Source organism: Salvelinus namaycush, chromosome 15, assembly GCF_016432855.1.
Source record: "Salvelinus namaycush isolate Seneca chromosome 15, SaNama_1.0, whole genome shotgun sequence".
NCBI lineage: Eukaryota > Metazoa > Chordata > Actinopteri > Salmoniformes > Salmonidae > Salvelinus > Salvelinus namaycush.
The window spans coordinates 1610697-1682785 of NC_052321.1; the positions used below are offsets into that span (position 1 = coordinate 1610697).

Below are 72089 nucleotides of genomic sequence, written 5' to 3' on the forward strand. Positions count from 1 at the left end.
TCTGTGACATCATGGCAGTGCTACTGTACTCTGTGACATCACTGACATCATGGCAGTGCTACTGTACTCTGTGACATCATGGCAGTGCTACTGTACTCTGTGACATCATGGCAGTGCTACTGTACTCTGTGACATCATGGCAGTGCTACTGTACTCTGTGACATCATGGCAGTGCTACTGTACTCTGTGACATCATGGCAGTGCTACTGTACTCTGTGACATCACTGACATCATGGTAGTGCTACTGTACTCTGTGACATCATGGCAGTGCTACTGTACTCGGTGACATCATGGCAGTGCTACTGTACTCGGTGACATCACTGACATCATGGTAGTGCTACTGTACTCTGTGACATCACTGACATCATGGTAGTGCTACTGTACTCTGTGACATCACTGACATCATGGTAGTGCTACTGTACTCTGTGACATCATGGCAGTGCTACTGTACTCTGTGACATCATGGCAGTGCTACTGTACTCTGTGACATCACTGACATCATGGTAGTGCTACTGTACTCTGTGACATCATGGCAGTGCTACTGTACTCTGTGACATCACTGACATCATGGTAGTGCTACTGTACTCTGTGACATCACTGACATCATGGTAGTGCTACTGTACTCTGTGACATCATGGCAGTGCTACTGTACTCTGTGACATCACTGACATCATGGCAGTGCTACTGTACTCTGTGACATCACTGACATCATGGTAGTGCTACTGTACTCTGTGACATCATGGCAGTGCTACTGTACTCTGTGACATCACTGACATCATGGTAGTGCTACTGTACTCTGTGACATCACTGACATCATGGCAGTGCTACTGTACTCCGTGACATCACTGACATCATGGTAGTGCTACTGTACTCTGTGACATCACTGACATCATGGTAGTGCTACTGTACTCTGTGACATCACTGACATCATGGTAGTGCTACTGTACTCTGTGACATCACTGACATCATGGTAGTGCTACTGTACTCTGTGACATCATGGCAGTGCTACTGTACTCTGTGACATCATGGCAGTGCTACTGTACTCTGTGACATCATGGCAGTGCTACTGTACTCTGTGACATCATGGCAGTGCTACTGTACTCTGTGACATCATGGCAGTGCTACTGTACTCTGTGACATCACTGACATCATGGTAGTGCTACTGTACTCTGTGACATCATGGCAGTGCTACTGTACTCTGTGACATCATGGCAGTGCTACTGTACTCTGTGACATCACTGACATCATGGTAGTGCTACTGTACTCTGTGACATCACTGACATCATGGTAGTGCTACTGTACTCTGTGACATCACTGACATCATGGTAGTGCTACTGTACTCTGTGACATCATGGCAGTGCTACTGTACTCTGTGACATCATGGCAGTGCTACTGTACTCTGTGACATCACTGACATCATGGTAGTGCTACTGTACTCTGTGATATCATGGCAGTGCTACTGTACTCTGTGACATCACTGACATCATGGTAGTGCTACTGTACTCTGTGACATCATGGCAGTGCTACTGTACTCTGCGACATCACTGACATCATGGCAGTGCTACTGTACTCTGTGACATCACTGACATCATGGTAGTGCTACTGTACTCTGTGACATCATGGCAGTGCTACTGTACTCTGTGACATCACTGACATCATGGTAGTGCTACTGTACTCTGTGACATCACTGACATCATGGCAGTGCTACTGTACTCTGTGACATCACTGACATCATGGTAGTGCTACTGTACTCTGAGATATCACTGACATCATGGCAGTGCTACTGTACTCTGTGACATCACTGACATCATGGCAGTGCTACTGTACTCTGAGATATCACTGACATCATGGCAGTGCTACTGTACTCTGTGACATCACTGACATCATGGTAGTGCTACTGTACTCTGTGACATCACTGACATCATGGTAGTGCTACTGTACTCTGTGACATCACTGACATCATGGTAGTGCTACTGTACTCTGTGACATCACTGACATCATGGCAGTGCTACTGTACTCCGTGACATCACTGACATCATGGCAGTGCTACTGTACTCTGTGACATCACTGACATCATGGCAGTGCTACTGTACTCTGTGACATCACTGACATCATGGCAGTGCTACTGTACTCTGTGACATCACTGACATCATGGTAGTGCTACTGTACTCTGTGACATCACTGACATCATGGTAGTGCTACTGTACTCTGAGACATCACTGACATCATGGTAGTGCTATTGTACTCTGTGACATCACTGACATCATGGCAGTGCTACTGTACTCCGTGACATCACTGACATCATGGTAGTGCTACTGTACTCTGTGACATCATGGCAGTGCTACTGTACTCTGTGACATCACTGACATCATGGTAGTGCTACTGTACTCTGTGACATCACTGACATCATGGTAGTGCTACTGTACTCTGTGACATCATGGTAGTGCTACTGTACTCTGAGATATCACTGACATCATGGCAGTGCTACTGTAGTCTGTGATATCACTGACATCATGGTAGTGCTACTGTACTCTGTGACATCACTGACATCATGGTAGTGCTACTGTACTCTGTGACATCACTGACATCATGGTAGTGCTACTGTACTCTGTGACATCACTGACATCATGGTAGTGCTACTGTACACTGTGACATCACTGACATCATGGTAGTGCTACTGTACTCTGTGACATCACTGACATCATGGCAGTGCTACTGTACTCTGTGACATCATGGTAGTGCTACTGTACTCTGTGACATCACTGACATCATGGCAGTGCTACTGTACTCTGTGACATCATGGTAGTGCTACTGTACTCTGTGACATCACTGACATCATGGCAGTGCTACTGTACTGTGACATCACTGACATCATGGTAGTGCTACTGTACTCTGTGACATCACTGACATCATGGTAGTGCTACTGTACTCTGTGACATCACTGACATCATGGTAGTGCTACTGTACTCTGTGACATCACTGAGACATCACAGACATCATGGCAGTGCATCCCAAGTGGCACCCTATTCACTGTTTAGTGCACTACTACCATAGGGCTCTGTTCAAATGAAGTGCGCTATATAGGGAATAGGGCTCTGGTCAAAAGTAGTGCGCTATATAGGGAATAGGGCTCTGGTCAAAAGTAGTGCACTATATAGGGAATAGGGTGCAAGCCCATGTCCTCAGTGCCTCGAAAGAGTTGGAGAGAACCAGAACAGCCCTTTGCATTAACTGCAGTACTCTGGACAAGCAGAAACCCCTAAATTATTCAGTACAAATGCATTTTATAGGCGGTCTGTAGATGATTGATTCTCATGAGCAGCTAACCAACAAAAAAACAGGGTGCCAAGTTACAATGGGAAAACCGACCAGCTGATTCTTCAAAGTAAGTTATATGTTCCTTTGAGTTAAAGGTAGGTGCTACATTTAACCTAGGGCTTAGGCTAACATTTGACCCATTACATTTATTTGCTGGGGTTTTTGAAGAACATGGCTCATAAAATCACAAATTTATACTTGAATTGGCTCAGTACTGCCTTACTTAATCATAATTACCTTATATTTTCCATTTCATACAGGCCTACCTACAGTATGGAATACCTAATATTATCCATATCATACAGGCCTACCTGGGTGTGTGGTGAGTATCTATATCCACCAGCATGCCAACCTTGAGCCTGTCTATCTCCCTTAGCAACAACCTACAGTAACTATGGGTAGCCCACAGCAACAGACAGCAACACAAGACAGTGCAGGCATATGGGGGAGCAGTCTGTTAGACCTAACATGGTCGATGTTGTAGCCATCTCCAGGACACAAAACAACACCTTAGCTTCGGTAAGAGCCGCTAAGCAGCCAAATCTTCAGATAACATTGAATGTTTGTGCCGCTTAGCTTTGCTCAATACAGGTATTTGGGAGGTGCTTTCCAGTATGTTCTATTTGAGTGTAAATCAAAGCTGTGCCAATCAAATACTACCCTTTTTAATGACGTTATCCTGACGTTACCTTGAGCTTGTGTTATCCGTGTTGTCTCCTGGTGTAACAGTCGTCGGTTTTTTTTATTGAAAAGAGGAGGGAAGTGAAGAGAGGGTCCGTGACAAAGTATCGGTGGGTCTGGGATTCAAACCCACGTAGTCACAAGTATAGGCCCCCTTAAAAAAATTATTTGTGGTGTTAAACGTCCCTCAACGTCCCTCCTGCAAACGTTTGCCACTAGTGGTGAATTTGTGGCAAACCTTTGGGAACAATAATATTTATCGCCACTAGTGGCAAACAGTTCACCAGAGGTTTTTGTCTGGCAAACAATTCTCTCAAGATTCTATTTGAATCTGTGGAAGACCTTTGGCAACAATACTTATTGCCACTAGTGGCAAACAGTTTACCAGAAGCCTTTCTGGTGAACACATGGATTCCAAGACCAGTAACCATTGTGACCGATCAAGAGGATTTAAAAAATCTGATGGAAAATGGAAACCAAACTATCTAGCTAGCTACCAACCAACAGCTAAGGTAGTAGAAACAATATGAGATGACTTGACATCCAAGTGCACTAAACAAAAATAAACACAACATGTAAAGCTGAAATAAAAGATCCCAGAAATGTTCCATATGCACAAAAAGCATATTTCTCTCAAATTTTGAGAGCATACTTGTTTAGATCCCTGTTAGTGAGCATTTCTCCTTTGCCAAGATAATCCATCCACCTGACAGGTGTGGCATATCAAGCTGATGATTAAACAGCATGATCATTACACAGATGCACCTTGTGCTGGGGACAATAGAAGGACACCGTAAAATGTGGAGTTTTGTCACACAACATAATGCCACAGATGTCTCAAGTTTTCAGTGAGCGTGCAATTGGCATGCTGTGACTGCAGGAATGTTCACCAGAGCGGTTGCCAGAGAATTGAATGTTAATTTCTCTCCATTAGCGGCCTCCAACGTAATTTTAGAAAATTTGGCAGTACGTCCAACCGGCCTCACAACCGCAGATCACGTGTAACCACTCCAGCCCAGGACCTCCACATCCGGCTTCTTCACCTGCTGGATCGTCTGAGACCTGCCACCCGGACATGAAACTGCGGGTTTGCACAACCTAAGGATTTCTGCACAAACTGTAAGAAACCGTTTCAGGGAAGCTCCTCTGCATGATCATCGTCCTCACCAGGGACTTGACCTGACTGCAGTTTGGCGTCGTAACCGACTTCAGTGGGCAAACGCTCACCTTCAATGGTTCAAGGATGAATCCCAGGTTTCAACAGATGGCACATTGTGTCATGTGGGCGAGCGGTTTGCTGATGTCAACATTGTGAACAAAGTGCCCCATGTAGGGTTATGGTATGGGCTGGCATAAGTTACGGACAATGAACACATTTGCATTTTATTGATGGCAATTTGAATGCACAGAGAAACTGTGACAAGATCCTAATGCCCATTTTCGTGTCATTCTTCCGCCGCCATCACCTCATATTTCAGCATGATAATGCACGGCCCCATGTTGCAAGGATCTGCACACAATTCCTGAAAGCTAAAAATGTCCCAGTTGTCCCAAAAATGTCCCATGGCCTTCATACTCACCAGACATGTGAATATGCAGGCTCTTCAGGTCTGTTGCATGTAGAATATCCACATCTCAGGAAATCGTTTGTGAGCTATTGATGTTTGATTGATTTTTCTGCACGTTAACACTAGAAGCTTATTACCTAAAATGGATCAATTGAAAGTGTGGGTTCACAGCTCCAATCCAGATGTGTTGGTCATTACTGAGACGTGGTTAAGAAAGAGTGTTTTGAACACTGATGTTAATATTTCTTGTTAATACCTTTTTCTGCAAGACAGATCTTCCAAAGGTAGTGGAGCGGCAATGTTTACCAAGGAACATCTTCAGTGCTCTGTTGTCTCTATCAAGTCTGTCCCCAAACAATTTGATTTGCTGGTTTTGAGCATTAAGCTTTCAAATAGCTCTTTGTTGACTGCTCTGGGTGTTATCGTCCACCATCAGCACCGGCCTGTACCCTACCTGCCCTAAACTCTCTCCTGGCCCCTTACACTAAGTCTGAATTTGTCCTGCTAGGTGACCTAACCTGGGACATGCTTAAACCACCTGACCAAGTCCTAAAGCAATGGGACTCCCTAAATCTTTCTCAGCTTATTACCAATCCCACAAGGCATGACTCCAAACACCCAGAAAAGGCTACTCTCCTTGATGTTATCCTCACAAATAATCCTGATAGGTCACTACAGAAAACACCAGACTACCTTAGTGATCACTGTTTTACAGCCTGTGTTCGTAATGGCAGCTCAGTTAAATGACCTGTCATGATTTGTCATAGACGCTTGCTAAAAAACTTTAATGAGCAAGCCTTCCTTCATGACCTGGCCTCTGTAAAATGGTATAGAATCAGCTTGATCCCCTCTGTCGAAGATGCTTGGACCTTCTTTTTTGATATTTTCAGTGGTATTGTTAACAAACAAATAAAGAAAATGACAAATAAAAACAGGTTCAGGCCTTGGTTCGACCATTATCTGGCAGAGTTAATCCACCTCAAGAATTCTATTTTGCGAAAGGCTCGGCACACGCAAACTCAGGCTGACTTGTTCTCGTTCAGGGAAATGAGAAATAAGTGCACTCAGGCTAAAGAGCTCCTTAAACGTGACCCCAAACTAGGTTTAGATCCTTTCTTCTCTAAGGTTGCAGCCCCTATCATCGGCGAGCCTATCTCCAACCTTTTTAACATGTCTATCCTCCCTGGGGAGGTTGCCATTGCTTGGAAGGCAGCCACGTGCGTACTTTATTTAAAGGGGGAGATCAAATTTACCTCATTTGCACACACTGTATATAGACTTTTCTATTGTGTTATTGACTGTATGTTTGTTTATTCCATGTGTAACTCTGTGTTGTTGTTTGTGTCGCACTGCTTTGCTTTATCTTGGCCAGGTCGCAGTTGTAAATGAGAACTTGTTCTCAACTGGCCTACCTGGTTAAATAAAGGTGAAATAAAAAATAAAAAAGCTGATCCTAACTGTTATAGGCCAATTTCTATTTTGCCCTGTTTAACAAAAGTGTCGGAAAAACTTGTCAATAATCAACTGACTGGCTTAATTGATGTCTATAGTCTTCTCTCTGGTATGTAATCTGGTTTCCACTCAGATTATAGATGTGTCACTGCAACTTCTTCGGGACTGGTGTCCCATCCACGGGACGGTTGAGCTAACGTAGGCGAATGCGATTAGCATGAGGTTGTAAGTAACAAGAACATTTCCCAGGACATAGACATATCTGATATTGGCAGAAAGCACTGTCCAATTTACAGTAGCTATTACAGTGAAAGAATACCATGCTATTGAGAGTGCACAATTTTGAACATGAAAAGTTATTTATAAACAAATGAGGCACATTTGGGTAGTCATGATACAAAATTTTGGACCGAAATGCAATGGTTCATTGGATCAGTCTACAACTTTGCACATACACTGCTGCCATCTATTGGCCAAAATCTAAATTGCACCTGGGCTGGAATAACACATTATGGCCTTTCTCTTGCATTTCAAAGATGGTACAAAAACAAATACAAAAAGAACGGTTGTTTTTTTCTTTGTATTATCTTTTACCAGATCTATTGTGTTACATTCTCCTACATTACTTTCACATTTCCACAAACTTCAAAGTGTTTCATTTCAAATGATACCAAGAATATGCTTATCCTTGCTTCAGGGCCTGAGCTACAAACAGCTTTAGATTTGGGGTATGTCATTTTAGATGAAAATTGAAAAAAAGGGGCAGATCTTAAGAGGTCCTAAATGATGTCACCGTTGCCCTTGATTCTAAGCAATGTTGTGCTGCTATTTTTATTGACTTGGCCAAAGCTTTTGATACGGTAGACCATTCCATTCTTGTGGGCCAGCTAAGGAGTATTGGTGACTCTGAGGGGTCTTTGGCCTGGTTTGCTAACTACCTCTCTCAAAGAGTGCAGTGTATAAAGTCAGAACATCTGCTGTCTCAGTCACTGCCTGTCACCAAGGGAGTACCCCAAGGCTCGATCCTAGGCCCCACGCTCTTAATTTACATCAACAACATAGCTCAGGCAGTAGGAAGCTCTCTCATCCATTTATATGCAGATGATAGTCTTATTCTCAGCTGGCCCCTCCCAGGATTTTGTGTTAAACGCTCTACAACAAAAGGTTTCTTACTGTCCAACAAGCTTTCTCTGCCCTTAACCTTGTTCTGAACACCTCCAAAACAAAGGTAATATGGTTCGGTAAGAAAAATTCCCCTCTCCCCACTGGCGTGATTACTACCTCTGAGGATTTAGAGCTCGAGTACTTGGGAGTATGGCTAGACGGTACACTGTCCTTCTCTCAGCACATATCCAAGCTACAGGCTAAGGTCAAATGTAGACTTGGTTTACTCTATCGTAATCGCTCCTCTTCCACCCCAGCTGCCAAACTAACCCTGATTCAGATGACCATCCTACCCATGCTAGTTTAGGGAGATGTAATGTATTGATCGGCCGGGCAAGGGTGCTCTCGAGCAACTAGATGTTCTTTATCATTTGGCCATCAGATTTGCCACCAATGCTCCTTATAGGACACATCACTGCACTCTATACTCCTCTGTAAACTGGTCATCTCTGTATACCCGCCGTAAGACCCACTGGTTGACGCTTATTTATAAAACCCTCTTAGGCCTCACTCCCCCCTAGCTAAGATACCTACATCAGGCCTCATCCTCCACATACAACATCCGTTCTGCCAGCCACATTCTGTTAAAGGTCCTGTCGTGTCTTTGGCATCATTAAAACTGAAGACTTATTTATCAAATAACTCTGTAATTATTATTACGCGATTAAACTGATTAATCATGTAACAGTAATTAACTAGGAAGTCGGGGCACCAAGGAAAATATTCAGATTACAAAGTTATAATTTTCCTAATATAACTTTCAGATATTTTAATATCTGCTCAATTAGTCTTTGAATTAATGAATTATTATTTACCTCACGTTAGTCTCATTCCAAACGTCGTAAATTGTTGGTTATCTGCACGAACCCAGTCTTCACTGAGTCATCCATACATCAATTGTCTTAAAATAATTTATTTACTAACTAAGTAATTCACAGAAATGCATAACACAAGCAAACAAAGTTACAAAGAAATGATAGCGGATGTGCCCTAGTGGGCTAAACCGGCATGGCGGCTTGTTAGACAAAAGGGGAGTGGGGGTCAGCTGAGAAGTCACTACAGAGTTGATAATTATAACAATTGAAATGCTAATTCTTTGCACATGAACGCTCACTCATTCGGGAACAATTGCCTATCAATATATATATTTACGCTCAGTGTGTCGTCGGGATCGCTGTTGAAAAGTTTGTTTCTGTTGGAGAGCTTGTCTGCTCGCTCTCTCTCTGTCATGGTTAGAATGGATAATTCAGAGTGACATTCATTCATGTCGTTATAGAATAGATGTTTCGGCGGTTGTTGGTCTTCGCGTTCAATGATACTGAATTCCTAGCTGCAGACTATTAATTCATATCAAAGACTTGTTCTTATTATGTCGGTATCGATAGTCTAAGAGTTTAACCACGTGGTATGGTTAAAAGATTCAGCCATCTACTCAAACCTTAGGTTTATGGTCTCTACTCAAACCTTGGCCCTCTCTTGGTAAGCTGGTCTGCAACCTTTAGCCATCTCGTAATTGAGGTAAGCTCGGTCTCCTCTCAAACCTTGGCCCTCTCGTTATCGAGGTAAGCTGGTCTGGTGATAGAAAACCCGGGTGGGGGTTTTATTCGGAAGAGCAGAAAAGGGCCTGTCCCAGGACGCAAGACCATAACTGTGCTCATGGCCGGTCCTCTGATTTAGTTAAACTCCAAAGGGAATTGGAGTTTCCTTCATGTAACAGTCCAAAATCACATTACACAATTTCACAAACAGTATCATCCTCACTCATTCATCTTATACAATTAGATGTAAGCATCATATCTAAGGCTATTGTATAAACAGCGTTATGGTAATGTGGCCGTATTGTCTCCCATGAGTTTCACAAAATTGTACCAAACGAACCAGTTTGTAGCTGGATTCTTCACCGACCTTTTATACCTTCTCCAGAACATAAATGTTGTTCGGACCTCAAGTTCTGTGAGGTGGAAGAAATTCCTTTGCTCTCTCTATGAAAACTCACTCTCTCTCTCTATACTGTGGCCATGAGGAGATAATCTACTCCAGGAATTTACGACCTCTCTGACCACAGCAGCCTGGTTGTAGGAGACAGAGAGAGGGGGATGGTGCTCACTGTACCCAAAGAGGGCAACGTCATGACAGTCCCCAAAGCACACACATTCCTGGGTCCCTCCTTTCTTCAGTTCGCTGCAGCTAGCAACTGGAACAAGCTGCAAAAAACACTCAAACTGTACAGTTTTATCTCCATCTCTTCATTCAAAGACTCAATCATGTACATTGTTACTGACACTTGTGGCTGCTTCGTGTGATGTATTGTTGTCTCTACCTTCTTGCCCTTTGTGCTGTTGTCTGTTCCCAATAATGTTTGTACCATGTTCTGTGCTGCTGCCATGATGTGTTGCTACCATGTTGTGTTGTCATGTGTTGCTGCCATGCTGTGTTGTTGTCTTAGGTCTCTCTTTATGTAGTGTTGTGGTGTCTCTCTTGTAGTGATGTGTGATTTGTCCTGTATTTTTATTTTTAATCCCAGCCCCCATCCCCGCAGGAGGCTTTTTGCATTTTTGGTAGGCCGTCATTGTAAATAAGAATTTGTTCTTAACTGACTTGCCTAGTTAAATAAAGGTTAAATAACAATAAAATAAAACATGTCACCCATTGAGAATGTTTGGGATGCTCTGGATCGACATGCATGACAGCGGGTTCCAGTTTCCCGCCAATATCCAGCAACTTCACACAGCCATTGAAGAGGAGTATGACAACATTCCACAGCCCAATCAACAGCCTGATCAACTATATGTGAAGGAGATGTGTCGCGCTGCATGAGACAAATGGTCGTCACACCAGACACGGACTATTTTTCTCATCCACGTCCCTACTTTGTTTTTAAGGTATCTGTGACAAACAGAAGCATATTTGTATTCCCAGTTATGTGAAATCCATGAATTCATTTATTTATTTTACTTGACTGATTTCCTTATATGAACTGTAACAAAAATCTTTGAAATTGTTGCATGTTGCGTTTATGTTTTTGTTCAGTGTAAAACCTTTACAGATGAATACCCTTTCCCTACCAGTGGTGTTGGAAGACTGTATTGGGAGGAGGAGGCATCAACACCCTGGAAAGATGTTTGTGGGGACCTCACTCCTAACACTTTTTTGGGAGTGAATTGTCTTGACAAGCTTGATAAGGTAAGTAAATGCATGTATTATTCATCCCATTCATTGTAACAATTAGATCTTTCATTGATTTAGCTAGGTCATCCTGATCATGTGTTGTTCCTCCTATCTTTCTGGAAGCAATCAGTTACAAGGCAAAAAGACAGAATGAGGCCTTCGATTGAGGTCTTCAATCAAACTGAGGACAGAGAAATATGTGTACACCAGGCCAAGGCTTCTTGCATGCATGAATCTGAGATGTAATTTAGCAATGATTTATTTTGGAAAAAGAATGGGAATTGCCATATTAGGCATTACTCCATTTAATGTAGCTTTTATTCTACCCAAGACTTATACACCTGGGTCAGGAAGAAGAGACCACTAGTAGACAACTGTCTCAATGATGAAGTCCCCAGTCTAGACTGAATATCGTAATTAGTTGACTAGTTTGAATCAATTGTGTTGAGACTTGTGGCCCTCGAGGAAAAGTTGGCCACACATTTAAAGTCCCCGTTTATGCTAGATATATTGTTTGTTTATATAGTATTTATACAAGGCCTTCAGAAAATATTCAGACCCCTTGACTTTTTCCACATTTTGTTACATTACAGCCTTATTCTAAAATGGATTAAATAAAAATATTTCCTCAGCAATCTACTCACAATACCCCATAATGACAAAGCGAAAACAGATTCTTCGAAATTTCAGCAAGTTCAAAAAACAAAACAAAAATAGAAGTATTCAGACCCTTTACTATGAGACTCAAAATTGAGCTTGAGTGCATCCTGTGTCCATTGATCGTTCTTTAGTTGTTTCTACAACTTGAATGGAGTCCACCTGTGGTAGTTCAATTGATTGGACATGATTTGGAAAGGTACACACCTGTCTATATAAGGTCCCACAGTTGACAGCGCATTTGAGAGCAAAAACCAAGCCATGAGGTTGAAGGAATTGTCCGTAGAGCTCAAAGACAGGATTGTGTCGAGGCACCGATCTGGGGAAGGGTAACAACACATTTATGCAGTATTGAAGGTCCCCAAGAACACAGTGGCCTTTAGAACCATCAATATTCTTCTTAGAGCTGGCCGCCCGGCCAAATTGAGCAATCGGGGGAGAAAGGACTTGGTCAGGGAGGTGACCAAGAATCCGATGGTCACTCTGACAGAGCTCCAGAGCTCCTCTGTAGAGATGGGAGAACCTTCCAGATGGACAACAATCTCTGCAGCACTCCACCAATCAGGCCTTTATGGTAGAGTGGCCAGACAGAAGCCGCTCCTCAGTAAAAGGCACATGACAGCCCGCTTGGAGTTTGCTGAAAGGCATCTAAAGACTCTCAGACCATGAGATACAAGATTCTCTGGTCTGATGAAACAAAGATTTAACTCTTTGGCCTGAATGCATCACGTCTGGAGGAAACCTGGCACCATCCCTACGGTGAAGTAGGGTGGTGGCAGCATCATGCTGTGGGGATGTTTTTCAGCCGCAGGGACTGGGAGACTAGTCAGGATCGAGGGAAAGATGAATGAAGCAAAGTTCAGAGAGATCCTTGATGAAAACCTGCTCCAGAGCACTCAGGACCTCAGACTGAGGTGAAGGTTCACCTTCCAACAGGAAGTTCTGAACTGGGTTTGATTTAGTTTTAATTTAGTTGTTTTAATTATTAAAATGTTGTTAATTATCTTTTAAACTTCCATTGGTTGATAGCTCATTGCTCAGTTATCACTTATCACTTGGTTCATGTAAATTCTGTAGTTGCCCCTTTAAAGGTCAACATCTCCATAGTGTTCACATTTCTCTCATGTAAATGTTGTAGGAAGATAAAAATATATAATAAACTATTTATTTGGGAAAAATGCAGTCTTTGCTCTTTTCTTCATTAGCATGCTGATGATTTTAAGGTTAATATTGTGGGACTCTGCATAATGTTTTCATTGTGAGATGGATCAGAACATTGTATTGGATTTATTTTGATCTGTTAAGACATTGAATACGTTGTTTAGTAAATGTAATACATTTAGTATGATTAGTTCTCTGTGAGAAGCAAGTTATTTAAAATTATATGTGATTTGATTTATGTATATACAACATTTCAATGTTAACCGGGTATCAAAAAACCTGATCTAATTTGCATATTCATATTGAGTTTGCAGCAAACAGTAGAATGTTTGCCACAAGTTTCCCAGAATTGTTTACCAGAAGTACAGAAGTCGCCGTAAATTTACCGCAATAGTTTGCTACAAAACTAATTTGCATGTGAAAATATTACCGGCAAATTGGCCAAAGGTTTGCCACAACTATGGCAGTAGACCACCCCAGGACCATAGACCTACATGTGCTGCTGGCGGTGGTGTTAACCAGTAGACCACCCCAGGACTATAGATGTTGTATTTTTACCTCCAGCTGCTCCTTCTGGGTGTATCCTGCCAAGGCCCATAAAGGTCATGAACTTGACCAGGGCAGATGGTGGTTCAACATGGCGGCGATCTCCTGCATGCTCTCGTGGAATGATGAAAATATCATCGCATGCATGCTCACTTCCAGGGACCCAGAACCTGGACCAATCAAAGAAGAGCAAGAGGGAGAAGGTACTTACAACTAATGAAAAAAGGCAACAAGCAGCACTCACTTCATATAGTTGCAATTAAGTCAGTTTTCACTTTTGGCAACATGTCCTACTAAAAAAGACACTGCATACGTTTCTGTTTGCGCCTTCCTTGGTACATGTGTGTACTTACAACCAATCAACTGCTTAAATTAAATGCATACACCCCTACTCAAACAAATATGGAAAAACAAGATCTGGAGCAAGCTGTGGCTTCAACTGTGCCATTCGCTGTTGCTGTTGTCCTCGGCTTTAGTTAAATATCTTAAAAGGATGATTCATGGCTAAAGGACCGAGTGCAGTTAGCTGCTACTAATAAGAAAGTGAATTACTGGTGCCAGAGCTCTCAGCCCACATTTTAAAATGTCCTAGCACCTCCTCCTCCAGCTTCTGTAGTTTGGAGTGGCTGTAGATGAAGGGCTCCCCTGGGCCTGGAAGCAAAGGGCAATCAGGTCAATACAGGCCAATCAGGGCCCAAGACACCCTTCATAATAAGCAGCATTCACAATTAGGAGAAGCGTCTGAAGATTTATGTTACCGCAGTTGAACAGGTAGTTTGAAAATGACTTGTTACAACGGTAATTACCGTCGGTATCTTTGAGATTCATTGACACAAGCATCACTATGCACTATTTAGTACGAGGTAGTTACCAATCGTGGGAAATTCTTTGAGGTACCCTCTTCGGTTTCCTGGAGCGTTTTTTGTGAGAATCCTACAGAATACGCTTTGCTTTCTCAAGACCTGAAAATAACCGTTTAAGGGTGCGATTAGCAAGACACACATTCTACATGACGTTAGCGAGCTAACTTGTTTACAACGGGCAAAGAAATTCCACTCGACTCGCGCTGCCGCAGCACAATACCTGGTACTCTTGTCCTGGATCTTCGACCCACCACTCACATAGGTCCAGGATTGGTTTCAGCCAGGGTTTGTTTGTGTTTCACACATGCTTTATAGCGCGGATAAGGGTACCAAACGCTCCTGGATCCGGATAATAAGGATATGTGAAAGCGCTCTTATTACATAATAACATGTAAATACCAGGAAGGTACCAGCCTTAACCGGTCTGTAAAATAAAGTGTTATCATGTGGCTTCAAAGACACGGGGCTGTAGTATTGGAACTGTATCCTACCTGTGGGCTTCATAAACATGGCCTCCATCGTCAGCTAGTTCCATTTGAGTTAATAGAGACTGGACAATTACCTGAGCAGCATGCTAGCTAGCACTTATAGAGTGTGTGTGTGTGTGTGTGTGTGTGTGTGTGTGTGTGTGTGTGTGTGTGTGTGTAGGAAGGTGCCTCCTGCCTTTGGTGCCCTGGAGGAAGAGGAAGTGAAGGTCCATCTGAAGCAGCAGCTTGTAGTCATGGTACAGGCTGGTACACAGGGAAATGTCCTGTGCTGAGACCCCTGTCAACACCAAGGATCACCAAGACGTGCTCCTTGACATAATTTGACAGCATGACATTATATTTCCATGCAACGTGGTAATGTGTTGATTGATCACAGAAAAAAAATGAATAGTGGTTTTCCTGAGGACATTTCTGCTCCGAAAAAGAGCATTCATTGACTAAAGTACAAAATGGTCACATAAATATGAAATATATAGTGTAACAAGGCATACTTTTCGATCTGTGTGTGCTGGCAGTGTGTGTGTGTGTGTGTGTGTACGTGCATGCATGGTGGCAGTGTGTGTCTGTGCATGTGTGTGTGTGTGTGTACGTGTGTGTGTGTGTATGTGCATGTGTGGTGCCAGTGCGTGCGTGTCTGTGTGTGTATGTGTGTGTGTGTGTATGTTTGTATATGTACTGTGACTTTGGGGCGGAGGGTTGTTACTGAACTGTTCTCGGGCCAGGATGACCTGGTACTTGATGAGGGAGCACAGGTCACGTTGAGACATGGCCCTGTTCTGGATCAGACGACACGTGAACCGCTCCAGCACCTGGAACAACAATGGCCGACAAACAATAGGCCAACCCAGACAGGATAAGTGGAGCACTCTTCTATTTTCAGTTCCTCATTTCAGAGCGAGGCGGAAGACTAAATTCGAGTGGCCACAATATTCATATACAGTGAGCTCCAAAAGTATTGGGACAGCGACACATTTTTTGTTGTTTTGGCTCTGTACTCGGGCACTTTGGATTTGAAATGATACAACGACTGAGGTTAAAGTGCAGACTATGGGGAATAATCACTGAATTATGATTTTGTTTTGAGAGGCATCTTAAGTGTCAGAATCCTGAAGAAACTCATGGGTTGTACAGAGCTGTCTACTGCTATAGACAATAGGAGAAGGTTCAATGAGAGAACAGCTAATCTCAGTGATTTTTTACTCAGCAAAAACATATTAGCTGGAATCATATAGATGTCCTCGCAATTATGTGTCAGGGTGTTATTAGTGTCAGCCAATCACATCCTACCACTCATAAGGCACTACGGCTAGGGGGGGGGAATCCCGATATCAGTGATGAAGACATGGATGTCTTATGGTATGGGTATGCAAAATGGGTCAACTTTGAGTACATCTAGACCTATCTCCTGAATGTGTTGGTATTTAGGTCGAAAAAGTCATTTTCTGACCACTTCTACCATGGGCAAACATGGATGTAAGGTTTTGTTTAAATCAAAAGGGGTGCAATCAGAAAGTCATGGAATTCATATAGAATGACCCAAAAGAGACTAGACACACTTGTTCTTCTTAAATCCCAAAAGCAAAAAACTATTCTAAAGTGGACTGGTTGGATTTAGCCAAGCTGAATTCTCTGTAATGTAACCTTAAATCAAACAATCATTTGGATGCTTATGAATTATTCATGTAAGAAATATCACAGGTGTCAGAATTCACGTTCAAAAGGCTTAATAATTTGACTAGAATTACTATTTAATGAGATATAGCAGGGGTGGTTGGGGTCCATTCGAATTGAAGGTATTCAAATTCAGGAAATGTACAACTTTGGAAATAAATATCTTCTACTTTTCAGTTGATGGAGAAGTCATTGAAAATAGATGCCCTTTTTTCAATTGCTGAATTGGAATGACAATTTACTTCCTGAATTGACCCCAACCCTGACAGGAACTAAATGGCACACTAATGTACGGATGAGGTCTTATTTCTGAGGGTGCCTAATTTAGCACTGGGCACTGTGGAGACGTGCGCCAGCTGCGACTGAAGCCTATTTGAATGCATCAAATAGCCTTTTCCACAAATCATTACATAAAAGGATTAGGGGGTCAAATCAACCCTCCTGTAACAAACTCTCCCCTCGACCTTTCCAACAGGGCCAGGGTTAGATTTAGGGGGTGGGTAAAATCGTCTACTAGGCCTAACCCCCCCATGGCTCTCATCTCTGACTCACACGCTAGCTGTTAGCACACTACACTACTCTGTTGATGTCTGACTAATCGGTGACTAATACTGAAGGCTAGCCTGTGTCATCCTGTTTGTAGTCTGTTTTATCCTGTTAGTAGCCTGTTTCATCCTGTTTGTAGTTTGATTTATCCTGTTTGTAGTCTGTTTTATCCTGTTTGTAGTCTGTTTTATCCTGTTTGTATTCTGTTTTATCCTGTTTGTAGTCTGTTTTATCCTGTTTATAGTCTGTTTGTAGTCTGTTTTATCCTGTTTGTAGTCTGTTTAATCCTGTTTGTAGGCTGTTTGTAGTCTGTTTTATCCTGTTTATAGGCTGTTTAATCCTGTTTGTAGGCTGTTTAATCCTGTTTGTTGTCTGTTTTATCCTGTTTGTAGGCTGTTTTATCCTGTTTGTAGGCTGTTTAATCCTGTTTATAGGCTGTTTAATCCTGTTTGCTGTCTGTTTTATCCTGTTTCATTCTGTTTTATCCTGTTAGTAGCCTGTTTTATCCTGTTTGTAGTCTGTTTTATCCTGTTTGTAGTCTGTTTTATCCTGTTTATAGGCTGTTTAATCCTGTTTGCTGTCTGTTTTATCCTGTTTGTAGTCTGTTTAATCCTGTTTGTAGTCTGTTTAATCCTGTTTGTAGTCTGTTTAATCCTGTTTGTAGGCTGTTTAATCCTGTTTGTAGGCTGTTTAATCCTGTTTGTAGTCTGTTTACTCCTGTTTGTAGTCTGTTTAATCCTGTTTGTTGTCTGTTTTATCCTGTTTGTAGGCTGTTTAATCCTGTTTGTAGGCTGTTTAATCCTGTTTGTAGGCTGTTTAATCCTGTTTGTAGGCTGTTTTATCCTGTTTGTAGTCTGTTTTATCCTGTTTATAGGCTGTTTTATCCTGTTTGCTGTCTGTTTTATCCTGTTTCATTCTGTTCTATCCTGTTTGTAGTCTGTTTTATCCTGTTTATAGGCTGTTTCATCCTGTTTGTAGTCTGTTTAATCTGCATGGTTGGGAAGGGCCCATAATTAAGCATTTCACTGTTAGTCTACACCTGTTGTTTACAAAGCATGTGACAAATACATTTTTGTATTTGATCCATACCATCTGCCTCACTCGCAACATGCTAACATCAACATGTTAACAATGATGAAAAACTGACCAGGGGAAGGTGAATCAAATGATGGGTTAAGAAGGTCCTTTATTGACAAAGATAGCGAGCCTAGTCACGTTAATATTATTTTATCTCTTCACAATACAAGATAGGGCCTATTGTTATGCAGGTCAAAAACATTTCATTAGTTCTTTGACATCGACTCTGGACACGGTCACATGTTCCTGCTTTGATAAGCCAATAGCTAGATGACGTGCAAGAGCCTTTTGTCTGTGCTCCTCCTTGAGATGCTACAAATAACTTGTGTCAAGACTACTCCAAGCAACCAAGTGAAAAGTAACATCCGCATGCTGTTGCTCTTCCCTCCATTTGATGGGTCCTATTTTAAATCCTGCAGTGAGCAGAAGTGGGACAGCTACAATCACAAAAGACCACTGCCAATAGTATAACAGTATGTAGCCTAATCAACAAACGGCTATGGAGTTCTATGGAAAAGATCCCAATACAGGGATGTATTCAGCCAAGACATACAGGCTGTATAGGCTAGAGGAAATGTATTGTGTATACAATATACATACAATGTTTGTAGACAATAAAGTTTATAATATTGAGTTGCACTTGCACTCAATAAGTTGCACCCCCCTCCCCCCCCATAGATTTCACCTGGTCAGTCCATATCATGGAAAGAGCAGGGATTCTTAATGTTTTGTCCACTCAGTACAATGATACACAGTGGGGAAGGTCAAGAGACACATATCTCTTTATGTGAATCTCCTGGCGAAGGTGTTTTATAGGGCTGCGGCCACGTTGTCTAGCAACGGAACAATATAGATCGTCTGAATCTAAACCTGCTTCGTATTTAATCTTAGCGTTTACTCCTCCCGCGATGATGTCAGAACCAAACAGCCTATGTTTTTGTTTACATTTGTATTTTCTTCCAAACAGTCTGTGTTTATTTACAGCCAGCTTCGTCTCACCCACTTCTCCACCAAAGTTTTGCACACAGCAGATGTCAGGACGGTTGGAGCAGAGTAACGGACACAACAAACACGACAGACAGACAATGCATGTTTACATTCCAAAGTCCATACGCTCTTACTACTGCAATCTAAGAAGCACGCTAGTAACCTGAAGAAAGCAGTATGGTCAGGTCACTGAGGCCTGCTGCTCGGTCATACTAGATTACGTGTCTGAGGCTTCTAATGGCCCGAAAGACAGGTATATAATCTAATGCGCCTTGATTAAGTAGGACATGCTTTGAAAGGAAGGAGCTCGCTGTTCGCTATGACAACGTACTTGACAACAAGACCCAGCAGAATCTAATGTTGAAATAAATTGATGAACTGATCATTTTAAGACTGAAATTCAAAAAATAAGATTCTCCAAAAACCATATGGTGTCAGTTTCTCTTTCGTAGCTAATAAAAATGACATAAGCCTGCCTATGTGTTGGGAGAAAATAGCCTAAATCGAAAACTAGTCGCAATAGCACACGACTCGACAGCATCCCCTTAATGAGGCGTAGTACTGGACAGACGGAGAGCCACCAAGCCAAATGTGCCAGTCTAATGACAAGTGAAGAAAGGGCTAAGCAACAGGGTACGGTGAAATCAGATTACTACTGGGATTACAGGGGAAATGATTGGATGGATTGGGGGCGGCTGCCTGGACGGAGCCTATATTAAAGCTGACGGGGGGCTTGTTGTGTCTGTCAGTGTCCAGTTTTTAACTAAACAGCTGTAATACAATAATTGATGAAAAATGGGTTTTCGGATCTGGGGGGATAGAAAATGGGAGGCGGGGGGAGAGGTTACAGGAAACCTTAGGTGAGTGGGTAAGGGTGGAAAATAAATAAAAACTTAAGTCACAAAAAAAAGACAGGAATAAAGAAAATAAGTTATTTCATGTGCCGTAAGACAACAATAGTGCAAGCTTTCTCATTGGTCCAGTACTGATACTGGACTTTTGGATGTGCATAGCCTAGCCTATCTATCTAACTCAGTGATTATTGACATTCTATGTACCACAAAGAACACAAGGAACATATTCCTGAGCGGTTAATGATTGGAAATCTAAAATAAGATGAATACCTTAAAACGTAAGAAGCTGAATGACTCACCCTGTCAAAGGAATATCATTGTTTTCACACTTGCAGTTTGCACTCATACAAAGACAAGCAGTGGAGATTAGTAAATCATTCATTGATCTAGGGAAGCGTTGTGATACAAAAACAGCCATATAGAAAGGAGAAGAAATTAAGTCATTTATATTTGTCTGTCAGCTAGTATCATGTGGGTCTTGGATAAAGAGACACCTCATAAAGGGGGATGCGTAGAGAAATAAATCACAACTAGATCTCCTTATTCCCTGCAACGATCACCTTCCCTTTTACTGAAACACATTGCAAATATATATAAGTTATCCTAATTATAGCCTATGTTATCCTTATAGCCTAACAAGCAGCTTTCCCATGAGTTCCATTTCAGATGACCACCGGTTAGCAGACGGAAGTCATGAGGTGCAGGAACGGGAGGACGGTGAGCACTGCAACCCACAGCACCGAGGCTTACAGAGCAGGCTCAGTGAAGGAGCTCTTTACTCATTGGCTGAACAAGCATGGAGTTAGGTGACGTGGGAGCCAATCGAGTGGCCCGTGGCTTCTTCTTCATAGCTATTAATATACAGGGGAGTCAGAGAGCCTACACACTCTGCCGGATGTCTACAATGGAGGCTGATGCACAGGATCTGTGCCATGGCCTGGGGTAAAGGAGATGATCCCCGACGGTGACATCATTGCAGATTCTGCGAAAAGCAGAAACGAGGTCAATGGGCTTCACTTGACAATAATAAATCAACTGTTTCAGGATAGCAGCCCTACTTGGGGCCAAGTTACCCCAGATGACCACTGACTAACCAGCTGTTTGACATACTGTAATTATTGTCTTTACGGAGAATCCCAAACAAAAGACAATTCAATGTCAATGTGTCTTTATATCTAGGATAAACAAACCGTTGCTTCATAAACAAAGATGGCATTTGAGGATTTTGGCCGATTTGACCGATTTCGAAACTACCACGAATCACAACAGGCAAATTGCTAGTGCTAAAAACAATGAGACGACCGTCACGTCTTGGCAACTGCAAGTCTGTTTTCAACCATAATGTTATCCCCCCTCTGTGTTGAAGCATTGGCCCAGTTCTCTCTCATGCTCTGTGCACTGGGCTGAAGGGTGGACTCCAGCAAGGTGGCCGGCATGGGCCCTATTGAGTGTTCTCTATGTGTCACACTACAGAGCAGATGATTATATAATCACGCCCTCCTCCGTACGTTCCCCTACGTGCCTAATGGGGTCTGCAGCGTGTTGGCAGGCAAAGCCGCGACGGGTGCTAACCCTGCATTTTTTTCTGTGCTCTCTCGCTCATGACAGTGGCACGAATGAGCGATAGCACACAACACCCAAACACTGTCCTCCATTACAGTGACGTTCTATCGCATGTCAGCATATTCTTCATCACTCTATAATAACCCTGTCCCTTCCCATCTTCCCTACTCAATGGATTTAATAGAATACCTTCTTGATAAGCATATTTAAGCATCAGCTGTCAGAGCAGCTTACCGATCACTGTACCTGTACACAGCCAATCTGTAAATAGCACACCCAACTACCTCATCCCCATATTGTTATTTATCTTCTTGCTCTTTTGCACCACAGTATCTCTACTTGCACATCATCATCTGCACATCTATCACTCCAGTGTTAATGCTAAAGTGTAATTATTTCACCTCTATGGTCTATTGACTGCCTACCTCCCTACTCTTCTACATTTGCACACACTGTACATAGATTTTTTCTATTGTGTTATTGACTGTACGTTAGTTTATGTGTAACTCTGTGTTGTTGTTTTTGTCGCACTGCTTTGCTTTATCTTGGCCAGGTCACAGTTGTAAATGAGAACTTGTTCTCAACTGGCCTATCTGGTTAAATAAAGGTGAAAAAAAAAACATCTGTCAGAAGATGTGCAAGATAATTTGGAGTGAAACTCTGCCTTTTATCTATGTTGAAAGTATATAATTTAATTAAGAGTTAATTTTGAAACAGAAGTTATCCTTATATTACCATGAGAACATGGAGAATTTAATGATATTATCCACTATTAACAGTAACAATCACCTGCAACAAAACAAGTAGGCCTACTCTTTTACGAGTCAGGCCCTACTCTTTTACGAGTCAGGCCCTACTGGGTTGGAAAATCTGATATACACTAGGGGCTGCACTTCTCCCAGATACAGAAAACGAACACCACCCGGCTCTGATTTATGTGCAAAACATTTGTACCTCATTTACTGTCTACCGGATTTAAAACAATAGAAATTGTTATTGACAAAGGGAACGCAGGACGTTTGAATTCAAGCAAAGATGTTCAGGTGAATTAACTTCCGCATTTATCCCATCTGCGAAATTTCCTTTCGTGGGATAGCAAGAGGCAAAGTAATTCATATTCACGAGTTACGTCCGTGATTGATCAGGCTTCTTGGTGTGTGATGTCACACAGATGCGCTTATACCTTTCCACAAACTTTCTGTTGCTTGAAATGAGCAAATTGACCAAAATGTATAAAATATATGATATTAAATCCACGATAAACTAGCTAGATTCATTTCAGTAATTTAGCTAGCCTCCATAATGTAGTTGTCAGTGAAAAAATTAAACATTTGTGTCTGAAAACGAACTAGTTGCCAGATTGTTGCCCATGGTGTTATCATGTCTAACCAGTTGGCTATTGAAGCTCATGAGCTCCCGACTCTAGCTAGCTGCGTAGTTTGGCAACCATGATCAGCTAACTGTTAGCTAGCTAGTTGGCTACTGCCTGGCCAGTGGCAGTGTGAGCCAACGTGATACATTTCAGTCAGTAGCTATCCTTCTAAATGCGTTGATCACTGGATAAACTAGCTATGAGTTGAACATATTTAGGTGAAAACGAACTAGTAGCCAATGGAATCATATCTAACCAGCTAGCTCCTGAAGCCTATGTGACATGTCTAGTATGTGCCCATGAGCTCCCGAGCAAACGTTAGTTTTATAAGAAAACGATTGAGGTGACAAAACCATGTGTAGTTGGCTAACAAGCCCCTCATCGGCGACAATGTTATTGGTGTGCGGGAATATTAGATAGTGTTAGGATTTATGTTTATGCATAATAGCCTGTTAGCATATTGGTTGAAGAGGAATATTGTTTTGTTAGACACATGCACGCACAACCCCCTCTGTATAGTGTGTGTAGGTGTAAGGAATGACCAACACAGGCCATAAAAGCTGTGGACAGTCTGGAGAGGGGAGGGGTGCAGCTCTCTAGACCAACCAAGAGTTTAGAATACTGGACAATACCATATTAGGAACTGTTTTAGTGTAGAATCGACAGACCCAAGACGGAGCTAATCTACCCAGCAACCAGAAGTGGACAAAGGGCCAGCAAAGGGGGGCAAAGTCTAAACCACGCCCAGCCTCTACTGTGATAGGCCAACTGGACACGTTGAGAATAAAATTGTCATAGTATAAAAACTACTATTTGAGTACATTCCACAGTTCCCTGTTCATCCTGCGCGGTGAAACACCGAACCCGTATATACGAAAATTGCATTTGCCATTCATTGTTTGCGGTAATTAAACATAATTAAAGAAAGTTAGCAGACCTTGCATTTTATTTATCCTGACACCGGATGTGTTACACGCAGCGTTCACAATAGCTATGTATTTAAATGTTAAGATAACTGTCATTGAAGTCAGTGGTTATACTGATTTTAAGGTTGTCACTAGTTACCACAGCCACAAGGTCAGGTTTTACATCGGCGGGCATAAAGTTATCGAGACAATTAAGGAATATCGACGTAACTTGTAACATTAGAAGCTAAATTCGGTTTTCATCAAAATAATTATTGCGATGTATGACATGATGTAATAAACTTATTTGTAACAAGAGAAAATAAAATGTGCCTTTATTAAATTTCCCAAATAATTTTCCATTAATGGATGTCGATTTAACTCGATTGACTGCTATGATTAAGCAATAAGGCACGAGGTGGTATGGTATATGGCCAATATACCACGGCTAAGGGCTGTTCTTAGTATGACGCAATGCAGAGTGCCTGGATAAAGCAGTTAGCTGTGGTATATTGGCCATATACCACAAACTCCTGGGGTGCCTTATTTGTATTAGAAACTGGGCACCAATGTAATTATAACAGTAAAAACTTTTTTTTTGTCATACCATTGGTACGCAGTTGGATATACTGCATACTGGCGGCAGGTAGCCTAGTGGTTAGAGCGTTGGACTAGTAACCCAATGGTTGCAAGATCGAATGTAAGTGTATGTGACCAAAAATATTTGATTTGTTCAGCGATTTCGAGATCCTCTGTCCAACTTTCATCACTCAAACTCTGTTGGATTTATCTATAGTCATTCACATGAGCAAATGGGAATTATTTTAAATGATAAACCAGGTTTGAGCCCTGAATGCTGAAAGCTGTGGTCTTTTATTTTTTTTAACCTTTATTTAACTAGGCACGTCAGTTAAAAACAAATCCTTATTTACAATGACTGCCTAGGAACAGTGGGTTAACTGTCTTGTTCAGGGACAGAACGAAAGATTTGTACCTTGTCAGCTTGGGGATTTGATCTAACAACCTTTCAAGTTACTAGTCCAACACTCTAACCACTAGGCTACCTGCTGTCATTTGCAATGACTCCAGTGATAGTCATTTCAACATATTTATTGTATAAAATGGTAACATTCAATGGCATAGAAATTAATAGGCTACTCGATGGCCAACAGAGGAAAATGCATAATTCTCTACATTTAATGTCAGTTTCATTGAGCACTTTTCCCCATAACAGAGGCACGCAAGTGAGTTCCACACCTTCCATTTCAAATGTCCACTCGCGCGTAATGAGAAGTGAATTATCCTACCTACAACTGGTAAAAAGTTCACAGCTTGTGCTGCTCTGCCTCCTCTCACTCATGTGAGTCAGCCAATAGTGGACTAAGCTGCATGCTGCAGCGCTCGCTCAACACACACATAACCCTCCCCACCGCTTACTCAGCAACAGCCTGCCTCACTGCCTGATAGTCAGCAGCAGGAGGTCACAATAAAATCATTTTTTTAAATAGAAATGTCATGGGGGCCGCGGTAAGACTTAGAAGTAGCCCAAAAACCTGCAACCCGTGACCAATAAATACATTTTCACCCGCGGCATAGTTTTCAAAATAGGCAAATTGTAAGAAAACACGAAAATGGCAACCCTGTCCCAGGAATAGAAATTGTACGCCATTGTTTTGTTTTGGTAAACGCTAGTAGTGATGTCACGCCCCCAATAAGGCTCAACCAATCATCCGACGGATAATAGTGACTTTCCCTCCGCTATCCTACGAAAGGAAAGTTCGCATCCCGTATTGCGGTGGGAGGAGTGGCCCGGTGTCGGTCATGTCTTATAAACATCAAGTTCATTACAGTCCATGGAACGCGTCGCGTATGGACATGCTAGGTATTTGTTTTGCAGTCTTCGACGAGTTAACAGTTATATAACAGGTTTGAAATGGTTTCTGTAAATATAATATAGGTTGCACAGTTGTATAAGGAAAAGAACATGGCTTAATGCGTCGGAATAAACGTCAAGATTAGAGCAAAAATGGCCTTAAAGTTTTCCTAATTCGAATTTTTACCCGAGTCAGAATTTACCGCAACGCTCCCTGAACTACCACCAACAGCGGTCTTTATTTAGACACAACAGTAGTCCCACTGTACACATTTACTTTGGAGTACTTTTATATCTAGATAGCTGTTCCAAGAGTGGAGAATGGAGACAGGTAATTGTCGTATGAATGGCGGTGGTGGACTCGACGGTATCGGTGGAGGCGGCGACGATTCCTCAAATGGTATGATCACGCTAGAGGACCTGGAATCTTTTTCGGAAGACCAGCTGTCAGATTCGGGCACTGGGAGTCTGGAAGAGGCGGGTGAGACGATCGAGGACGAAGAGCAACAAGACAGATTGCTGCGCTACTGGCAGGACGCCGCACGGGGACACCAAGTGGAAGTGCCTCGAGGTAATGCATTTGGTATTAAGCGCACACACTCACTGTACATTTCGAATTGAGAAAGTAATACGGGTTTTGAATGGGCAATTCGCTTGTGACTTTGTATGGACAGTATAAACAAAACGGTCCACACTGGTTGTGACAAAGTGCAATCTTGGCTACTTTGTTTTTTATTTTCCGTTTCATCGATTGTTCTATTTTTTTGCGAGGGAGATCAGATCAGCCAACCAGGTCGAACTAGAACTATTCAGGTAGTCGGGGTCTTCAGGGTGCCAGACATTGTCATTCGCTCACACAAATAAAGTATACTTGTTTCACAAGTAGGCATCCTGTGACAATATTAAATCATTGTCGACACCACTGTTTTGACAGCCGTCAACATTGACCGACAAACGGTTACAGTGCATTGTAGGTAATTGCTGTACACCAGCCAAGAAACTGGATACATCGTATCACACAGAGCGCAAATATTAGACACTTTCACACCAGGAGCGCAAATATTAGACACTTTCACATCAAGAGTGCAAACATGCAGTGACTCAGATACGGTACTATTGTAACTTGGTCACAATGTGTACTGCAATTGATTTAACAGAATGTACTTAATTTAATGGAAATCCTAGGCTGTGAATAATGGTCTTAGTGACTGACGTGAGAATGTGGGGCTCGGTGTATTCGTAGCCTCCTAAGATACAAGTGCTGCTTGTAGCAGTAACATGACCGTGATGTCACTTTTTTGGGTGACCCGACCAAATTCACGTAGAAATGTGAGTTAGATTAGTCATTTTCATTGAGACAGTCAAAGAAGCAGTAGATCTGTTCTATGGGCACTATTCTATTCGATGCTTCCCGTTAAGTTTAGTTTTTGTGTCTTTTACTTTCGGTTTTGTACACCAGCTGAAAATACAATATTTTTGGTTATTGGAAATATTTCACAGTGGTTTAGATTGTACAATGACTGCTTGTTTTGTCACTTATGAAATTAGGTGAACTATTACAATTTTAGTAACTGGGAAATGGCAGAGCGATTTCTTCATATTGCACCTTTTAAAGCCCCGTTGAAACCTCTGTTTATTTTTCTCCCTGTGGCTAGTAAAGGTAGCCTGGGTACCAGTCTATTTAGCTAACATTTTACTCTGTCAAAAATAAAATAAAAAAAGCAGTACAAAGACTGGATGCTAACACCTGGGAAATCGTGACTTGTCAAAATGATCAATGAGGAAAAATCTGCACATCGGAATCAAAGTTGTCATTCGCATCCCAGTCTGTTGACCGATGCCAGTTACGTTAGGTAGGGGCTCCCGAGTGGCGCAGCGATCTAAGACACTGCATCTCATTGCTAGAGGCGTCACTACAGACCCTGGTTCGATCCTAGGCTGTATCACAACCGTCGCATAGGGCGGCGAACAATTGGTCCAGCGTCTTCCGGGTTAGGGAGGGTTTTTCCAGGGTAGGGAGTCATTCTAAAATGAGAATTTCTTCTTAACTGACTTGCCTAGTTAAATAAAAAAATTGTCCACGAGAGATTAAACCAATTAAACTACAACGCAAGGGTACTTTTGGACCTGTTTCCCATTACATGAGGAGCCTTGGTTACTATAAATGAACAGTGGTTATTTTAGAATGTAAATCTTGGTGGGGCAAAAAATATAAAAGTGGGATGAATGCCAGAAAAGTCACTACACAACACTAAACAATACATGAATTGCTCTATAACGGTGACAAACGGTGCCCACAAACAGTTAGGGCCTACATAAAGCTGTCCCAACATCTTACCACTACTACACCTGGCTATCAGCGGAGATTTGTCTGGCAGCGAAACAGTTCAATCAACAGTTCAAACTGCCTTAAAAAAAAACACAGCTGATATGGCTGACTTGCTTAAACAAATGTGGTTTCTGACAATTGAGATGTACAAACTATGGCATAAGGCGCCGACAAGTGGATAATTGGCAATCTGTCATTTTGATTAAGACATTAATGATCGAGCCAGGACGGATGTAGTCAATATAACTATTTGTTCAGCACTTTTGAAATGAACAGCGACAGAATTCAGAACATGGGCCGTTCTTAGTGTTTTTACCTGTACACCAAGTCAGAACTGTAGGATAAATAAAGGGGGCATATAAGCAGACAATGAAAGCTCTTACAATATTCAATGATTACATTTCTCAAAAAGAGGTTAAAGGCTACATGTGCACCACAGAGTCAGAACAGTAACATGAGGTGAAAATAGACAAAACTATTAGGGTGAGGCACATGGGCTACTAACAGCTTACTACACAACATACACTTAGTATTACTTTCTTAGCTACAGTATACATATCTCCCTGGCATATTACATCATTTATGCAGCAGCATACAAGACATTTTTGGACTCACCTTGTTGTGATGTGCTCAGTTGAACAGGAAATTTTGTCATTAAAGAAAGAGGCCGGATTTATAATTCTGATTTGGATGACCGTTCAAAATGTTTTTTTCTCAGTCTGAGCTCGTTTATTCCCGACTTCCCAGTTGCAATGCTTGCAGTTAGCCACCGTCACCGATTCCTTTCCAACTGGTTGTGTAATGTTTATGTATAATGGCCGATGAGCACCGATACGTTTTATCTATAATTTCTCTTCATATGACGAGGATTAAAAAGGATTTGCCAGTAGATTGTCGAATTGATTCATGATGATGACTGCTAGCTAAGATTTTGAAAGTAAAATCTTGATGTGATCTGTCCAATCAAAGCTACTGTACATATAATGTGATTTGATGTCATTTTATCTGTGGCCAATGACCTTGAGCCTTCTTGGAAGGGCACTACTAATGTAATTCTGTGGCAGGAGCCAAAGGGCTCGATGTCTACCCTTACTACTTGGCCGTGACGTAGTGTCACCAGGAGTGACAGAACACTGAGCAACGCTCCTATTTTTTGCTGGCTTGCCCCACAAACACTGAGCTAGGCTGAAACATCTGCATTTTGGAGCTGCCTTACAAACATGGTATCTTTTGTTTTCTTGTGTATGTGGCTTTATTAACTCCATTATATATATTTTTTTTTACTTTGTTTGCAAACTGATATGTGACTTGTTTTAATGCCAAAATAACATGCAAAACAGGCAAGCCCCACCTGCCCTGAATAACTGGACGCCACTGTAAATTAATGAATGGATTATGGTACTTACAACTAGGGCCAGAATGATACTCGTTAGTATTGTTGCAAAATAACCAAACGCGCAGATTTCACTTCTTTAGGAAAACAGCCATAATGTTGGGGAAAAACAATTGTTGTCATCCAGAGTCACATGTATTTATTTTCCAAGCTGTGGCAGGAGCTCTATCACTTGACTGTACGTACAGTATGTATAGGTTATTTTTCCCCAGAGGTAGGGTAGGAAACAGTTAAGCTATTTACAGAGCCTGAAACATTGCTTTCAATATTTTTTTCTTTAAGGAGGGAGTAAGTTCAACATTTCAATTGTTTATGCTTTCAGTTAGTGTTTGAAGTAGGGCTGTGGCAATACCAGTATCGCAAAAAAAAAAAACTACCTCTGGGGAAAAATTATAACCTATACATTCCAGAATACAGGAATGGCAGAAAAATGACACATTCAAAAACCCCAGGTTAAAATAAGACACTTATGTTTACAATTTTACCATGGAGAATGAATATTTTGGCCTGAATGTAAAGCCCCTGCCCGAGGTTAACATGAGGCAACACTGAGTGACCCAATTAATCCTAAAGCTAGAATGCAGATTGCAGCGGACTAAATGTACGTACAGTCAAGTGATAGAGCTCCTGTTGCTCACAGTCAGGCTGGTTGAACTGTGACCAGATTTGCACCCAGATTGCCTCTGCCCGGTGCAGAGTGGAAACGGAGGCAAGTTGTACCTGACCTACTTCTAGGGCCTCTGGAATGCAGACTGGGTGTGCATCAGGCGGCCAGCCGCAGCAGAGGACTGAAAAAGGTACACCCAGACTGTGTTGTCTATGCAGCTGTCCCCAGAGTAAAGTCTCAACCTCTGAGCCTGACTAGTACTAATGGTGTTCAAGATAAACTGAACAAAAATATAAAACGCAACATGTAAAGTGTTGGTTCCATGTTTCATGAGCTGAAATAAAAGATCCCTACATTTTCCAAATGCACAAAAAGCTTATTTCTCTCAAATGTTGGCCAAAATAATCCATCCACCTGACAGGTGTTCCATATCAAGAAGCTGATTAAACAGCATGATCATTACACAGATGCACCTTGTGCTGGGGACAATAGGACTCTCTAAAATGTGCAGTTTTGTCACACAACACAATGCCATAGATGTCTGAAGTTTTGAGGCAGCATGCAATTGGCATGCTGACTGCAGGAATGTCCACCAGAGCTGTTGCCAGATAATTAATGTTAATTTCTCTACCATAAGCCGCCTCCGTTGTTTTAGAGAATTTGGCAGTACGTCCAACCGGCCTCACAACCGCAGACCACTTGTAACTGCACCAGCCCAGTACCTTGACATCCAGCATCTTCACCTGTGGGATCGTCTGAGGCCAGCCACCCAGACAGCTGATGAAACTGCAGGTTTGCAAAACTTAAACATTTCTGCACAAACTGTCAGAAACCATCACTGGGAAGATCATCTGCGTGTTCGTCGTCCTCACTAGGGTCTTGACCTGACTGTAGTTCGGTGTCGTAACCGACTTCAGTGGGCAAATGCTCACCTTCGATGGCCACTGGAGAAGTGTGCTCTTCACGGATTAATCCTGGTTTCAACTGTACCTGGCAGACGGCGTATATGGCATTGTGTGGGTGAAGGGTTTGCTGTTCACAACTTTGACATCAGAGTGCCCAATTGTGGTGGTGGGATTTTGGTATGGGTAGGCATAAGCTACGGACAACTAACAATTAGCATTTTATCTATGGCAATTTCAATGCACAGAGATACCGTGATGAGATCCTGAGGCCCATTGTTGTACCAATCATCCGCTTCATCACCTCATGTTTTAGCATGATAATGCACAGACCTATGTCACAAGGATCTGTACACAATTCCTGGAAGCTGAAAATGTCCCAACGAGTATCGCAATACTGGTTTCGTCCCGGCCCTAGTTCTAAGCATCATAATTTATTTATTTACAGTAACCCATGTAATGGGAAATTAATGTCACCCATTGAGCATGTTTGGAATGCTCTGGATTGAGTTCCCACCAATATTCAGTAACTTCACACAGCTATTGAAGAGGAGTGGGACAACAATTCACAGGCCACAATGAACAGTCAGATCAACTCTATGCGACGGAGATGTGTATGAGGCAAATGGTCACAACAGATACTGACAGGTTTCTGATCCACACCCCGTACCTGTTATTATTTTTTTAAGTATGTGACCAACAGATGCATGTCTGTATTCCCAGTGATGTGAAATTCATAGATTAGGTCCTAATTTATTTAAATTTACTGACTTCCTTATGAACTGTAACTCAGTGAAATATTTGAAATTGTTGCGTTTGTATTTTTGTTCAGTGTAGATACTAGGTTTTCACTGGAGTCCAGTATGTTCAGCAGGACACACTAGTAAAACATATGGTTGTTATTGGACAAATCCACAGACCCTCCCAAGTTGAGTTGAAGTAGGCTAGTGTCAGAGCCACAGGGTAGAAATGAATGCTATTTTGGTTGGTGTAGGCTGCTGAACATTGAGTGATAAATTATGTTCTAGGGTATGCTGCTTAATGAGTTCTGGGTAGACTGGGTCCGGGGCTCCTGCCTATTCCCTCTCTCTTCTCAGACTAACTAATTGGAGACTTAGCATGGAGCCATCGTTGGGACATTCTGACTCAACGGATTAGCTATAGTTTAGCCTGCTCTGTTTGAGGGAAAGCTTGGGCTAATAAATCCTGTGTGGGTTAACCTCTTTGCTCACCCCCCTCTCGTGGGCTGTGAACCACGTTCAAGGTTTAGTTAATTTAGTACCATCGCCATGTGTCCATTGTCACTACCGCCCTAGTAAAACACTGTCCGTTGTCGCTACCGCCCTAGTAAAACACTGTCCGTTGTCACTACCGCCCTAGTAAAACACTGTCCGTTGTCACTACCGCCCTAGTGAAACACTGTCCGTTGTCACTACCGCCCTAGTGAAACACTGTCCGTTGTCACTACCGCCCTAGTGAAACACTGTCCGTTGTCACTACCGCCCTAGTGAAACACTGTCCGTTGTCACTACCGCCCTAGTGAAACACTGTCCGTTGTCACTACCGCCCTAGTGAAACACTGTCCGTTGTCACTACCGCCCTAGCGAAACACTGACTGCATTTTGATTTGCTCAACTTTATACCAACAAAGTGAAATATTATGCTTATTGACCTTTCTGATTAAAGGTTAGGCTATATACTGTTATAGGCTATAGCCTAGCACTAGTATGTGATCAATCCCTCTTCATACATTTCCATGGTAACAGAGTGACTCAGGTTTTTCGCTTTAAAATATACACTACCGGCCAAAAGTTTTACAACACCTACTCATTCAAGGGTTTTTCTTTATTTTTACTATTTTCTACATTGTAGAATAATAGTGAAGACATCAAAACTATGAAATAACATATATGGAATCATGTAGTAACCAAAAAAGTGTTAACCTCTCTAGGGGTGCTACTGTCTCACCTGGCCAACATCCAGTGAAATTGCAGAGCGCCAAATTCAAAAACAGAATATAAAAATTCATAAAACATACAAGTGTTATACATCGGTTTAAAGATTAATTTCTTGTTAATCCAACCACTGTGTCAGATTTCAAAAAGGCTTTACGGTGAAAACATACCATGCGAATATCTGAGAACAGCGCCCAGTAGACAAATCATTACAAACAGTTACCAGCCAAGTAGAGGAGTTACACAAGTCAGAAATAGTGATAAAATGAATCACTTACCTTTGATCTTCATATGGTTGCACTCACAAGACTCCCATTTACTTAATGTTTGTTTTGTTTGATAAAGTCCCTCTTTATATCCAAAAACCTCTGTTTTGTTTGCGTGTTTTGTTCAGTAATCCACAGGCTCAAAGGCAGTCACAACAGACAGATGAAAAATCCGAAAAGTATCAGTAAAGTTCTTAGAAACATGTCAAACGATGTTTATAATCAATCCTCAGGTTGATTTTAGTCATAATCAATAACATTTCAACCGGACAATAGCTTCGTCAATATAAAGGGAAAACAAGAAAGGCGTGCTCTCGGTCGTGCGCATGAAAAACCTCGGACACTGCAGTGTCCACTCATTCAAAGTGGTCTTACTCCCTCATTTTTCAGAATACAAGCCTGAAACAATTTCTAAAGACTTTTGACATCTAGTGGAAGCCATAGGAAGTGCAATTTGAGTCCTAAGTTAATGGCATTCAATAGAAATCTACAAACATTAAAAAAAACACTTCCTGGATGGATTGTTCTCAGGTTTTCACCTGCCATATCAGTTCTGTTATACTCACAGTCATTATTTTAACAGTTTTGGAAACTTTTGAGTTTTCTATCCAAATCTACCAATTATATGCATATCCTAGCTTCTGGGCCTGAGTAGCAGGCAGTTTACTTTGGGCACGCTTTTCATCCGGAGGTAAAAAGTGCCCCCTACCCTAGTGAGGTTAAACAAATCAAAATATATTTGAGGTTCTTCAAATAGCCACCATTTGCCTTGTTGAAAGCTTTGCTCTCTTGGCATTTTCTCAACCAGCTTCATGAGGAATGCTTTCCCAACAGTCTTGAAGGAGTTCCCACATATGCTGAGCACAAGTTGGCAGCTTTTCCTTCACTCTGCGGTCCGACTCATCCTAAACCATCTCAATTTGGTTGAGGTTGGGGGATTGGGGAGGCCAGTTCATCTGATGCAGCACTCCATCACTCTCCTTCTTGGTCAAATAGCCCTTACACAGCTTACACAGCTTGGAGGTGTGTTGGGTCATTGTCCTGTTGAAAAACAAATGAGATGGCGTATCGCTGCAGAATGCTGTGGTAGCCATGCTGGTTAAGTGTACCTTGAATTCTAAATAAATCCCAGACGGTGTCACCAGCAAAGCACCCCCACACCATAACACCACCTCCTCTGTACTTCGCAGTGGGAAATACCCATGCAGAGATAATCCGTTCACCCAAACCGCATCTCAAAGACACGGCAATTGGAACCAAAAATCTCAAATTTGGACTCCAGACCAAAGGACACTTTTCCACCAGTGTAATGTTCATTGGTGTCCTTTTAGTAGTGGTTTCTTTGCAGCAATATGACCATGAAGGCCTCTGAACAGTTGATGTTGAGATGTGTTTAATACTTGAACTCTGAAGCATTTATTTGGCCTGAAATTTTGGAGGCTGGATGAACGTATCCTCTGGTCTTCCATTCCTGTGGCGGTCCTCATGAGAGCCAGTTTCATCAGGGCGCTTGATGGTTTTTACAACTGCACTTGAAGAATTTTTCAAAGTTCTTAATTTTCCGTATTTACTGACCTTCATGTCTTAAGGTAATGATGGATTGTCGGTTCTCTTTGCTTATTTGAGCTGTTCTTGCTATGATATGGACTTGGTCTTTTACCAAAAAGGGCTATATTCTGTATACCACCCCTAACTTGTCACAACACAACTGATTGGCTCAAATGCATTAAGTTAATTTGTGAAATTTCTTTCCTTAAGGCACACCTGTTAATTGAAATGCATTCCAGGTGACTACCTCATGAAGCTGGTTGAGAGAATACCAAGAGTCTGCAAAGCTATCATCAAGGCAAAGAGTGGCTATTGGAAGAATCTCAAATTTAACATTTTGATTTGTTTAACACTTTTTTTTTTATTGGTTAGTACATATTTCCATATCTGTTATTTCATAGTTATGTCTTCACTATTATTCTACAATGTAGAACATAGTAAAAATAAAGAAATTCTTAAAAGAGTAGGTTTCCAAACTTTTGATCAAAAACCAATGATCGCAAAGTCTAACAAACCATACAAATCTATGCACAAGGACTACTTGTAACAATTTCCACTGAAAAGTTTACAAGACAACATTTACTTGAACCGTAACGGCAAAAAACCTAATTCTCTTACCGCAACTTTGTATCGGAGTCTGTCACTCTGGAATTGTCCTAATCTGATAGTGTGAATGATCCCTCTAAGTCCCTATTGTGCTGCTTTCAATTAGGCTGGTTACAATTCTTACAGTAAATAAAAAGCATTTTAAAATAGCCCTGATAGAATATTCATGTGTCGATGGCACCGTCAGCTCCGAGAGCCAATACAAGGGTGCATGTAGCAAACCTCAACTTCAGGCTCCATAAACAGACAAACGTCAGCCATAATAAAAATGGGCCATCTAGATGTGGATTTCTCTAGAGCCATTGTTCCAGTTGCTATGTTGACATTCCGATCTGATCCCAAGAGCTTAGTACGACTCAGCAACTGGACAAACAATGCATCAACAAATACACAAAACAGCACTTGAATCATTTGTCCAGACATTTAGCAATGGCGCTAATCCCCAGATATATCTGGTATGCTATTCTTCTGTTTTGCAAGAATGTTCTGACTGCCCTAAGACATGTAAATAATAATCTCAGATTTTTAGTTCAACATTTCTTTTCAAGTATATTGCGTTAGTCTCTTACCCCCTCATGGGCTGGAGGTTTGACACCCTGTGGGCCGTATGTTCAACACCCCTGCCCTAGATTCAGGCTAGTGAGACTGTCAGATACTGATGGTAGTATAGTGCAGGAATACTCCAGTACTATTTGAGAAGGTCCGGTCACACAAATTTCCTAGGTGGCAAAGGTCCAGATGGATAATGTAATTTATCGGCCTAGTAACAAACCCCCCACCTTGCAACCCATGTTGCTGTTTTAAAGTTAATTTCCTGCAATTCTATGCATTCTTCTGTGTCTTATGTGTGTTTATATGATACCAGGGGTTGAAACTTGACAGAGTAAATAAGATTAAAAAAATAAATTCCAGGGTATTTTTAATAACTATTATTCATACATTCAAGATGGCTCTGTTTGGTATCAGTGTGGGTAATGCCTTCTGCAGCCAGAAACGGACATGGTGTGACCGACTAAATAGCAGGGCCAGAGAGAACTGATACTTGTCCAGCCACGGTTGGTATTCAATGCCAAGGAAGGATAGCCTACATTCATTAGTAGTCCTGCTGAATGGGAGAGGTGAGCAGCTAGAGAACACAGCCCCTTGACGACAGATATAACGGGGAGGAAAGTCGAAGGAATTTGTCATTATTAACGTCGAAGAGGTGAAGTTGTTGCTTGCTGTGTTTACAGAGAAATAGTGCAGTAGAGTAATTTCATGGCATACTGTTGGCTGTGTGTGTCTACCTTGGGCAGCTTGGCATCCCTCCCCTCTACCAGAGTGACATTTTATGAGCACTGACAAACTGGCACTGTGCCCTGGCTGACATGACAAAGCCTTTCTCACGCCATCACCAGGAGAAGCTGGCTAGTCATGAGTTATTGGAGAAGCTGTAACACTATGTATGGTCTTTAGACTGAACACTATCGTCTATAGACCGCAAGAGGAAACCGAGACGTCCTGTACTTCAGTCATGCCACAGGGGTCTACATTTGCCTTGACTAGTTTGACCTTTATTAGGCAGGTTGGCAGATAATACCAGTTTTTCTGAATCTATAGAGCCCAAGTCAGGAAATGTAAGAACATATTGTTTAGTTAGTAGGACTATAGCATTGTCAACAAGCATAAAGAAGTTCCAGACTGTTGACCCTACTTGAACCTCTTGATTTTAACTCAATAGAAATTAACCAAGTCTTTTTGTTTTTCTCACCAAAACAGATATGGCTGAGCCCATCCAGCAGATTACCAGCAACAACAACGGCCAACACGACCGGGAGCAGGTGCCCTTCACCCTCATCACGCGTAAGGAGAAGGCAAGTCTATGATTGACTTATTCACCAACGAACCAATGTCTACTCTGCCGTCCAAGCAACAAGACTATGTTTGGGCGGAATACCGTATACCGGGGTATTTTGAAATACCAACGTAATGATTTTTAATATCTAGGATGTGCCAAGTAAATGCTCTGCATTTGGTTTACTAACTTGCTAGCTTGCAAGATAAAGCTTCTTGGTTACAGCAGAGACAGATCAATCCTCTCCTGTATCAAGATTCCTACTGTCTAATATTTGTTTTGTGCGTGCAGCAAACTGAGTAACCTTTTGAGAAAGTTGTCAAACTTTATGAGCTGGGTTTTCTGGCCTTGCAATTTGTTTGTTCGCTTGTGCTTGTTAGCATTTAGCTAGCATCTGCTATGGGAATTCCTTAGTACTTTCTTAGCATAATTGTTCGTTTTTAGATTGGAACAAAATGGCACCCCCTTGGGTTATACCATGTAAAAAATAAAACATTTGCATAGCACCCAACCCTTACTAAGACTCATTGTAAAATGTGTGGTCCTATTTGCTTAATTCACACACCACAACACGTCACTTCCGGCTGCACTAAAATGAGGCTAGAGTGGGAAACCGAGACCAGAAACCTAGGCAACGCAGTCAAACATGTCATACTACTGCGTCCCTGGATGTAACTCCTACAAAGGAGGGAGTCAAGTCAAATGAACTTTTCACTGTTTCCCCAAAGACCCTGCACTACGACGCCAATGGGTGGTCAAAAATAAAATTGATGTCGGGACACATTTTGAAGGTAAGATTGTTCACGTTAACGTTGCTGCTTAGCTAGCTAGCCAGCTAGGCTAACACTGCCACCAGTTAGCTGAGAATGGCTAACGATGGCCAACTTAGTAGCTAGCTTTGCATCTTACCAATATAACTAGTTCTGAAGCTTGACAACTACAGTGGATGAATATTTCCCTACACAGATAACTGATAACACGAAAGTGTGTTCAAAACACTTTGTGGACTAATTTTAAAATACAATAATGTGGGAAACTGATTCCAAGGGAGCAGGTTGTGCAGACTGTGTTAACCTGGACGTCCACTCCAAAGCATGGTAGGAGGACCAGCATCAGAAAAGCTGCAGGGTAGGCCTATCTAGCGTATGTTTACCCCGAAACTAGGTAGACTCCTTAATCAACCATAATGTATTTTTCTGTGTTGCCTGTCATGGAGAGGAGGCAGATGAGCTAAGGTAGTTGTCTATTATGACATGCATCTTTTCTGTAATTTTCAATAGTTCATTGTCGATTTATGTAACCTAACCTTTATTTATATATATATATATATATACACTGCTCAAAAAAATAAAGGGAACACTTAAACAACACAATGTAACTCCAAGTCAATCACACTTCTGTGAAATCAAACTGTCCACTTAGGAAGCAACACTGATTGACAATACATTTCACATGCTGTTGTGCAAATGGAATAGACAACAGGTGGAAATTATAGGCAATTAGCAAGACACCCCCAATAATGAAGTGGTTCTGCAGGTGGTGACCACAGACCACTTCTCAGTTCCTATGCTTCCTGGCTGATGTTTTGGTCACTTTTGAATGCTGGCGGTGCTTTCACTCTAGTGGTAGCATGAGACGGAGTCTACAACCCACACAAGTGGCTCAGGTAGTGCAGCTCATCCAGGATGGCACATCAATGCGAGCTGTGGCAAGAAGGTTTGCTGTGTCTGTCAGCGTAGTGTCCAGAGCATGGAGGCGCTACCAGGAGACAGGCCAGTACATCAGGAGACGTGGAGGAGGCCGTAGGAGGGCAACAACCCAGCAGCAGGACCGCTACCTCCGCCTTTGTGCAAGGAGGAGCAGGAGGAGCACTGCCAGAGCCCTGCAAAATTACCTCCAGCAGGCCACAAATGTGCATGCGTCTGCTCAAACGGTCAGAAACAGACTCCATGAGGGTGGTATGAGGGCCCGACGTCCACAGGTGGGGGTTGTGCTTACAGCCCAACACCGTGCAGGACGTTTGGCATTTGCCAGAGAACACCAAGATTGGCAAATTCGCCACTGGCGCCCTGTGCTCTTCACAGATAAAAGCAGGTTCACACTGAGCACGTGACAGACGTGACAGAGTCTGGAGACGCCGTGGAGAACGTTCTGCTGCCTGCAACATCCTCCAGCATGAACGGTTTGGCGGTGGGTCAGTCATGGTGTGGGGTGGCATTTCTTTGGGGGGCCGCACAGCCCTCCATGTGCTCGCCAGAGGTAGCCTGACTGCCATTAGGTACCGAGATGAGATCCTCAGACCCCTTGTGAGACCATATGCTGGTGCGGTTGGCCCTGGGTTCCTCCTAATGCAAGACAATGCTAGACCTCATGTGGCTGGAGTGTGTCCCTGCAAGAGGAAGGCATTGATGCTATGGACTGGCCTGCCCGTTCCCCAGACCTGAATCCAATTGAGCACATCTGGGACATCATGTCTCGCTCCATCCACCAACGCCACGTTGCACCACAGACTGTCCAGGAGTTGGCGGATGCTTTAGTCCAGGTCTGGGAGGAGATCCCTCAGGAGACCATCCGCCACCTCATCAGGAGCATGCCCAGGCGTTGTAGGGAGGTCATACAGGCACGTGGAGGCCACACACACTACTGAGCCTCATTTTGACTTGTTTTAAGGACATTACATCAAAGTTGGATCAGCCTGTAGTGTGGTTTTCCACTTTAATTTTGAGTGTGACTCCAAATCCAGACCTCCACGGGTTGATAAATTTGATTTCCATTGATAATTTGTGTGATTTTGTTGTCAGCACATTCAACTATGTAAAGAAAAAAGTATTTAATAAGAATAGTTCATTCATTCAGATCTAGGATGTGTTATTTTAGTGTTCCCTTTATTTTTTTGAGCAGTGTATATATATGCATTGACTCACTGGATGAGGGCCCAGCTTGCCAAATCCTGCTCAGGTATAGACTTGCTATCTGAACTTCATTAGTGTTTCTTGTGGGTTTGAGGTATTTGGTTTAACCTGTCAATAGTTCCCAATTATAATCTTTCACAATGAATACCGGTACTCAGTTTCTGCCACATCTACTCTAACTTGCATGGCCTGTATGTAGAGTTTCACTAACAGAAAAGGAACTCCCAAGTATTAATTTGCATGGCCTGTATTTGGAATAGAAGCTGTAGAGCTGGTAGTATTCATTTTAAAAGCATTTTCACCTTTTCACCTTGCAGTTCTGGCGATGAGTTGGAGGCAAGCGTACCCTGACCATCCGTTACGATCAGAATCCTCTGCCTGAGGCGGAGCCGCTTGAAGAGGCATGCAAACGAGGCAAACCAGTTCCTCCTGCAACTCTTCTTGTGTGACAACAAGAAAGTAATGTTTTACACTGGATTTAGGGTCTACCGTACTCTAAAAGCAGAAACAGATTAACACACACTTAAACTCGACTTTAGCGCTTAACCTTAATGGATCAGTGCTTCCTCTTTCTGTGCTGTGTTAAACTGGGCTTCCTTAAACTGGAGTTAGCTGTTTGTTTCAATGCATCACAGTCCACGGTCAGCAGGATATGTACTGAAATGCATGTGCAAAGGCCTAGCTCAGAAACACTAACTATACTGAAGAAAAATATAAACGCAACATGCAACAATTTCATTGATTTTTACTGAGTTACAGTTCATATAAGGAAATCAGTCAATTAAGATAAAATCATTAGGCCCGAATCTATGAATTTCCAATGACATCTATGCAGCTGTTGGTCACATACCAAAACAAATGGGCCTCAGGATCTCGTCACGGTGTTTTTGTGCATTCAAATTGCCATCGATAAAATGCATTTGTGTTCGTTGTCTGTAGTTTATGCCTTCCCATACCATAACCCTCGCCCACACAACGCCATACACGTGGTCTGCGGTTGTGAAGCCGGTTGGACATGCTGGCAAATTCTCTAAAACGATGTTGGAGGTGGCTTATGGTAGAGAAATGTAACATTAAATTCTCTGGCAACAGCTCTGGTGGACATTCCTGCAGTCAGCATGCCAATTGCACACTCCCTCAACTTGACATCTGTGGCATTGTGTTGTGACAAAAATGCACATTTTAGAGTGGCCTTTTATTCTCTACAGCACAAGATGCACCTGTGTAAAGATCATGCTGTTTAGCTTGTTAGCAACCTGTAAACAGGTTCAAAATCAGACAAGGACATCACTAGACAGTCAGGGATTCTTCCTCTTCTGGAGGAGGGAGATGATGGCCAATAAACACTTCCTTATTAAGGACCTTCTGTCGTATTAAGGCATCTTTTGTTAATTCCACCATTTTAGCCAAGGTGATAATCTAGCCCTGGATCATGACTCCTGATCCATTACATTACACATACATCATTGGACGAAGGCGTCTTCTGTACAGGGGTGTTTTGTATATATTGTAATGGTAGGCTCATTGAGAGTACATCTTGGGCTAGGGATAATCTAGAAAATGTACATTTTATAAAATTTTTACATAAAATGTACTTTGTTTAGTTGTATAACCTATTCATTAACCCATACAAAAAAATCATAAATGTTTGTACTCTAACAATAAACTATGATAAATTCATCCTGCGTAGCTGTTCTTTTTACTTGCATATAGCTAGTATGAAATGCTGGGGGGGAAAATAAATAAATAAATAAAAATCGCCCAACTCGCGCTTCATCTTTCCCCACTTGTCTGTATTTGAAAGTTTCTCTCCAGCTGATAGTTGTTGTTGCACATCACAAAAAAGTCACACAATTTGGTTCCTGTGGTAATTGTGATTCTGTTTCAAGGAGAAAGCACCATCTGCATTTGAAGTGAGGTATGGACAACCCTTGTAGCTGTTCTGATCTGGCCATTTAAAAAAAAAAAAAAGAAGACATGAGAAGGAGTCTCAGAGTCTGATAAGTCAATACAGAGTCCAAGAACAAGAATGATGCTTTCCCCCACCGCCTATACACAAAGGTTGATGGGGATGAATGGCAACTTAATTTTGTCGTCTGAGAACTGATTACGCTCCATATGTTCCCCAAGGACTGGTTTAAAATCCTGGTCGCAGCGCCAGCGCATTTCTACTATTACTGTCAATGACAACCACATGTTTCTGTTGAGACGTGACACCAAGGCTGACTAGGTGTGTTTACAATATGATGAAAGCTGATATGTAACTGGGATTGCCATTTTATTTTGGATGGGGAAGAGGCAATCCCCTCAGCCAATTCAATAAGCCTCCTAGTCACTTGGGGGAAAAAATCTAATTTCTCTATATAGCCCTTCTTACATCAGCAGATGTCTCAAAGTGCTGTACAGAAACCCAGCCTAAAACCCCAAACAGCAAGCAATGCAGGTGTAGAAGCACGGCGGCTAGGGAAAACTCCCTAGCAAGGCCAAAACCTAGGAAGAAACCAGGCTATGAGGGGTGGCCAGTCAATACTCCAGATATAACAAACTGACCCTAGCCCCCCGACACATAAACTACTGCAGCATAAATACTGGAGGCTGAGACAGGAGGGGTCAGGAGACACTGTGGCCCCATCGGATGATACCCCCAGACAGGGCCAAACAGGCAGGATATAACTCCACCCACTTTGCCAAAGCACAGCCCCCACACCACTAGAGGGATATCTTCAACCACCAACTTACCATCCTGAGACAAGGCCAAGTATAGCCCACAAAGATCTCCACCACGGCACAACCCAAGGGGGGGTGCCAACCCAGACAGGAAGATCATGTCAGTGACAACCCACTCAAGTGACGCACCCCTCCTAGGGACGGCATGGAAGAGCGCCAGTGACTCAGCCCCTGTAATAGGGTTAGAGGCAGAGAATCCCAGTGGAGAGAGGGGAACCGGCCAGGCAGAGACGGCAAGGGCGGTTCGTTGCTCCAGAGCTTTTCCGTTCACCTTCACACTCCTGGGCCAGACTACACTCAATCATATGACCTACTGAAGAGATGAGTCTTCAATAAAGACTTAAAGGTTGAGACCGAGTCTGCGTCTCTCACATGGGTAGGCAGACCATTCCATAAAAATTGAACTCTATAGGAGAAAGCCCTGCCTCCAGCTGTTTGCCTAGAAATTCTAGGGACAATTAGGAGGCCTGCGTCTTGTGACCGGAGTGTACGTGTAGGTATGTACGGCAGGACCAAATCGGAAAGATGGGTAGGAGCAAGCCCATTTAATGCTTTGTAGGTTAGCAGTAAAACCTTTAAATCAGCCCTTGCCTTAACAGGAAGCCAGTGTAGGGAGGCTAGCACTGGAGTAATATGATCAAATTTTGGGGTTCTAGTCAGGATTCTAGCAGCTGTATTTAGCACTAACTGAAGTTTATTTAGTGATTTATCCGGGTAGCCGGAAAGTAGAGCATTGCAGTAGTCTAACCTAGAAGTAACAAAAGCATGGATTAATTTTTCTGCATTTTTGGACAGAAAGTTTCAGATTTTTGCAATGTTACATAGATGGAAAAACCTGTCCTTGAAACAGTCTTGATATGTTCGTCAAAAGAGAGATCAGGGTCCAGAGTAACGCCGAGGTCCTTCAGTTTTATTTGAGACGACTATACAACCATCAAGACTAATTGTCAGATTAAACATAAGATCTCTTTGTTTCTTGGGACATAGAACAAGCATCTCTGTTTTGTCCGAGTTTAAAAGTAGAACGTTTGCAGCCATCCACTTCCTTATGTCTGAAACAGGCTTCTAGCAAGGGCAATTTTGGGGCTTCTCCATGTTTCATTGAAATGTACAGCTGTGTGTCATCCGCACAGCAGTGAAAGTTAACATTATGTTTTCAAATGACATCCCCAAGAGGTAAAATATATAGTGAAAACGATAGTGGTCCTAAAACAGAACCTTGAGGAACACTGAAATTTACAGTTGATTTGTCAGCGGACAAACCATTCAGAGACAAACTGATATCTTTCCGACAGATAAGATCTAAACCAGGCCAGAACTTGTCCGTGTAGACCAATTTGGGTTTCCAATCTCTCCAAAAGAATGTGGTGATCGATGGTATCAAGTGTCTCTGAAGCAGCTCTTTCAGTAGTTTAGTTGGAATAGGATCCAGTATGCAGCTTGAAGGTTTAGAGGCCATGATTATTTTCATCATTGTGTCAAGAGATATAGTACTAAAACACTTAAGTGTCTCTCTTGATCCTAGGTCCTGGCAGAGTTGTGCAGACTCAGGACAGCTGAGCTTTGGAGGAATACGCAGATTTAAAGAGTCCGTAATTTGCTTTCTAATGATCATGATCTTTTCCTCAAAGTTCATGAATTTATTACTGCTGAAGTGAAAGCCATCCTCTCTTGGGGAATGCTGCTTTTCAGTTAGCTTTGCGACAGTATCAAATAGAAATTTCTGATTGTTCTTATTTTCCTCAATTAAGTTGGAAAAATAGGATGATCGAGCAGCAGTGAGGGCTCTTCGATACTGCACGGTACTGTCTTTCCAAGCTAGTCGGTAGACTTCCAGTTTGGTGTGGCGCCATTTCCGTTCCAATTTTCTGGAAGCTTGCTTCAGAGCTCTGGTATTTTCTGTATACCAGGAAGCTAGTTTCTTATGACAAATGTTTTTAGGGGTGCAACTGCATCTAGGATATTGCGCAAGGTTAAATTGAGTTCCTCAGTTAGGTGGTTAACTGATTTTTGTCCTCTGACGTCCTTGGGTAGGCAGAGGGAGGGCATCAAGGAATCTTTGGGTTGTCTGAGAATTTATAGCACGACTTTTGGTGCTCCTTGGTTGGTCTGAGCAGATTATTTGTTGCCATTGCAAACATAATAAAATGGTGGTCCAATAGTCCAGGATTATGAGGAAAAACATTAATATCCACAACATTTATTCCATGGGACAAAACTAGGTCCAGAGTGACTGTGACAGTGTGTAGGTCCAGAGACATGTTGGACAAAACCCACTGAGTCAATGATGGCTCCGAAAGCCTTTTGGAGTGGGTCTGTGGACTTTTCCATGTGAATATTAAAATCACCAAAAATTAGATTATTATCTGCTTTGACTACAAGGTCCGATAGGAATTCAGGGAACTCAGTGAGGAACGTTGTATACGGCCCAGGAGGCCTGTAAACAGTAGCTATAAAAAGTGATTGAGTAGGCTGCATAGATTATGACTAGAAGCTCAAAAGACGAAAAAGTTTTTTTTTTTTTTGTAAATTGAAATTTGCTATCGTAAATGTTAGCAACACCTCCGCCTTTGCGGGATGCACAGGGGATATGGTCACTAGTGTAACCAGGAGGTGAGGCCTCATTTAACACAGTAAATTCATCAGGTTTAAGCCATGTTTCAGTCAGGCCAATCACATCAAGATTATGACCAGTGATTAGTTCATTGACTATAACTGCCTTTGAAGTGAGGGATCTAACATTAAGTAGCTCTATTTTGAGATGTGAGGTAGCACGATCTCTTTCAATAATGGCAGGAATGGAGGAGGTCTTTATTCTAGTGAGATTGCTAAGGCGAACACCGCCATGTTTAGTTTTGCCCAACCTAGGTCGAGGCACAGACACGGTCTCAATGGGGATAGCTGAGCTGACTACACTGACTGTGCTAGTGGCAGACTCCACTAAGCTGGCAGGCTGGCTAACAGCATGCTGCCTGGCCTGCACCCTATTTCATTGTGGAGTTAGAGCCCTGTCTATGTTGGTAGATAAGATGAGAGCACCCCTCCAGCTAGGATGGAGTCTGTTACTCCTCAACAGGCCAGGCTTGGTCCTGTTTGTGGGTAAGTCCCAGAAAGAGGGCCAATTATCTACAAATTCTATCTTTTGGGAGGGGCAGAAAACAGTTTTCAACCAGCGATTGAGTTGTGAGACTCTGCTGTAGAGCTCATCACTCCCCCTAACTGGGAGGAGGCCAGAGACAATTACTCGATGCCGACATCTTTCTAGCTGATTTACACGCTGAAGCTATGTTGCACTTGGTGACCTCTTGACTGTTTCATCCTAACATCGTTGGTGCCGACGTGGATAACTATCTCTATACTCGCCAGTTTTAGCTTTAGCCAGCACCATCTTCAGATTAGCCTAAACGTCGGTAGCCCTGCCCCCCGGTAAACAGTGTATGATCGCTGGATGATTCCTTTTAAGTCTAATACTGAGGGTAATGGAGTCGCCAATGACTAGGGTTTTCAATTTGTCAGCGCTAATGGTGGGAAGCTTCGGCGTCTCAGACCCCTTAATGGGAGGAGTAGAGACCAGAGAAGGCTCGGCCTCTGACTCCGACTCGCTGCTTAATGGGGAGAACCGGTTGGAAGTTTCTGTCGGCTGATTGAGCGACACCGGTTGAGCATTCCTACAGCATTTCCCTCCAGAAGCCATGAGAAAGTTGTCCGGCTGCGGGGACCGTGCGAGGGGATTTATACTAACGTTACTATCTGTACTCACTGGTGGCACAGACACTGTTTCATCCTTTCCTACACTGAAATTACCCTTGCCTAACGTTTGCGTCTGAAGCTGGGCTTGCAGCACAGCTATCCTCGCCTTAAGGCGATCGTTCTCCTGTATATTATGAGTACAGCGACTGCAATTAGAAGGCATCATGTTAATGTTACTTAGCTTCGGCTGTTGGAAGTCCTGCTCCATGTCCAGATAAAGCGTCCGGAGTGAAAAAGTTGAATGAAAAAAAAGTTGAGTGAGTGAAACTAAAAATATAAACGGTAATTAAAAAGTAAAAACCGTAAAGATGTCAGGTAGCAAAGTAAGGTTGGCAACAAAACGCACAGCAACACGTAAACAAGTCTGCAAGTTAGTATAAATAAAATGGTCTGATTGGCTTTCCTCAAGTTAGTGTTTGGCTGGAGTGTAGGTTTAAATAAAGGAGACATGCGTTATCTTTTAATGCCTGTGTCAATTAACACTGTGTAGTCTTGTGTCAATCAACACATCCCATACTAAGAGGATGATCTCCATGCTGGCTCCTAACGGTACATCTGTTGGTATACAGTTACCAAATCTTGTCAGTGGCCACTTTTCTATCCACAGTACTCATGTGAGTAAAGTCACTGTAAAAAAAAATAAATCACAACAGCTGTGATGGAAACAGGAAGTTTCGGTACAATTGCATATATGCAGACATAATTTGTTCATTTGACATGGTGGGATATTTTTGTCTGTAAAATGTATTATGCGAGAAATGGCGGCGGAAACGCCTTTTATGCGCAAATACTGATAAAGTCGAAAGTCAACATGGAGTCACGCGATGATATGGTGTGTGTGGTCCTCCCACTATGACTCGGGGAAGCATGCAGTTTATTAGGCTACAGATTAAATAAATGATGAACTTCACAGTTCATCATGGTGAATGTGCAAGGTGATGAGCTTGATGCTCCTTTCCAATAAATATTGAGGGTCTTATTCTGGTGACATGATGATCGATGCTTGTCTGCTGTTTTGACAAATATAAGATCAATCAAATTTGATTTATAAAACCCTTTTTACATCAGCCGATGTCACAAAGTGCTATACAGAAACCCAGCCTACAACCCCAAACGGCAAGCAATGCAGAAGCATGGTGGCTAGGAAAAACTCCCTAGAAAGACTGGAAACTAGGGAGGAACCAGGCTCTGAGGGGTGGCCAGTCCTCTTCTGGCTGTGCCGGGTTGAGATTATAACAGTACATGGCCAAGATGTTCATAGATGACCAGCAGGGTCAAATAATAATCAGTGGTTGTAGAAGGAGAGGGAGAGAGAGACCCATCAGTAGAGTTAAATGTGATGGAAACCCATTTAACTTGTTGGTTTTTTAAACTCAGTACATGGGAATTTAACAGTAATTTTTTTTTTTTGTGTGTGTGTTTTTATGTGCACTGTCATCACACACAGCCTTTTATCTGCAAAAAAATGATGTTTGATGGAAACATCTCTATTTTATTTCACCTTTATTTAACCAGGTAAGCTAGTTGAGAACAAGTTCTCATTTACAACTGCGACCTGGCCAAGATTAAGCAAAGCAGTGCAACAGAAACAACAACACAGAGTTACACATGGAATAAACAAGCGTACAGTCAATAACGCAATAGGAAAAAAAAGAAATTCTATATACAGTGTGTGCAAATGGCATGAGGTGGTAAGGCAATAAATAGGACATTGTAGCGGAGTAATTACAATTTAGCAGATTAACACTGGAATGATAGATGAGCAGATGATGGTGTGTAAGTAGTGATACTGGTGTGCAAAAGAGCAGCAAAGTAAATAAAAACAATATGGGGGATGAGGTAGGTAGATTGGGTGGGCTATTTACAGATGGACTATGTACAGCTGCAGCGATCGGTTAGCTGCTGAGATAGCTGATGTTTAAAGTTAGTGAGGGAAATGCAAGTCTCCAGCTTCAGCAATTTTTGCAATTCGTTCCAGTCACTGGCAGCAGAGAACTGGAAGGAAAGGCGGCCATAGAAGGTGTTGGCTTTGGGGATGACCAGTGAGATATACCTGCTGGAGCGCGTGCTACGGGTGGGTGTTGTTATCGTGACCAGTGAGCTGAGATAAGGTGGAGCATTACCTAGCATAGACTTGTAGATGACCTGGAGCCAGTGAGTCTGGCGACGAATATGTAGCGAGGGCCAGCCGACTAGAGCATACAGGTCGCAGTGGTGGGTGGTATAAGGGGCTTTGGTGACAAAACGGATGGCACTGTGATAGACTACATCCAATTTGCTGAGTAGAGTACTGGAAGCTATTTTGTAGATGACATCGCCAAAGTCAAGGATCGGTAGGATAGTCAGTTTTACGAGGGTAAGTTTGGCGGCGTGAGTGAAGGAGGCTTTGTTGCGAAATAGGAAGCCAATTCTAGATTTGTTTTTGGATTGGAGATGTTTGATATGAGTCTGGAAGGAGAGTTCAGTCTAGCCAGACACCTAGGTATTTGTAGTTGTCCACGTATTCTAGGTCAGAACCATCCAGCGTAGTGATGCTAGTCGGGCGGGCGGGTGCGGGCAGCGAACGGTTGAAAAGCATGCATTTGGTTTTACTAGCGTTTAAGAGCAGTTGGAGGCCACAGAAGGTGTGTTGTATGGCATTAAAGCTAATTTGGAGGTTAGTTAACACCGTGTCCAAAGAAGGGTCAGATGTATACAGAATGGTGTCGCCTGCGTAGACGTGGATCAGGGAATCACCCGCAGCAAGAGCGACACCGTTGATATATACAGAGAAAAGAGTCGGCCTGAGAATTGAACCCTGTGGTACCCCCATAGAGACTGCCAGAGGTCCGGGCAACAGGCCCTCCGATTTGACACACTGAACTCTGAGAAGTAGTTGGTGAACCAGGCGAGGCAGTCATTTGAGAAAGCAAGGCTATTGAGTCTGCCAATAAGAATATGGTGATTGACAGAGTCGAAAGCCTTGGCCAGGTCGATGAAGACGGCTGCACAGTACTGTCTTTTATCGATGGCGGTTATGATATCGTTTAGAAAGAGAAGGTCCAGATTGTCTAGCCCAGCTGATTTTTACAGATCCAGGTTTTGCAGCTCTTTCAGAACATCTGCTATCTGGATGAAGGAGAAGCTGGGGAGGCTCGGGCAAGTAGCTGCGGGGGGTGCGGCGCTGTTGGCCGGGGTTGGGGTAGCCAGGAGGAAAGCATGGCCAGCCGTAGAGAAATGCTTATTGAAATTCTCGATTATCATGGATTTATCGGTGGTGACCGTGTTACCTAGCCTCAGTTCAGTGGGCAGCTGGAAGGAGGTGCTCTTGTTCCCCATGTACTCGAGTGTCCCAAACATTTTGGGAGTATATCGCGGGGACTATTCGATGCTATTGCAGTCCGCCACAGGATGTTTTTGTGCTGGTCAAGGGCAGTCAGGTCTGGAGTGAACCAAGGGCTATATCTGTTCTTAGTTCAATTTTTTTTGAAAGGGGCATGCTTATTTAAGATGGTTAGGAAATTACTTTTAAAGAACAACCAGGCATCCTCTACTGACGGGTTGAGGTCAATATCCTTCCAGGATTCCCAGGCCAGGTCGATTAGAAAGGCCTGCTTGCAGAAGTGTTTTAGGGAGCGTTTGACAGTGATGAGGGGTGGTCGTTTGACCGCGGACCCATAGTGGATGCAGGCAAAGAGGCAGTGATCGCTGAGATCCTGATTGAAAACAGCAGAGGTGTATTTGGAGGGCAAGTTGGTCAGGATAATATCTATGAGGGTGCCCATGTTTACGGATTTAGGGTTGTACCCTGGTGGTTTCCTTGATAATTTGTGTGAGATTGAGGGCATCTATCTTAGATTGTAGGACTGCTGGGGTGTTAAGCATATCCCAATTTAGGTCACCTAACAGAACAAACTCTGAAGATAGATTGGGGGAAATCAATTCACATATGGTGTCCAGGGCACAGCTGGGAGCTGAGGGGGGGTCTATAACAGGCGGCAACAGTGAGAGACTTATTTCTGGAGAGATTCATTTTTAAAATTAGAAGCTCGAACTGTTTGGGCATAGACCTGGATTCTGTCGCAAATTGAATGGAAACCTAGCTACTGACGACTGACTCTATTAACATGCTGAAACAAAGTGCTGCTGTTACACTGCATTAGACTTTATTAAATGCATAGGTAGTGACCCAGTGCTCTCTCTCTGTGTGTGTGTGTGTGTACACAGTGTGGAGACGTGCTCTATGAGAAGAGACACTATGAGAAGGCCCACTGGGCGTGTATCACGGTTCATGAGGACACCTACGAGCAGAGCATCTGTTACGGCTTCATGAAGCTCATGAGATACATCTGCCAGCAGAACTCCTCAGGTGAGTCCAAAACCGCCTTCATAGGAGTCATTGGGCCTATATTCTTCTAACTTTATCCTTGTTTAGCCAAGTCTAGTTCAGACTCCTGACTCTTGGTTGTCCATGTCCTGTCCTTAGGTAGCTATCTGGGTATGACCATCCCTATCCTGACTGTGATCCGTACGGACGAGAACCACTCTGTCTTGTCCAAGGACGTCACTGTGGCCTACTACCTGCCCACAGAATACCAAGTCCAGCCACCCCTGCCTTCTGACACTGAAATAAGCATTGAGGAATGGCCTGCCACCATTGTATACACAAGGTAGGAGTTTGGAATTATTTTGCTCTGCTTGGTCAATTTTATGGCAATACAATATGAAAGTAGATGAATTATAAACGTTTTAAATTGTAATCATTACTGGAACCATTGTCAGTTTGAGGCATAAACAAGTTCACAGTTTCTAGCAAAACGAGTGAATTTCAAAAAATTTCGTCCTACAGTTAGTCAACAAGTTAGCTTGCTGGTTTTCGGGAACCCAAAACCAAATCTCATGTACGTAACTAGCTAGCTCCTCGATTGGTCACAAACATTAAGTCAGTCACATGAGGCTATTTAGCTAAAGTTAATGACATTATTTCAGTCAGTTAGCCACCAATACTTTTATGCTAGCCACCATGTTGTTGCATCCTTCCAAAAATGACAGTGGCTGCAGTTTTGTTTTAATTTAGCATATTGTTTTGGACAATCTCAAAGCAGAGTCTATTCAAAAGCCTCGTGAATTTACACAGCAGAATGAGAGTAAGGAAGTTATAATGACTCCAGTGTTAGACCTGCACCTGCAAACGCACACCTCCCTTACTTGAATCAAATCTCATTCGATTCCTATGTGCCCCTTTTCTAACCTCCAGGTCCTTCACTGGCGCCACAAACGAGGTGACCATCATTAATGAGATCAGCACCATGGCGGAAATGCTCGACTCCCCCGCCACGCATGTGAATGACTCGTTCATCGTGGCTGGCTATACCAACCCTGCGGTGGCGAACCGACAGAACGAGATTTGGTTCCTGGAGCGGCCTTGAGGGTCAGCCTAACCTTGGCCCATCCTCCTAAACTTGACCCACCCAACACCCCCTTATCCCAATCCTACTGATTCACCCCTTCCTGTTCTAGTGTGAAGAGACTTAGGGACTTTGCTGCAAGGGCCCTTATTACTAGTCCTGTGCGAGGCTGCATCCTTTGGGTCCATGAACACCTTTACGATAGGGCATCTAGTCTAGATATTTTACTCTGCTGTTATCCTCACATAGTCAGGGCTTGACATCCACTTTTTTAGTCACTTGTCATTCGGACAAGTAGAACAGATGTTTTTTTTTTTTTTTTTTACTTGTCGAAAAATGGTCTGCAACACCATTTTTTTACATTATTGTATGATGCAAGGAACCACTTTACAAAATAAAATAGAGAATCAGACAAAAATGTAGGATACCATCTGCCTATTGGCTTCTTTGCCTGTCTCAAAATACAACACTGCCCCTTTAAGGCTCTCCTGGAAGATGGTTGGCCACCCTTAGCCTATAAAATATTGCAACGTTACAACTACAACCAAATACTTTGTCTTCATTAAAATAACTTCCTTATTCAATTAATCAGGGAACAAATGGCTAAGGTAGACTACTTCAAAGTAACTAACAAATACACGTTTATCTAATATATTCTGATTTCATGGGATATCTTTTGACCGCATGCGAGTTATTTGTCAATGAGGCTATTCTAATAATATTTTGAACGTTGTCAGAATGACATGGCCAATGTTTAAAAGAGGGGAATCCCAGCTCACCAACTGTCAGATGTATTTCTCAACTCCCAATGTTGAGCGCTTGATAGGAGGTTTTACAACATGGCTATGTAGCATTGCTTTAATAATGCACCCGTTCATCAATGTCGTACTGGAGTGCCCGGTGACATGAAAATGACATTAATGCATGCTAAAAGCTGAATAGTTAGCTACAGAGAACTAGCCAGGCTAAACAAGATGTTTTGAATTGGCTATATAGTTAGTCTGTTGTCTGTCATTATTACAGGTTACCTCACTGCTACAATGTCTGTCCATGGGCCTGCTCACCCACGCAGGTGATTCACACACCATGACTTTTCCAGGATTTTAATGACCGTACTCTGTTTGCTGACCAAAAATGAGCTATAACTGGGTAAAAAAATAGAAAGGAATATCAACAAATGTGCACACGCCTGTCAATGCAATACAATTCTACTCCGATGCGAACAGTGTCCAAAACATCGCATACGGAAGACACTTGTGATTTATTTTTTTACTTGTCCATTCGGATAACTTAAATCTATATTCTGCTTGCCCAACTTTTGTCTTTTTACTTGTCCCGGACAAGCGTTAATGTTGAGCCCTGATAGTCTTGACGACCTCCGAAGGGTGAGGAGTCGTGACGTTTACTTGATGTTTTGTGAAAAGTGGATGGATATTAGAGCCATGCCTTTAGAGAGTTGGGCCAAATTTAGGTTGTAAAATATCGTTCTAATTCTAGACATTCAGTGACATAGCATTGTTTAAATATTCCCCATGTCATGTTAATGGACAGCTAACATGGCTGCCATAGAATGTTGTAGTGTCATGTAAATGCATCATAACGCAGAAAACCTCAATGTCCCATCTCTCTAAATACATGGTTCTGGTGGATCCTAATTATTGCGCCAGTCACACTGTAAACCTTGAAGAACTGGAATTCTTACCAGGTAATTAACAATCCTGAACGATGACTGCTATTCCAGTCTGCTTTAGGGGGGGATAAGTGCAGTCTTCACCATGGTAACTACCACCTTTTTAGACAATTTAATGCTATAGGAGGGTGGATTTTATTAGTTGTGAAGTGTAAGTAAATCGTGTCATTCTCTTTCTGTCAATGAAACACTGAGCATGACACATAGACAAACACCGGATAAATTTTACAGCCAACAGTCTGAATGTATAAGCACGCGAGACAGAAAATACGTATTACTACAAACCAAAATCACTGAGCTTTGTTATATGACAATCGAGCATGCCATCTGCTGCATACTACACTTTTCTATGCTCTTTCTGAGAGTCAATGCATTCCTCATTCTTAAAGCCGTGATGTTCACAAACGACCTATTTCTGTCTCTCTCTCTATTTAACTAAGGTTCCAATCCAGACATTGCTTTGTGTGTGTGCACTATTTGCAAGTTACCTGACACTGCTGACGAGAAACAAGTAACATTGAAAACAGAGTAAATGCATGGAGCCTATCATATACACGGTTATATTTGTTTATGTTATCTGAGTAAGAAAAGTGATTTGTTTTTAGTCCACAGCATTAGGGTTCTATACCCCATTTTAACGAAAATCCATTAAAGCTCAAAATAACAATTCAAGAGGTATTTTCTATCTTCCAAATATTTTGTAATGAAACCAATTACTAAGAGGATGAATTTAACATAAGAAAAGTGATGTATCATAATATCTATTTTGTTGTCTCAACAATACATAGGAAAGTTCTAGATCTATCAGTTGTTTTAAAGGAGAATAGGCCATTATTGCTTAACACCGGGCTGTATATTGAAGTGTAGCTGTGACAACACTAGTCACAGTATGTCAGGTAACTGTACTTTGCCAAATCATCACTGTGTAAAGTCTTGTTCAGGAGATCATCTTTCTCATTGCGGGTTAATGACCAGTCATAACCATTATTTTACCACGTACCGCATTCAGCAGCATGTAAACAAACAGCATCTCAATCACTTCAAATCGCCAAGTCCAGTCTGAAAGTAGTTCAAAGAAACTGTCGTCCCCACGACTTCAGTGTAGTGATATTATAACGCGCGCCTTTAACCAAGTTGTTTCAGTGGTGGTTAGTCTTACCTGTTTGGCCTCTGCAGCTTTTTACACTTTAGGTTAGTTGTTTTCCTGCCCGTAATCAGAGCTGATGTAGAATGTAACGTTAAAGTTCTAAATGTGATGTAGACACCACGTAGGATGTAACGGTAAAGTCCTAAATGTGATGTAGACACCACGTAGGATGTAACGGTAAAGTTCTAAATGTGATGTAGACACCACGTAGGATGTAACGGTAAAGTCCTAAATGTGATGTAGACACCACGTAGGATGTAACGGTAAAGTCCTAAATGTGATGTAGACACCACGTAGGATGTAACGTTAAAGTTCGAAATGTGTACGGAATTGGAGCATGCAGAATGATTTGAACTGGGTGTCCGCCATGACTCCAACACGTCTAACTAACAGACTGGTCCTTTGGGAACAGTTGGCGCGAAGGCAGTTTGGTGGATTTTTGCAAACATTTTTCAGTGTTCTTCGTAAAAGTGTGCTGTACAGAAAAACATTTGAAATGCAATGACGAAAGCTACTATGGATTTCTTGATTGTTTTTGTTAAAATGTTTTATTTCCTTTAAGAAATAAAAATGATATTAAATCTGTGGGCCTTCGTGTGATTCTAGCAAAGATGGTGGGGATAGATATTTCCCTATAAAATATACAATCCTAATAATAACCTAGACTACCTTTTTAAACCCCAGAAAGTTTAATTAGTCAAGTCCAAACATACGAAAACAGATCAGCATCTGTAAAGTTCGGCTTCAAACCGATCTGGTGCCAGTGAGCACAGAAATGGCAACATACTAGAAATGAGGCTATTGAAACCTGGAAGTTTGATGAAGGCATGAGGTTACTAGGCCCCAGCTCAGTGCCGTGCCTGAGGGAGCAGGAATCACCAGAGGGAACATCTGACACGGTATTGAAAAATGACCTGATTCACACCCACACAAGTGTGTACATTTATTTTATGGAGATCAAAATGCATAGTCTACAAAAGATGGCAAGGGGCAGACCCTTTTTTTTCTTCTTGGGAACAAATTCTTCCCCCATGACAAGGGAACAATTGGGGGCTCAGCAACACAATCAGTTACACAAACCCTAACAAAAAGGAACCATGCACCATTTATCACCATACCATATCAGGCTGCCACATGGATATTATGCAATGCCCAGGGAGAGGCACACCTATGTAAGTTAGATCAGTTGCCCTCAACATTGAGTAAGACAATGAAGGAGATGCTTGCTGAGGCAAACCTGTTGTGGCCATGGCATCTTGTCTAGACCATAATCCAAGAGACTTCCTTACAGGGAAACTAAACCGGCCACGCTGAAATAGATCTTGCATCTATTTGAGAAGCTAGACGCGCTGCAAGTCCTGCCTATCCCATCTCATTGGTTTTCACGAGCATACAAACCCAGGAGAGATTCATCAAAGATAACTAGATTTCCCCTTTTATCTCTGGATTAATCGTTGGAGTAGAGAAACACAATTTTGTATGACTTCGGGTCAACATTCTGCAAAGAACCAGGTAAAATATATAAGACCATAGCAGTGGAGGCTGGTGGGAGGAGCTATATGAGGACAGGCTCATTGTAATGGCTGGAATGGAATAAATGTAACGGTATCAAACATATGGAAACAACATGTTTGACTCTGTTCCATATATTCCATTTCAGCCATTACAATGAGCCCGTCGTATAATACCTCCCACCAGCCTCCACTGGACCATAGGCGTGTCAGGTTAAATAACAACCCAATGTTCATCTCCCAAGTCAAACTTAGCTAGCTAGCTAAATGTCCATTGAATGTTTCATGTGTGTTTCGACCCTCTCCCCCACTTTTTTTATTTCACCTTTATTTAACCAGGTAGGCTAGTTGAGAACAAGTTCTCATTTGCAACTGCGACCTGGCCAAGATAAAGCAAAGCAGTGTGACACAGACAACAACACAGAGTTACACATGGAATAAACAAGCCAATAACACAATAAACAAGTCAATGACACAGTAGAAAATAAAGAAAGTCTATATACAGTGTGTGCAAAAGGCATGAGGAGGTAGGCAATACATAGGCCATAGGAGCGAATAATTACAATTTAGCAGATTTACACTGGAGTGATAAATGAGCAGATGATGATGTGCAAGTAGAAATACTGGTGTGCAAAAGAGCAGAAAAGTAAATAAAATAAAAAAACAGTATGGGGATGAGGTAGGTAGATTGGGTGGGCTATTTACAGATGGACTATGTACAGCTGCAGCGACCGGTTAGCTGCTCAGATAGATGTTTAAAGTTGGTGAGGGAAATAAAAGTCTCCAACTTCAGCGATTTTTGCAATTCGTTCCAGTCACTGGCAGCAGAGAACTGGAAGGAAAGGCGGCCAAATGAGGTGTTGGCTTTGTGGATGATCAGTGAGATATACCTGCTGGAACGTGTGCTACAGGTGGGTGTTGTTATCGTGACCAGTGAACTGAGATAAGGCGGAGCTTATCTAGCATAGACTTATAGATGACCTGGTGCCAGTGGGTCTGGCGACGAATATGTGGAGAGGGCCAGCCGACTAGAGCATACAGGTAGCAGTGGTGGGTGGTATAATGTGATTTGGTAACAAAACGGATGACACTGTGATAGACTGCATCCAGTTTGCTGAGTATTGGAAGCTATTTTGTAGATGACATCGCCGAAGTCGAGGATCGGTAGGATAGTCAGTTTTACTATGGTAAGTTTGGCGGCGTGAGTGAAGGAGGCTTTGTTGCGAAATAGAAAGCCGATTCTAGATTTGATTTTGGATTGGAGATGTTTAATATGAGTCTGGAAGGAGAGTTTACAGTCTAGCCAAACACCTAAGTATTTAATTGAATGAATATAATTGATTCATAGTTGGTTTTGGTATTTCAACCTGCGTCTCATGATCACATCTGGTGTAGATGGACAAAATCAACATGCGCATGATGGCGCATGCACTTGCGTGGCCGGTTTGGTCAGGGTGTTAAGAAATTCAGCACATCAGACTAGAGTTGGTGCACTAACTAGGGCATGTTGTTCAGCAGCACCACAAGGGTCCAGTGTCCTCCTGGCTATCTGAGAATTAATTTATCTGATTCCCCTAGCAATCAGTCACTTCAGCTCCAGTGGCTTGATGGCTGTTGACAGTGGTTGAGGAGTAGTTTATAGCCCTATAGCATTTTCTCCATTTTAGTTTAAGGTTTCACTCGAAATCCCACTTTTTTTTTTTTACTGAAAAAACAACCAAATTGGACATTAAGTCCACAATGCTTGAACCACATCGGGAGACCACTTTTGAGGTCTGTGAAAAATCAAACATTGTAATTTTTGGTTGTAGATACCCTTTAATTAAACTGTGCACCAGTCAAACACTTGTTTGGTTAGTGGTGTTTCTGAAGCAAACGTGATTGCAGAGCTAGCTAAACAAATCGCCACTGAATTTATGCAAATAATCATGATATCATTGATTGATGTATTGATTGTTGCAAATAATCATGATATCATTCTGCCAGGTAGGCTACGCTTGTAGTTAGCATTTAACCGAGAAAAACCTCCATCTACCAGAAGACGATTAGCATTATTAGCATAATCGCTAACTGCTACACAAAACGCACAAGCACCGGCAATACGAACCACTGATGCATTTTGTTAATGTCTTATGATAATCTTGGACAAATTAATACATTTGAATAAATTCAATACATTTAGTTGATTTCAATACAAATGTTTTAATATTGTTGAATTATGTTTTAATGTCTGGATTCCGTGAATCCATCCAAGTTCTCCACATCGCGGATTTTATAAGACACTTGTAGTTGCTGGATTGGGCCTTTGCTCTAGAGCCACAGCATTCCACTACTCCAGCCAGTTGAGACAGAATAGTGAGATGGGTGCTACAGTACAGAGGCCTCCACTCCTGGGATTAGTCTCTAATGAGTGAGCACTCAGCGCACCATGAACTAATTTGCACTGACAAGCAATTATTTTAATTTATTTAACTAGGCAAGTCAGTTAAGAACAAATTCTTATTTACAATGATGGCCTACCAAAAGGCCTCTTGCAGGGACGGGGGCTGGGATAAAAAATATATGACAAAACACATCACGACAAGAGGGACACCACAATACTACATAAAGAGAGACCTAAGACAACAACATAGCATGGCAGCAACACATGACATCACAGCATGCTAGCAACACCAAATGACAACATGGTAGCAACACAACATGGCAGCAGCACAAAACATGGTACAAACATTATTGGGCACAGACAACCGCACAAAGGCGAAGCAGCCACAACTTTCAGTAAGAGTGTCCAGTGCACCCTGGGATGCATATGTTATATCTTTAGAATTAATTAATTATAATGAAGTAAGTCATATGTATCACATAGAGGGAAAACGTACTTCCAAGTAGCGAAGATATTTTTTTTAAACACCCTGCAATGACAAATCTCAGCCACAAGATGGAGGCATACCAAAACAAATGTCACATGTCCCAGGGTCAAAAGGGAGGCCACTCCTTTTAATGCAGGGTTCCTTTAATACAAGCATACAAACCCATGAGAGATTCATCAAAGATAACTAAAACCTAACTAGGTTTCCCCTTTTATCTGTGGGTTAATCGTTGGAGTTAGAGAAACACACAATTTTGTATGACTTCGGGTCAACATTCTGCAAAGAAGCAGGAAAAATATATAAGACCATAGCAGTGGAGGCTGGTGGGAGGAGCTATACGGGTATGGGCTCATTGTAAAGGCAGAATTGGAATTCATGGAAACAACATGTTTGACTTCGTTCCATGAATTCCATTCCAGCCATTACAATGAGCCCGTCCTCCTATAGCTCCTCCCATCAGGCTCCACTGGTGCTAGGACAGATACCTGGCAATAGGCGTGATTCCCTAGCCTCTTCAATCTCCACACACTTGACCAGCAGCGTGGGGCAGGTGTCTTGAGACAGGTCGTTCACCAACACCTGAGGAGTGAGGAAGAAGATGTGCCTGGACCTCCATAGTGCCCACCTCTGCAGTGACGGAGCACTCCGTGGTGGACAAGGAATGGAAATGTCAGAGAAGACCCTGTTCAAACATGTCTTATATCCTTACCTCGGCCCTGTTCAAACATGTCTTATATCCTTACCTCGGCCCTGTTCAAACATGTCTTATATCCTTACCTCGGCCCTGTTCAAACATGTCTTATATCCTTACCTTGGCCCTGTTCAAACACTTAAGATACATGTGTTGCAATTTACCTGTCAACTCAGCCTAGTTTTATAGACTAGACATAACATAGTAAACGTAAATTCGGGACACTCAAATTAGTATGATATGTTACCTTTGCTGAGGAGCTGTCAAGGCTTGGGAAGTCGTTGTAATATGTTGTTCTACTTGAGGTTGTCCCTGTGAGGCTATTAGTGTTCTCAATATTTGGTATATGTTGTTGTCCATAGCTTACTTATCAGCCTCATAAACAGGAACTACCATTAAAACATAATGATCTTCATCAGCAGCAGCTTCCTCAATATGTCTCAGCTCACTGTCAGCTGTGGAGCCCTGACCAAATTCACCCCGCAGTGAGTTACGGGGCATAGGGGGTGGCAAAGTTATGTAATTCACCCTCTGACTCTTGCCTGTGAATGCTGCGCTGCGGTTTGAGGTTGTTTTTCGCCAGCCCAACAAACTTACATTATTCGTTTTTGACTAACCTTTTGCGGTACTAATGCACCCCAAGTCATTTGGTTTGTACCACTCATTTTCACTTGTGGTATTGATTTTTAGCAAGAAGCCGTGCGGTGGCATTACGAAAATTGTAAACAATTAAATATATAAATAAGTACTTCCGTGGTCGCAGGTAGGCCTGATAATGGCTTTAAATAGTTTATGAAAAACATTTAGGTTTTCATGTCTTGCTAATACAGACGCATTTCCAACTTTTAATAGTTTTTACAAATTTCACTAGGGACTTTTGTTTTTCAGTAAATGTGGGCTGGGACGTTAGAAAAGAAAGAAAAAGTTGGTTCATTTCCCGCAAATGTTGCTATGTTACCATGGCAACGAAGGGACTCAAATGGCAAACGTTGACGTTCACACGTTTTCAGGTAAAAGCAGCTAGCTAAGCTAGATGTTTAACCAGATAGCTAGATAAATCACAACGTTTCCAAAAATGTTGTTCCTCTGCTTATCGTATGTGTTGTCTTGCTGTGCTGTGCATATTGCTGTAAAGCAGCTTCAAAGCTACTGTTGTTAGTTAGCGTTGCCAGCAGGGACTGTGTGGGGAGGGGGTGGTGTCAGTGGTGTCCACCCACTGCTCAATGGGTGAAAACGCGCTTTGATGATGAAATGTAACTTCCTTGTGTTATAAAATACATTTTACCAAGACAAATATGATTATTCATCAAGTTTCAAGTTTATTTTTTATATAGCCCTTCGTACATCAGCTAATATCTCGAAGTGCTGTACAGAAACCCAGCCTAAAACCCCAAACAGCAAGCAATGCAGGTGTAGAAGCACAGTGGCTAGGAAAAACTCCCTAGAAAGGCCAAAACCTAGGAAGAAACCTAGAGAGGAACCAGGCTATCTTCTGGCTGTGCCGGGTGGAGATTATAACAGAACATGGCCAAGATGTTCAAAATGTTCATAAGTGACAAGCATGGTCAAATAATAATCAGGAATAAATGTCAGTTGGCTTTTCATAGCCGATCATTAAGAGTTGAAAACAGCAGGTCTGGGACAGGTAGGGGTTCCATAACCGCAGGCAGAACAGTTGAAACTGGAATAGCAGCAAGGCCAGGTGGACTGGGGACAGCAAGGAGTCATCATGCCCGGTAGTCCTGACGTATGGTCCTAGGGCTCAGGTCCTCCGAGAGAGAGAAAGAAAGAGAGAAGGAGAGAATTAGAGAGAGCCAAGATTTTCAAAATGTTCATAAATGACAAGCATGGTCAAATAATAAATCAGGAATAAATGTCAGTTGGCTTTTCATAGCCGATCATTAAGAGTTGAAAGCAGCAGGTCTGGGACAGGTAGGGGTTCCATAACCGCAGGCAGAACAGTTGAAACTGGAACAGCAGCAAGGCCAGGTGGACTGGGGACAGCAAGGAGTCATCATTCATGTTCTTAATCGTTCAGAGGCGTCTTTCTCTAACATAGCATATGGAATTGTTTTATGATGGTCATAAATGGATCATTTAGCTATTTGATTTAGAATTTTAGGACCCCTGTAGGTATCACATTTTAAAGTATTACATTTGGACTGTAATAGTACTATAGCTCATAGAAACAAATTGAAAAACACATTCATTAAATTCATTAAACAGACAGCCCCCCCAAAATAATAAGGAGTAGGGTTTTGAAGTCTCTGTCCTATATCTAGGAGATATAAGAAAGCTCAGGAAATATTTTTGTTTTTTGGACACATATTTAACAAAAATGTACTTCCATAATTTTTTTATACCTGGTATGACACTTGTGATTGTCGTAGAGCAAAACGGAGAACACCATCATGTCCGTGAGAATAGTGGGGTCATATTAGTTTGTAGCCCAAATGGTTCAGGCACTACAGACAGAAGTTGGCACATTGGCGGTATCAACTAAAGATGAGTCCCGTGGGGGTAGTAGAGCAAAACTGGCGTTTTTGTGAGAAGACCTATTTTCGGGATGTCTCCTCCTCTGACAAACAGCGCTGTAGCTCTGCCACTTTCCACGCAGATGCGGAAGGCCAACATAAAAATAGCGGAAGGCCGACATAGGCGGATATCTCTAGCTTAAATTGACGGATTTTGATGGGGATTTTTTTATTATGTTACTTAGTTTGACACACAGTGGATCAACATACTATTTTTAGCACTGAGCTCTGTAGGTTTCTCAACACTTTTGAGGATTTTACATTTTGTGGTCATTGTCTTCAAAGTTGTTTACACAGGTCGCAAAAAGGAAAATTAGCATCATGACATGAGCTGAATTAGGAACAAAAATATAAACGAAACTTGCAACAATTTCAAAGATTTTACTGAGTTACAGTTCATATAAGGAAATCAATACATTTATATAAACTCATTAGGCACTAATCTACGGATTTCACATGACTGGGAATACAAATATGCATCTGTTGGTCAGAGATTCATTTTAAAAAAGTAGGGGCGTGGATCAGAAAACCAGTCAGTATCTGGTGTGACCACCATTTGCATCATGCAGCGCGACACATCTCCTTCGCATAGAGTTGATTAGGCTGTTATTTGTGGCCTGTGGAATGTTGTCCCACTCCTCTTCAATGGCTGTGCGAATTTGCTGGATATTGGCGGGAACTGGAACACGCTGTCGTACACATCGATCCAGAGCATCCCAAACGTGCTCAATTGGTGACATGTCTGGTGAGTATGCAGGCCAGGGACATTTTCAGGATTAGGTACAGATCGTTGCGCAATGGGGCCGTGCATTCTCATGCTGAAACATGAGGTGATGGCGGCGTATGAATGGCATGACAATGGGTCTCGGGATCTCATCACGGTATCTCTGTGCATTGAAATTGCCATCGATAAAATGCAATTGTGTTCATTGTCCGTATCTTATGCCTAACCATATCTTAACCCCACATCCACCATGGGGCACTGTGTTCACAATGTTGACATCAGCAAACCGCTTGCCTACAAGACTCCATACACGTGGTCTGCGGTTGTGATGCTGGTTGGACGTACTGCCAAATTGTCTAAAACGATGTTGGAGGCGGCTTATGGCAACAGCTCTGCCAATTGCACGCTCCCTCAGAACTTGAGACATCTGTGGCATTGTGTAGTGTGACAAAACTGCAGATTTTAGAGTGGCCTTTTATTGTACCCAGCACAAGGTGCACCTGTGTAATGATCATGCTGTTTAATCAGCTTCTTGATATGCCACACCTGTCAGTTGGATGGATTATCTTGACAAAGGAGAAATGCTCACTAATAGGGATGTAAGCAAATTTGTGGCCAACATTTGAGAGAAATAAGCTTCCTGGGATCCTGTTTTCAGCTCATGAAACATGGGACCAACACTTTACATGTTACGTTTATATTTTTGTTCAGTTTAAAAGGCTTTGAAAATTAAAGGCTGGTATAAGCTCATTGCTCCATTGACATTATATAGAGATGTGCTTATTTTTGTGAGAAATCTTTGAAAAAATAACAATAATTATTTTATTACTATGAGAAGTGTATACTAAAATATGAAAATACTACATGTTATGTTTCATAATCTATATTGTTTTTTTTGTCCTGCGGATTCGAGAAGACAAGTTCATCGGGAAAGTGAGCCTGTCAGGTAGCCAGTATCGTTAGTTCTTGCACAGAATCCAGCCTAGTTAGATGCAATTTTCCAGATTTTTGAACACGTTCTTTCTCTGGCCTCTATTGATTTAGTCACCCTAATTCTGGCCTACAAATGTAAAAACTCCAATAACCTTTTGAATGGATTATGATAGAGACATGAGGTTTGAACCATTGACCAATTATCCATTGGTCAAAAGATGCATTTTTGATTGGACACCCTACACCTAGCTAATTGTGTTTACGCTAAAGATAATGACATTACAATGTTGTAGGCAGCACACCTGTTATGAATGAATGCTCTGCCTAAAAGGTCTGGAGCATTAATGGCACAGACGTGCACTACATGTTACTGGAACAACCGAGTTGCAGGTTCAAGACCTGTTCCCCTCTAACGTTACAGTGGTTATTTTCCCAGCATTTTTGGGGGGATGGAAGCGTTCCCATTTGTATTGGGGTTTGTGAGGGAGGTGGCCATCCTGTATGACTGTACTACAGCCTCTGAACCGTCATGGCACAGCAGGTTCCTGCAACGTTCCTGCAATGCAAGGTTTCTGATTCAAGGTTTCTGTTTCCCCCTCAATTGCCTCATTACTGACAAGTTGTATTACACCTGGTTCTCTATTTAAGTGTTTCAGTGTTTACTTCAAATTTATTTATATAGCCCTTCTTATATCAGATGATATCTCAAAGTGCTGTACAGAAACCCAGCCTAAAACCCCAAACAGCAAGCAATGCAGGTGTAGAAGCACGGTGGCTAGGAAGAACTCCCTAGAAAGGCCAAAACCTAGGAAGAAACCTAGAGAGGAACCAGGCTATGAGGGGTGGCCAGTCCTCTTCTGGCTCTGCCGGGTGGAGATTATAACAGAACATGGCCAAAATGTTCATAAATGACCAGCATGGTCAAATAATAGTAATCACAGTGAACAGGTCAGGGTTCCATAGCCGCAGGCAGAACAGTTGAAACTGGAGCAGCAGCACGGCCAGGTGGACTGGGGACAGCAAGGAGTCATCATGCCAGGTAGTCCTGAGGCATGGTCCTAGGGCTCAGGTCCTCCGAGAGAGAGAGAAAGAAAGAGAGAATTAGAGAGAGCATACTTAAATTCACAAAGGACACCGGATAAGACAGGAGAAGTACTCCAGATATAACAGACTGACCCTAGCCCCCCGACACATAAACTACTGCAGCATAAATACTGGAGGCTGAGACAGGAGGGGTCAGGAGATACTTGATCCCACAGGCACACACTCGTGAATATTTAGTGAGATAAGAGATCAACTGTTTGAAGTTTGAAGACAGTGTGAGAGATATCGACGAAGACGTGAACCATTTAGATTGGAAGGGGAATATTATTCCCATACCTCATTTCAAAGACTTTGTAAGTAGGGTTTGCCCTTCTCCCGAAGACCATGCTAGTCATTTCTGCTCAGTTGGTGTCTCTAACCAATTTTATTGTACTCTACCAGCAGGATGGCACATCTTCACCAAAAAAAACAAGTGAAAGAGGCACCAGACAGGAGAAGCCAGGAGCAGTCTGGGTTTAGATGTGAGCTATATTACAGCCATTTTCAGAAAGGTAAAGTTTGTGTGGGTGCGTGTGTGTGTGTGTGTGTGCGGGGAAACCCAAATGTTTGAGAGATGTCTCTCTCTTTCTCTCTCTCTCTCTGATCCTTGTTTTTATTGAATTTATGCTCATTGTTTTTAAGTTATGTAAGTTAATGAGTTGCTTCTCAATGTATCTGCCTTCTCCCATGTTCCCAGCAGTGGTGTAGTCTGGCCATGGAGATGCTGTGCCTTCAGCATCATTTTCATTCAGGAAGGAGAAGATAAATATTGAATACAAAGGAAACAATGACATACTTTCTCTCTCTCTCTCTTTCTCTCTTGTTTTCTCTCTCTCTCTTCTACAGTACCTGTCACTGAAAGAGAGACTGAATATTTCCTAATTGCAGAAGACCAAGGAGAGGCTTTTGCTCTAAACTGGACATTCATTTCTCATACTGACTTTTTCCCTGTTTGGATAAATCCCTTTACTTTGTTTGAAATGATGTAATTGAGTTAAGAACGTACCATAAGTTTAGTCCACAGCTAGTTTGAAATGGAGCTGATGAAGCTATCCAATTAGTAGGGGAGAGTGGGGTAAGTTGAACCAAAGCCACCCCTGTTTCTAGGAAACCATACACAGTATTAATCATGTAACCAAATATTTAGAAAGAGGTCATCATTTCATGGAGTCTGTGAAGGAAGAAACCACATGGAAAAAGTGATAAGTAATTTAGACCGATTTTCACCAGATTTTCACCAAGTCAAATTAATTGATTGAATTATAGGTTTCATGATGCTTTCATCTAAACCAAAGTAGATCATTTAAAAATAGTTTTGTACATCAGTTGGGTTCTCTATAAGCTACAATATAGGTCCTAAAACTAGCATGAAAGAGCATCCTTGTAGCTGTGTGGGCTAATAGAGTCAAAATGTTTGTCCTTGAGTAAGTTGAGACAATGGCCACCATACAAATTATGATTTCATTTTGTCAGTAAATGCATAACATGTATAGTATTTTTGCAATGTGTCATGCATATGAACTACAGATTTTTATTGTTACAGAGCAGACATCATCGTGTCCCATGTATACAAACATAAAACAAGCAGGGGCCTAGCCCCCCTTGAGGTTCTTGAGAGAGAAGCCAAGGAACTGAGAGAAGGGAAGAAGTCCATTCGAGCAGCAGCAAGGGATGTATAAATTGACAGAATGACACTGAAGAGGGACATTGACGAAAAAGAAAACAAAAATGTATCTGTGTGAAAGAGTGACTATGATAGAGTAGCAGAGGAACACAAGGTCTTATCTGATGACATGGAGTCTTGAGCTTGATAAACGTATAAAGAATCTCGCGGACCAGTTGCCTACGAATTGGCATAGCGAAACAACATCCCTGTCCCGGACAACTGGTTAAGAACTGGAAGGGTAAGTGATATTGAACAGAGAGATCTATATCTGAATGTAAGCATGCATTTAAGATATACAATACACCACACCCCCATTTCATGAATTAAACTTTGACCCACCTTCAGCATCACCCACTGTCACAGGACACCATCACCCATTTACCACAAGGCATATCAACTTACCCTGTCCCTTTGCTCAATTTACCCCGTAGATTATACCAAGAGACCACATTTTTTGCACAAGCTATGTTTTCAAAACTGTTATGTTTACATATTTCCAGGGATACACAACATCCTGAAATGTATGTAGATATCTTTGGTACATATTTCCCTTGAGGTAGTGATGCTGAATGTAAAAAAAAAACGTCTCAACATACCCCACTCTCCCCTACCTTTTGTATATCTCAAACAGTCAGTATGTTGTCCAGGAGGGCAGCCACATGTTTTTCGAAGCAGAGAATCACTGATTTGAGGCTGGTATGGGGCAGTTGGGGAGTAGAGGAAATGAATCTGTTAGCAGCACACTGACCCCCGTTACAGTGGTGCCTGTGGCCCGGATCGGCAGCTGGGCTCAGCTCAACGGCCGGGGTAGCGAGTTTAGAAGGGGTGAGTGTAATAGAGTTAATATGAACTTACCGTAAGCTCACTCCACATCTAGTTTGAAATGTTGCCGATGTAGCTATGCAATTGATACCTTTTGTTTAGCTCAAACGGTTGGTACGTTGTCAAATACACTTGTCAAATACACACTGTCAAATTAAATATCAATTTAATAATGTTTATTTTTGTAAGTATCCATTGACTAAATTTGCAGTTTTTTTTTTTTTACTACTAATACTGTTGTTACTACCGTTGCTACAGTACATGTGATGTTCCTTTACGTCACTACAATTGTTGTCTGCATAACTGCATTTAACCATGATAATCTTGTTTTCAAAGAAGTTATGGGAAAGATTCAAGGGAACTCCCTGCCATAGCCAGTTTATCTCAGGTGATTCACACAAATGTTTCACATTGAGAGCACACACTCAACACAATCATTAAAAAAAGTTCATATTATATTATACAACATACTGGTCCTGTCTATGTGGGTATCAAAATAAACACAAAAGCTGCATGTGCTTTCCTGACAGCCCATACAAGGTCAAGGGAGACTGTTTGAAATGGATGTATGGAAATGGTATTCCTAGACCTTCTTGTCCCCTCCCAGAGCATTAACTTCTATTGTAGAAGGGTTATCCCTGAGATTTTACTGTAAATACTACAGAACTAGCAGCCATTAGGCTACACATGTTGTGAATTCAACAGGTTTTCGAATAGTTTTTAAAAAATATATAAAGATGAGTTTTATGGTTTGTCTTATTTATTCAGCGTACAACACTTGCATCCTCTGTCTCTCGCTCTCCCTCTTTTGTTGTCGTTCGTTGCTGCTAATGGTTTAGCCCACAAAGCCAGTCATTGCTGGCTCTGCTGCCATGGCTACCAGGAAATACTCTCGGCCGCCAGAGAGTAGTGTATGTGTGTGAGAGAGAGGGAGAGAGAGAGAACGTGACAGTCCAGAGCTGTGAGAGACCACCACACAGAACACAACAACAGATTAATTAGAACAGGTTTGAGTGGTAGTGGTAGTACCCAGAGCAGACAGGGACCGGAGACGGCAGACAAGGACCAGAGACGGCAGACAGGGACCAGAGACGGCAGACAGAGTATCTGGAAAAATGGCTTCCTGTGGGTCAGCAACCCTCCTCCTGCCTCCGGTCAAGAGTGTGATGGTCTACAGGAACGGGGACCCCTTCTACTCCGGCAGGAGGTTTGTAGTCAACCATCGACAGGTGTCCACCATGGAGGCGTTTCTCAATGACGTGACCCACTGCATTCAGGCGCCGCTGGCCGTGAGGACCCTGTACACCCCCCGGCAGGGTCACCGGGTCAGGGAGCTGCATGACCTCCAGACCGGGGCCCAGTACGTGGCCGCAGGCTTCGAGAGGTTCAAGAAGCTTGAGTGAGTAGACTATCAGGCAGAATTGTCTAGATTAGAAAGGGCAATTAAAGGGCAATTCCACCAATTTTCGACATTTTCATTATCTCCAGCACAATGCCAGTGTCTACATAAGTGAAAACGCGATGACATCATCAACATGTAAAACATTTTTAAAACAGTGATTTTCTAACACTATGAGATTCGCGGTGATGTGAGTAGCAAGAAAATACCCTCCCTCTGGTTAGAAACGGGCAAAAAAAATCACAGTTTTTCTACTTTTAATCCTACCCTATCATATCACAGATCATTATTTTTTAGGACCTTCTCATCTTTTTAACCATATATCATAGAAACACACCATTTTCACATAGACACTGGTACAGTGATGGAGTTAATGAATATGAGGTTGAAAAGTGGCGGAATTTCCCTTTAAGGTACTTTAAGTTGTTCTCTGGCATTGCTCCCAGGCAGTTGGTCCAGATATGGTCCTATGTATACAGGTCTACCATGTACTGTACGTTTGTGTAAATGTCTAGATATGATGTTATTAAAATGTTTTCTTTAACGTTTATCGCTGTGTGCAGTAGATAAATGTAGATAGTAACCATTATATAAATACATACAGTAATACAGTCAGTAATGCATACAATAATACAGTCAGTAATGCATAAAATAATACAGTCAGTAAAACAGGCAGTAATACAGTCAGTAAAACATACAGTAATACAGGCAGTAATACAGACAGTAAAACAGGCAGTAATACAGTCAGTAAAACAGTCAGTAATGCATACAATAATACAGTCAGTAAAACATACAGTAAAACAGGCAGTACTACAGTCAGTAATACAGACAGTAATACAGACAGTAATACAGTCAGTAATACAGTCAGTAAAACATACAATAATACAGTCAGTAAAACAGGCAGTAATACAGTCAGTAAAACATACAGTAAAACAGTCAGTAATACAGGCAGTAAAACATACAGTAATACAGGCAGTAATACAGACAGTAAAACATACAGTAATACAGGCAGTAATGCATACAATAATACAGGCAGTAATGCATACAATAATACAGTCAGTAATACAGTCAGTAAAACATACAGTAATGCAGGGAGTAATACAGTCAGTAATACATACAATAATACAGTCAGTAATAGTCAGTAATACAGCCGGTTATACAGTCAGTAATACAGGCAGTAATGCATACAATAATACAGTCAGTAATAGTAAGTACAACAGACAGTAATGTATACAATAATACAGTCAGTAATACAGTCAGTAAAACATTCAGTAATACAGGGAGTAATACAGTCAGTAATGTATACAATAATACAGTCAGTAAAACATACAGTAATACAGGCAATAATACAGTCAGTACTACATACAGTAATACAGGGAGTAATACAGACAGTAAAACATACAGTAATACAGGCAGTAATGCATACAATAATACAGTCAGTAATACAGTCAGTAAAACAGACAGTAAAACATACAGTAATACAGGCAGTAATGCATACAATACAGTCAGTAATACAGTCAGTAAAACAGTCAGTAATACAGACAGTAAAACATACAGTAATACAGGCAGTAATGCATACAATAATACAGTCAGTACTACATACAGTAATACAGTCAGTAATACAGACAGTAAAACATACAGTAATACAGGCAGTAATACAGTCAGTAATACATACAATAATACAGTCAGTAATACAGCCGGTTATACAGTCAGTAAAACATACAGTAATACAGGCAGTAATGCATACAATAATACAGTCAGTAATACAGACAGTAAAACATACAGTAATACAGACAGTAAAACATACAGTAATACAGACAGTAATACATACAATAATACAGTCAGTAATACATACAATAATACAGTCAGTAATACATACAATAATACAGTCAGTAATACAGCTGGTTATACAGTCAGTAATACAGTCAGTAATACATACAATAATACAGTCAGTAATACAGCCGGTTATACAGTCAGTAATACAGCCGGTTATACAGTCAGTAATACATACAGTAATACAGTCAGTAATACATACAATAATACAGTCAGTAATACAGTCAGTAATACATACAATACTACAGTCAGTAATACAGCCGGTTATACATTCAGTAATACATACAATAATACAGTCAGTAATACAGCCGGTTATACAGTCAGTAATACATACAATACTACAGTCAGTAATACAGCCGGTTATACATTCAGTAATACATACAATAATACAGTCAGTAATACTGCCGGTTATACAGTCAGTAATACAGTCAGTAATACAGTCATGTGTTAAGCTGTGTCTCACTGAGGATGACATGTGAACCTTTATCATGTCTATTGTTTTTTTTCTGTCATGCAGTTATTTGAACACAGGGCTGAAGAAGCAGCCTGTACCCATGGGAGAAGGAGCTCGGGTAAGCTTCAATATGGTTTTCTGTCTCTGTCAGCGCTACAGTCCGTTACTCATTAATCTAACCTAACCTATCTGGGGTAGGTCATGCTGACACACACACACCCTCAAAATCAGGTAGATCTGAACTGGTACCAGTTGTAACAGAGAACAGATTTTCTTCCACTGAGCAATGGTCATAATTTATTATTTATTTGACCACACTTCATATTCATTGTGTTTAAATTTGGTTTTGGATGTGCTTTGCATGTCATAATACCGGACACTGTGGTAGACCAAAGCATGATAGACCAAAGCAATAGCATAGTATTGATTTTTGGATACATGTCATCTGTAAATAATGGTCCTCAGCACCAACACAAACTCACAGCATGTAGACCACACATCAATAACAAATCAATGTTCTGTACCGTATTCAGTCTTCCAGTGTCTCGGATCATTCTTGGCCCATTTCAATAGATCTCTTGTTCATCATCGGATACATTCAT

The 72089-nt window shown here is 42.0% G+C and overlaps 2 protein-coding genes across 2 annotated transcripts in view; both read left to right on the top strand.

The window, feature by feature from the left end:
• The first annotated feature begins 25843 nt into the window (after positions 1–25843).
• On the top strand, positions 25844–55552 carry LOC120060098 (heme-binding protein 1-like). The gene is made up of 5 exons (XM_039009168.1): positions 25844–26485; positions 37279–37373; positions 50950–51091; positions 51209–51392; positions 51980–55552. The coding sequence occupies exons 1-5, from the start codon at positions 26236–26238 to the stop codon at positions 52149–52151; spliced, it is 843 nt and encodes a 280-aa protein (XP_038865096.1). The 5' UTR covers positions 25844–26235; the 3' UTR covers positions 52152–55552.
• A 13364-nt stretch (positions 55553–68916) lies between these two features.
• Positions 68917–72089, top strand: part of dcdc2b (doublecortin domain containing 2B) — a 19154-nt gene continuing 15981 nt past the window's right edge. Inside the window, exons 1-2 of the mRNA XM_039008773.1 lie at positions 68917–69200; positions 71551–71605. Coding sequence (XP_038864701.1) covers positions 68917–69200; positions 71551–71605 — 339 coding nt within the window. The remainder of the gene's footprint in view (positions 69201–71550; positions 71606–72089) is intronic.

What these genes read in the sequence shown, in the direction of transcription:
- LOC120060098 (XM_039009168.1), top strand. Translation starts at nt 26,236, where the DNA reads ATGGAGACAGGTAATTGTCGTATGAATGGCGGTGGTGGACTCGACGGT. An exon ending in CCAAGTGGAAGTGCCTCGAG is followed by an intron (nt 26,486 to 37,278) that starts GTAATGCATTTG and finishes TCACCAAAACAG; the next exon opens with ATATGGCTGAGCCCATCCAG. An exon ending in GCCACCATTGTATACACAAG is followed by an intron (nt 51,393 to 51,979) that starts GTAGGAGTTTGG and finishes TCTAACCTCCAG; the next exon opens with GTCCTTCACTGGCGCCACAA.